Below are 72,089 nucleotides of genomic sequence, written 5' to 3' on the forward strand. Positions count from 1 at the left end.
GCAGCCATGATGGTTTGTTGGTTGGCCAGGGTTCGCACCACCGACGATAATGTTTGTCGTGTCTCTTCTCTCTCTCTTTCAATGGCCTACTCTCATGGTCCTCTGGATTCTCCTTGTCCTCTCCTCTCTTATCATGGACCATGAAGTGGGCATGTCCCACACTCTCTTTACTTGGTCCTTTGGTGATCTAATTTCTTTTTCTTTCTTCCTTTTTCATTTTCCCATACTTCAAATTTTCTTCTTCATATAATGATCTATGGAGTACTTTTTCTTTTTCTAAAATACGTACTATATTTCTTTTTAAAAAGTTAGATAAAACCCATTATTTTAATAAAAATAAAGGTTAAGAAAGCCTTCGTGCACAGAAGGTAAATTACAATAAGGTGTCACCATTTTACAGGACACTGCTCAAACATGCTGGAATGGTTTCAATAGTCAGATTAAAGTATCCATTAAGCTCAGCTCATCGGTGGATATATTAGAATGAATTGGCTTTGCTGTAATTATCAGAAATAACATACCTGCTATCCTTGTTGGAGATATCAAGATTAATCATGACTCACACCTATTGTAATTACCTCAGCTATTACTACTTATACTATTTGAGGGTGGGTAAAATATGGACAAGGGAACTTTGGTAACTTCGCCTAGCAGGGCCATTACTTGAAGACCTACCTATCACCAGATTGGTACCCTGCCCTATCGTGATTGGACTCAATGGATTGAGATCAAGTGTAATACCTAAGATATTGCACCTACTGCAATTGTAATCAACGGCTAAGAGAAAGTGGGTGAATTGTATCAAGGTATTGCACTTGATCTCAATCCGAACTCAATAGTCCAAAAGTTGTATCAAATGCCACATCAAACCCTCCACTCAGTATTTAATGCAATATGACTTGTTTTCAGACTAGACTTCCAACCAATTGAGAAGGGCGCTTGGACTAGTAGAGCAAGCATGGCGTTGTAACATCTAGTTGAAAGTAGCAATGACCTCCTAGCCAAGCAAATGTTAGCACGAGTATAAATACCCCTCACCCATCCCTCGATAGATACACATTCAACATCCCAGAATTCATTTCCACTAATTCTCCCATTTCCTCAAAAACTTGAATTTCAGAGTGCTCATCACCACCTTAGTGGTGTTGTGCTTTCCACTTCTTGTCATATCTTTACCAAATCACCCACAGCTATAATCCCTCCAGTTACACTATTGAACTACAATATTTGTATTGCATGATATAACTATATCCTAGCTAGGGTTAAACTCAATTAACTGCCAATTAAACTCTTTATAAATACTCTTAATGGCCCCATTGTAAATCAGTAGTTCATATAGTAAGAATAATCATATTGGTTTAGTCAAAGTTTTCTCTCTATTATCAACTAATAACTTATTTTTTGGATTAAAGCTAATCACTTTTCAAAACACACACATCTGGTACTTTATATTCTAAACTCTATTTTATTTTAATATTCATTTTTCATTTTATTTATTTATTGTTTCTCCCTATTCATCTCCTTCTATCTCAATCTAAAACACACATTAGGGTGATGATGCAACTCTGCCAGCAACCTGTATATGAAGTTGACCAAAGAAATCTTCCTTCAAAGCAATATATTTACCTTTTTCATAGTTTCTCAATCACCAAACTCAGCATATGGGGATAATTATGGTTATCAGTATTTCAATTTAGATCTTAGGATCTTACGATCCTAAGATCCTATATCCCTAAACTGTCTTGGATCTCACTAGAATCTCCACTAAGGTCAAATCCATGTGGAATCCTGATTTGGATCTTTGGATCTTATAGGATCCCGATCTTATAGCGATACTAAAGATCATGTGATATAATATCCAGATCCAGATGGTTATTCTATGCAATTAACATTGAATTGCTTGTTTGAAATAGATTCATAAAGGTCTCGTGTTTGAGGGAATTTATGCTTATCTATCAAAAATTGTGGCATCAAGGATGGTGATCAAATTTGTGGCAAGTTTCCTTTTAGTTGTGAGAAGATATTTCCTATTTGCAGCAGATATAGAGAAGGAGATCAGGTACTTCACACCGAGAGAGGTGAAAAATAATAAAACATTAGTTTGACTAAGCTATAGTGTTATTTATTTTTAGAGAAGTATTGTGTAATTAACTATAATTTTAGTAGTGAGTTTCAGTTAGCTCAACTAGTAAAATCTTTTATAGTTGAATAAGAGATCTGGGATTCAATCCCTACCTACACAAAAAACTAATTGGTTTCTTGGTCTGATGATAAAAATTCATCATTAAAAGCAGACGCCATATATTGAAACAGCGGACGCCATATATTGAAACTCTCTTTAAAAAAAAAAAAACTATAATTTTAGTAAGGGCTGCTAGTCCAATGTGGGTGTTCTTTTGGTTTATTATGCAAATTTAGGTTCAAATTCTATTATAGCTAGCTAAGAGCATTCACATCAAATGTGCTAAAATAGCAAAAATTCTTTTAGGCACTCAAAACCCTAAAAAACCCACTACATCAATGGTGCCAAAAGTAAAAAATTTTAACACTTTTTTACCGTAAACTGCCATTTTTGACACTTTGCTATATCTAGGTGGTAAACATGAATAATATTATTTAAATGATAGTTAGAAAAAGAGAGAAACTTGGGCAGTAAAAAAAAGAATATTTAAATGAAGTGGTAAAAGAATAGAGTATTGATGTTTAGTGTATTGTAAAGTGGGATATTAAAATATATAAAATAGCTTTTTAAGTTACTAGTCAAATTTAGCTTTAAGCAACTTAAAAAGCTAAATTTGACTATAAAGACCGTAATCTCCTAGGATTTTTCCACATTAATCTTTGTTTTCACTTTCTCTTTTCTCTCACTCACAATCTAGACAACAACTCAAAAATTTTATTAGTCTCTTTAGGGTTGAAGCACTCCTTCAACTAATTATTGACTAGCCACTAGAACGTTATCCACAACTGATACCATAAATTTGAATATCACTGTGGCAGTCATATGTCCACCCATGATGCTTTCATTTGCATTTATTATCTTTCCAACAACTAGTGCAACCATCATCCGATCATCCATGTCTGTTGCCGTTAACAAGTTACTCGTGTTCCATTCTTCCGGGAAGGACAACTTCAGTCATATTTAGTCTCAAAACCTGGGAATGAAAGGAGAGCTAGACCCTTCGTAAGGCTTTGGTCCTCTACACTACATATCATACTCTAACCTAGGGTAAATCTATGGTTAGTTTCCATTTGGTCTCTCTCTCTCTATGTATATTCCTAATAAACTCATTGTAAAACAACAATTTGTACAATAATGATATAGTCATTAAAGGGCTTTCATTATAAAGGTAAATTGCCAGGCCAAACTACATTAATGTTTGCTTTTTTTTTTTCCCCCCCTTATCTCAATCCCAAAATTAAGTCTAATACTAATGATGAAGCATTTGGTTAGGGTGACAAAAGCAAATATATTTTGCATAAATCTGGCATAGAAACACACACTATGCAGTAGATTAGTTTGGAGCTAATTTAATTCTCCAAAATGATAGAGAATCAAAAGATGCCAAGGGATACAAATAATAATGGGATGGACAGAAGCATAAAATAATTATAAAATATCTAATGTACCTTTAATCCTTGTTTTCTGAACAAATCGTTGCTTTGTTTACTAAAAAGTACTTTTGGCCAATAGAGAGTGGGCGTGAAAGGTGTTAAATCATAATGCAAAATAGTGCAAGTTGTCCTTGAGGATCTCACTCAATTATTATTATCTAACTAAAGCATGCCACATTCACTATCCCTCTCTCTTGGTCTTCGACACGGGCAATGATCTTCCGAAACTTATTCACGAGGAGCACAACTGCACATAGTGACGCATATGTTTGACATGATTTATTTTGTAAATTGATTTTATTATTTAATTTTTTTTAATTATTTATGAGTTTTATGGTATTTTTTAGTATTATTCATGGGTCCTATTATACTATTTCAATTAATTTTTACTTTTATCTACAATATTTTCAGTAAAAAGTTTTCAAGTTCAACAAAATAAATAGATCTCAATCAAACATATAATAATAAATGTAAAGACCAAAAATCACGTAAAAGACTTAACAACAACAACAACAACGTTTTTCGACTAAAGGTCCTCAAACAACGAATTTGTAGAGAGGGTAGCAATAACAAAGTTTTAGACGTCTTGTCTCCCCTATTCCTGTATCTTTCCTCTCTTATTTATACCATTTGCACTTACTATCTCAGCCATACACCTCTCATCTACTCAACCATCTTTATTGACACTTGTCCATTCTCTTGTAGTCGGTAACGGAGAGAAGCTTTAACTCTGTGTTTTGTACTGTTCAGGTCACTTTTACATTAATACAATGGATAAAGCTGGTATTCCCTATTCAATGCGGCCAAAATGGTTGGTGCAGAACATTCAATGCAACATTCATAGTTATCCAACCCAGTATACCTCATACATCATCAATCTACCTTTTGTCCTTTGTTAGGCCATCCCACTTCATCCTCGGGACCTTGACTTTTATTCTCCTCTACGCCTTATGCCATCCAATATGTTTTCGGGTTTTTAGATCTTTGGGTCCTCAGGTCCTCAAATCTTCAGGTCTTCACAATAAAAATAATAAAATAAATACTATTTAAAGATAACTAAATAAGTCATTAACGGGATATATGTGTGCGTGTGTGTGTGTATAGACACACACACACGTTAGATACACAAATAAAGTGCAAACCCAATTATTACTTAACTAGTGTATAATCCATTTATAAGCACGGTACAATTAAAAATAATCATAATTATACATATATATAAGTTTAAATTATATTTAATGTAAGAGTTATACATTTTTTTAAAGTCATAGATATATACATGAGTTTACTTTCTCTCTCTCTCCCTTTTTGGATATAAATTGTGTTTTTTTTTTTAATTGCGTTTTTTTATGGTTTATATATATTAATTACACTTTTTTCTTTTGCACATCATTAATTCACCTAGAACAAAAATTAAAAAAAGAAAAAAGAAAAGATAGGACACATAGAGCAAAATTAGACAACAATTAAAATCTAAATGGATACTCTCTTAACTTTGACTTTATATATAGATGTGTAAGAGAGAAATTTAATAAAAAAAAATTGAAAAGGTAAAACAAGTAAAAGTGAAAAGGTCGAATTAAAAAAAGGTAAAAAAGTTCTTTTGCCTACACTTTTTGTTCTTGATTTTTATTATGTACCATAATTAACACTAATTGTGATTAATCAGGTTTAGTCAAACATTTTTCTTAACCATGATTAAAACAACTTATTTCTTTACATAAGTTAAAACAAATTTTAAGCTTACCCCCTATTTAACAACATGGGGTCAATAATTTCACTCCTTATTTAATAACCGGGCCCGAGGGACATCCTAAGCTTGCTATAAAACCTCCCATTTAATCTGGCATTAAAAGCTCTCCAAAAAACTCTCCCAAACTCTTAATTATTCCCTCAATTACCTTATTACATACAAACCTTCTCCGTAACTTAAGAGCGGCATAATTAAAGGGCTTGGTGTGAACGTTGTAGCACAATAGATTCCTCTCTTTCTCTCTCTCTTGAATTTTCTATTTTGCTCTATATATGTAACAGTTCAAATATGGCCATTATTCGTATGTTTTTCATCTTTTTGTTGTCTAGCACCTTTGGACTTGTCTATGTGATGCACTACTAACCTCTACTCTTTGTGTATTAAAATTTTGGACATAACTCTCTTTATTTTATTGCACTTATTGAACCAAATGGGTATTTGGGCTAATTTTCCCTTTTCACAAATCGACCCAAAAGTTGCTTGTACTTCAAGTAAAATTAGCTAACTTCTGTTGTTCTTGGAGTAGGGTTAGATATAACAAATTTGGATTAGAGTTATATAACATATTTGAACCTTGATAAAGATTGAATATTTATTCAAAGTTTTTTCAAAATATCCAATTAATTGTCGGAGGAAAAATCTTGTGTCTACTATTCATAACTTTCCAAAATATCTAATAAATTGTTAAAAAAAAGAAGATAAACCTTGATAAAGAATCAAAGATTGAATATTTATTCAAAGTTTTTTCAAAATATCCAATTAATTGTCAGAGGAAAAATCTTGTGTCTATTATTCATAACTTTCCAAAATATCTAATAAATTGTTAAAAAAAGAAGAAGATAAGAGTATATGAAAAATGTTGAAATGAAAATTAAATTTGAACTCCTAAATTTTAGCCCCTTTTATTTTATAACTTTATTCAGGTTTTATAGTTATCTCATCCTAAATTTAGGAATGATAATTCTTTACAGTTTTCTTTTATCAAAACTATAACCACTTGTAAATTCTTTATAAAAAAAAAAATATTCAAACTCTTTGAATTCAGAACCAAGTCAAACCTCAAACAGTCAAACCACTTGACCCAGTATGGGCAAAGTTGTTGTGAGGAGACATATTAAAAATTAGAAATTTGCTTGGTCTACGTTATAAATATCTCATACCTCCACTCTATAATAAATAGTGAAAACAATTGGAATTTTTAAATAGAAATGTGATCATTTTTATTTAAAAGAGGTTCAAACTACCGACAACTTCTATGATTAACGTCATGTTTCCAATTAATATAAAACGTTCATATTAGATGGAACTTGGGAGTAATATAATCCAACATTTTCTTTATTCGATATAAGGCAAGACTTCCTTCTCTTTTTGTTTTCTTCTTCTTCTTCGACTTTCTTCGTCTTCTATTTCTTCTTCTCAAATCCCTCTCTCCCTCTCCGTATTCCAAGTATCATAGTTTCAAAGCAATTTCTAATACTAGAAAGACCAAGTTCATGGTCAATAATGACATACGATTTTTATTTTAATCTGCTTTGATAGTATGAAGTGTGAACTAATATATATCATGTGTTTATTCTGTGTAAACATTTAAAAAAAAATAAAAACTAATCTGCTTGATAATAAGACTCAGTTTTAACTCATATAAATATAGTTAAGGGTCTAGTCAAGCGGCCTAGCCCTACGACCCATACTAGATAAAGGCCCCTAATTTAAGAGCAAAGTTTGATTTTTTTTTTTGAGATATAAAAAAAACAGTTTCACATTTTTTCCTCCACTTTCAAGAAGACCCAAAAAAATTGAGTAATACTAGAGAAAGATAAATTTAAATACATATATTGGTTCCAATTATCTCAATTAGTAAAATCTCTTATGGTTGAATAAAAAATCTGGAGTTCAATCCATGCTTACACCAAAAACTGATCGATATTTTGATTTGATGTTAAAGAGTACAATCATCATAAGCAAACTCTCTCTCTCTCTCTCTCTCTCTCTCTCTCTCTCTCTCTCTCTCTCTCTCTCTCTCTCTCTCTCTCTCTCTCTCTCTCTCTCTCTCTCTCTCTCTCTCTCTCTCTCTCTCTATATATATATATATATATATATATATATATATATAAAATACTGTACATAGGTTTTACAAATAGGCATGCCACTAATTAGAATGAGTAATTTAAATAGGAAAATCCTAGAAATACTATAAATTTTGCTACACAACATTTCCTTACAAATCAATGTGACAATGAATATGATTAGTAGAATTCAACAACCCATTAAATGCATTTTTGAATTATTTTTTGTAATTTGTAGTAAATTTTTGTAATACTTATGTTTTAAAATTTATAATATCTCTAACATCAATCATTCAAATATTTGTTTATTATATTCTTGAAGTGCTATTGATCACATTCATTACTAAATCAATTTATAATTTTTTTGCAATAAATTTTATAATAGCACCAACATTTTTCCAAAAAACAAAAGTCATATTAATTTTTTTTAATATATATATATATAATAAAAATTTATGATATAAAACATTAGTTAAATATTATTTAAGTGATAACAAAAAAGTTTTATTTGAAGATGTGACTCCAAATTTGTTCGCCGATTTGTTTCATAAAAAATATAAAAAATTGTCAAAAAAATTAATTAATTTCCTGTTTTTATATAAAAAAAATTTAAAAGTATTTTTTAGACATTCATTAACTTTTCCGGTAAGTAATACGAATTATCAAGGGATAAATGATGAAGACTCAATTTCCACACGCTTTCCCAATTGCAGCACGTGACCCACGCTTGTAATTTTGTAGTCTACCTGAGAGGGCTACCTTATTTTTATTTACAAGAATTATTATTACCTCTTACGCGTGTATTAATCATTAATCATCATACTATAATACTATTTTTTTATTATTATATTATATATAAATATAATATAGTATAGGAGTTTCCTTTACGCAGCCACGAAAACCAAATCACAATTCACCGATCATCACCGCCATATCTGTACCATCCAAATTCCAAAGTGGATCCCACCCAAAAAAAATACAAAACCATCTGACACGACTGTCTGGTACTTCCCAAATGCCCACTATAATTTCAAAACAAATTTTACACCGGAATTGCTAGGTTATAATATTTTTTTTTTTAAAGAAAGAGGTAGGTTATAATATTGATTACTATATAGCATGTATCATATAATTCAGTAAAAAAAAAAAGAATGTATTATATAATTTATAAGTCTATTATTTACATTATTTTTTATTGTTTATCATTAGTAACTTGCTAATTTAAACTCAAATTGTTTAATTATTTGCAAACCAAATAATGTTACAAGTACAATAAATTTTCATAAAAAATTTCACTAATGAATATATAAGTTGTAATAAGCTTGTTTGTGACATTATTTTATTATTTACTATTATTAATTGTCAATGCAAGCTTTGATTGTTCGATTTTTTCCTATTTAAGCAATATTTACTTACACAATAAGGGCATGTTTGGTAGACTATAATAGGTGTTGCTATGTAATAGTTATTTCTATAATTTAATTATTTTTTAGTTTGGTTATATTTTTATTACAAAGAATAGTTATTCCTTATGAATAGCTATTCTTCAAAATAAGGAATAATTATTCCTCTTTAAAAGTTTGTATTAGTTATTTCTTAGTAAGTGCAATAATTTCAAAACTTAATATATTTTCAAATAAACAAATTTTCCATATACATCTAACAATTATAAAAATAAAAAATAATACATATCTTTATTAAATTTAAAAATAACAATTTTTAAGGAGATATAATGGTATGAGTAAGATATTTCCTAAAATAAATGTTAAGTTTCATTTTAAGGTTATAACTCACAACCAAACTAATAAATATATTTAGTTATTACATTACAACACACTTTATTACTAGTAATAAAAATTACCATTCTTGTCGTAATCCTCATTTAGTGTACCAAACATATTCTAAGTTTTCATAACAAATTTTACGACTAAATTACTAGTGCGTTAATGACATTATTTTATTATTTACCATTAATAACTTGTTACTTTAACATTTCATCATCTAATCCTTTCTCAACAAAGCAATATTACATGTATTTTAAATGTTCATAACAAATTTCAAACTTGAATTGCCAAATTATAATTGTGAGGATACTTCCCCAATTATCCGGATTTATCCGCTTTGGGGAGCCAGTCCCTCACGGTTTATCGGCTCGTCCCCGAGTGTGGGCAGGATTTTCACCAGGAGCAAGGGCTAGACCTTGGACTCGCAGGCTTGACACCAAGTCCCACATCGGTTAGAGTTCTCCCACACGCATGGTTTATGGAGCGACCATGTGTGTACCATTACTAACACTCAGAGTGTTAGTAATGGTACACACATGGTCGCTCCAGAAGCTTATAAACCATGTGTGGGAGGGAACTCTAACCGATGTGGGACTTGGTGTCAAGCCTGCGAGTCCAAGGTCTAGCCCTTGCTCCTGGTGAAAATCCTGCCCACACTCGGGGACGAGCCGATAAACCGTGAGGGACTGGCTCCCCAAAGCGGATAAATCCGGATAATTGGGGAAGTATCCTCACAATAATTATAGAGCCATATGGTAATCAATTATATCATTAACAACTTCTTACTAAAAAAAAAAAAAAAAAACTTGGTACTAAATTTGTTTTGAATTTTGTTCCCACAGGTTAAGTCACAGGCTGTAGCTCTAGCATGTAGCTTACTTGTACACCCTTTATCAAAGCCGAAACAGAAGCTTCCATCCTCTCTCCCTAATAAAATTCTCTATAAAAGCCTCTCACTCAGCCTAGCTTTACATAGATAGATAGATAGGTAGATAGCTAAAAAGAGCAGCAATCAAAAGAAAAAAAAGAAGAAGAAAGACCCACTTCCTATTAACGGAGCTCCATGGGTTTCCCGGTCGGGTACTCCGAGGTTTTCTTCCCAAACCTCTTTCTCCAAGCACTTTCCCTTCTGGGTTTCATCAGAAACCTCATTTTCTCACTCTTTAACTTCCTGGGTCTCTCTGATTTCATAGAAACCGACACAATTTGGCTGGATGACCCGACCTGTACGCCCGAACACAAACCCGTATCCGCTATGCTGATCCGGGAATTCCTGCCGGTGATGAAGGTGCAGGACATCGTGGCCGGCGCCGGCGCCGGAGACCTGCCGGAAAGCTGTGCAGTGTGTCTGTATGAGTTTGATGGAGAGGACGAGATCAGGTGGTTGAGGAATTGTAAGCACATTTTCCACAGAGCTTGTTTGGACCGTTGGATGGACCATGATCAGAAAACGTGTCCTCTTTGTAGGACCCAGTTTGTGCCTGAGGAGAAGCAAGATGAGTTCAATCAACGCCTCTGGGCTGCTACCGGGGTTTCTGATTTTTACGCTGAGTACAGTGAGTACAATTCGGTTTGAGGGGTTTTTATTTATTTATTAAATTTTGGAGAGAGAATTAAGAATTTGGGTCGGTGGGATTATTGAACATTTGATAGAAAAAAAAAAAAATGTATATAGGTCATGAAAACTTGGTACGCAAAAATAAAATAGAAAAAACGATATGAAAAATGTAGGACTTTTTCTTTTTTTTTCTTTTACTTATTTTTTGCTCTAACAGAAGTATTTGAGAAGATTGCTTTAATAGAAGTTGATAAATTTTATGTGATGTTTCCAATTGTGAGATTGGAATACAATGGGAATTTACCATTTAACGCATGGATCTACTACTATTTTGGGGAAATAATTTGTTTTGTTTTTTTTCTTTTTTGTTATAGTAGTATCCAAGGTAGTAACAAATCTTAGCTGCATATATAGAATATAATATAATATAATACTAGGGCCTCATAAAAATTGTTCTGTTATATTTATGGGTTATTCTTGACTTTGAAACCTCCTAGGTACTCTGTCGGCAAAAGATACACTACTAGAAGAAAATTTTAGAAAATGAAATCTAAACATAGATTTCAATATTGAATTTCTCTCTCTTTCTAACCTTGTAATACTAATAAACATCGTAATTTTGAGAAACAATTTATTAGCTGAGCTGAGCTGAGCTGAGATTGGAGTCATCATTCAATTAACATCTTTTTATGTTGATAAAAGAAATCATAAAAAGAAAAAGCAATGAGCAATCATCTCTCTGCAATTACTATTCATTCCTCTCAAATTCCTCTCACACGAAAACTACTAGTGCTTACGTATGGGTTTGTAGAATATGAAACTCCTTTTTTTTTGTTTTTTTGGATAAGCTGTATATTAGAAAACCACTTTGTTAAATTTTCTTCCCATCTATAAGAACAGAAGCATAGGATTAATATTTTATTGATTTAATTGCTTCATGTTACAGTTGGAGTTGTTCTCAATGGTTAGAGCAGGAAAAATAACGATTTGTTCGGATCTTGTCTGGGCCACTTGATATTAATTGGCCATGTACTAATTTTAACGATAACAATTAATGTTCCCTTTTTTTTTTGTCTCTGGCTGAAATAGCACTTTAACTTTGATACTAAACTTCCCATTGGATATTAATGAAAAATGATAATTATTTTATTATTTAACTTATTTTTGTTATTATTAATGGATCTTACAGTACTATTTTTATTGTACTATTTCAGTTAATTTTTACATTTATCTACAGTAGTTTTAGTAATAAATTTTCAGTTTTAGCAAAATAAGCGGTATCCAAACAGACTATAATAATGTGGGTTTTAATTAACTTAGCTGGTAAAGTTTTTTATGGTTGAATAAAAAATTTGGAATTCAATCCCTGCCTACACTAAAAATCAATTGGTGTCTTAGTCTAATGATAAAGAGCTATTATTTGGAGAAGACGCAATAGGTTGATTTTTTTTAATTTTTAAAAGAGCTATTTTTGCTATTATTAGTGGACCTTACTGTACTATTTCAGCTAACTTTTACATTTATCTACAGTAGTTTTAATAATAAATTCACAGTTTCAGCAAAATAAGCGGTATCCAAACAGACTATTATAATGTGGGTTTTAATTAACTTAGCTAGTAAAGTTTTTTATGGTTGAATAAAAGATTTGGGGTTTAATTCCTGCTTACACTAAAAACTAATTAGTGTTTTAATCTAATGATAAAGAGTTATTATTTGGGAGGATGCAATAGGTTGATTTTTTTTTTATTTAAAAAAAGAGATTTGATACTTATTTTTGGTCCTCCTGATTTTTTTTTTATGGAATTTGGTCTCATGATTTTTGTTTATTGAATTTGTGATATGTAGCAAATCACAAAGCTGGTTCACTTTTCACATTCATTAAAGGAATGATGCTCATTTCAGGAAAAAAAGAAAAAAAAGGAATGATTCTCAAAAAAAAAAAAAAAAAAAAAAAAAATCATTTTTTGGGAAATTTTAGTTTACATTGTAAACTAAATAAAAGTGTACAATAGTACTTTTTTTACAAATGCACACAACATTATACACATTTATTTAGTCTATGATATAAGATTTATATTAATAGTACAATGTAAACCTATAATTATCTTAACTTTAATTTATAATAATACCAAATAACTTATTTTACTTTTTCTCAAATTTGCCTAGACGGAAGCTAGAATTAATTTTGATTACTATACACCAAATTAGAATTTAGACTGAAAGTTGATTCAATGTAGATTTCATTATCCAAGGATAGGGATCAAATTACTCTTTACATAACTTTTTAATAATGTTATACCATTTTATTGAATTTATATTTCAATAACATTTGATTAAATGGTCTTTTTGTTTTTAATATACATAAACTCTAAATTTTGTATTAATCAAATCTTATTTACAATCCAATTCATAAATTCGTTATTTATGTATATTTTAAAAGTTGAAAAACTTGAAAATTTCAGATATTTTATAAATAAAATAGTTATCGCTCTCTAATAATTTTGTACATTAGAAAATGAATGGTTTTGATTTACTTATTCGCTTAAATTGCACAAAAGTGCAGTTATATTTTAAAAAAATTGTACACACAGAAAAAAATAAAACAACCTAGCAAAATGCATGAGGAATAGTTTTTTTTTTTTTTTTCAAGTTTATTTGTTAAAAGTTAAAAAAATACAGTTATACCTACATAAAAAAAAAGCTTTATATAAAAATATAATATAAAAACTAAAGAAAATCACCAAAAATCTTACACATATCCTGTCTACTATTTAAGTCATTCGATAAGTGGAGGTATAAAAGTGAGATGTTGACAAAAAGCAGGACATCAAAATGCACCGGTTTCTGTATCTAAATCCTGATTATTATAAATAATAAATCCCCTTTTCTTTTTGCAAAGGTGGGATTAAAAGATTCAAGAACAGATCTTCACCTTTAAAGCACTTTTTAATTTAAGTAGGTGGTTGTTTATGTTATGACTCAGTGCTAGAAAATTTTGAAAGCAGATTGGGGGTTCAAGCAAGCCTTCAGAGTAACAGAGCATGAGATAGAGATGGGTCAAGCACAGAGTCCAAGTTCAATGTCTATATATCATGGAACTTGATTAGGCTCCCACCACCACCTTTTAATGCCTTTCTCCGTGTTTCTTTGTCTCTCACAATGGAGTGTGGTCCATCTCTCTCTCAATTTTAACTAAACAGCTAAGCTTCAGGAAGATATAGCCTGCATTATACCATGATGAATTCATTGCACTAAGCTTCCCTTTTAATTACTATGATTTTGTCTTGTGGGGGGAAAGAAACCCAAACACCAACGTTGTATAATAAAAATGTCTAGATAACTAACTTACACGATTTATTATCATATATTTAAGGTAAAAATCCCACAATAGGAGGCTCAAACAACTAATTAAGAAAGTAGGGGTTAAGATGAGATGTTCTAGGATGCATAGACCGTTTTCCCGAGGTGTAGGGAGTAAGTGAGAAAAGAAAAAAAAAATACAGTATGGCTCTCTCTCTAGTTCTTCCCTAGATTTTTCTCTTAATATTTCCCAACCTCTCACTTTGTTGCAGCCTCCTCCCCTTTTATAGGCATTTCTTCTTCCCTTATCTCCCCAATTGGCCTGCTTCCAACTAGATTTTTGGGATACTTGTCACATTCCCTCGATCTTACCCACCTTTCATGATGAAATAATACTTTTGGGAGTGTCTGCATTGTTTAGGTTGTCCTATATGCATTCAATGTGGAAGAGATTAGGTAAAGAACCTTTCATTAATGCGGAGGTGATTGTCTTTGTGATCCTTATCCTTTTAGGGTGTTTCCTGAGGCGAATTTGGTGGGAGTAGCATCATGGATTAAAAGGGAAATAGTTACCTGCAGTCCCATTCTTTTCAATTGAAGGGCCATCCATGCTTATTACCACGGATAAGAGTTTTGGTATTGGTGCCCGACTTGGATCTCTAAGGGAATCGCTCTGGTGAGTTACTCGTGACTCATCGGATGCCGTAGCTTGTATCCACATTGATGGGCCTAGCCCATTTTTTAAAGTATGACCTTCTGGCTTTTGGGCCTTGACCCGAAATCAAGTTCACCTCCCCCCACCCCCCACGATCTCTACCGTTTCCCACTCCTCGCTCCCTAATATATAGGGGGAACTCAGACCAGTTTCAGATTTCCCATTTCCTTTTGAGCTTCTGTTTGAGTTCGTCCTTAATTCCATCTTTCTTTTAATATATAAATTTCTCCAATTACCTTCAGGCGATCCCAAGTGCTTTGTCCACAGTTAGTAAGTCTTTTTTATCTCTTCTCCTCTTTTATTTTTTTGTTTGTTCATTCGGTCTGTTTGTGGGTTAGGATAATGGGTAAGTTTAAATCTATGGTAGATACGCCTGAGAAGTTAGCTGAGTTTAAGAGACCATATCAAATTCCCGAGGACGTAGAGGTGAGTTATTGCCCCAAGTTAGAGGTAGAATTCTCGAGGGGGGAAGGAAGAGTTATTATTCCTCTGATAGCTTTCATAAAGGGTGAGGTTAGGATCACTATGAGTAGATTATTAACCAATTTTTTAAGGCACTTTAAAGTTTTCCTGGATCAATGTACCCCTAACATGTTTAGAGTAGTTAGTAATGTAAACGAGCTTAATCAAAGGCTCGGCCTTAATTTAGGTAAGCATGATATCAACTATGTATATAGTTTCCAGGATAGCAAAACCTCAAGATTTTACTTTAAAACCTGGCACAGGGAGGTAAGACTTACATCGGGTCTTTCAGATTCTGTCAAAGGGACAAAATGGGACTACCTGATCATCTCAAGGAACTGGTGTCCCTACGGAATCCATTGTTGTACGACCACGGGTAGAGTAGGTGGGTAGAGATTCTAGGAACTTCCTTTACTTTTCTCTTGTAAAATGCCCATGTGGTTTATCTAATTTCATCTCTCGTATTAATTTTTATCTTATTCGCTAATTTTTTCAAAGGACCATGCATTTCAAAAGAAAAGGCAGCTAATTAACTCCATGGAATTGAATAGGTCCCTAATATACACTCATTCGGACGGATAACTTCTGGTTGCAAATCTCATCCTTGGATATACTCCCGTATATTGGAGCTTCCAAAACATGGGAAGAGCAATCACACAGAAGGACCCGTTGCTCCCGTACATCGACATCCGAGTAAAGGGATACGTTCTATCCTCAACTGAGAGAGCATGGAGGGAAGAAGACATAGAAACTCTCCCCTTATTTTTAACCCAGTAGACCTTGGGGTAATAGTTGCTATTCCTACTAAACGCGCATGTAGGAGAAGAAGAAAAAGAATGAGTAATTCTTCCTTGCAAAGTCCCTAAACCGGGACCCATGAATCCGACATTTCTACCACTTTTCTTGTTGAAGGAAATACGACCGAGATGTCTTATCAGAGGTCTCGGGTCACCCATAGCCAGATTTTGGCTAATCCCTCTACAGCTCAAGTCCAAAATCCACCAGTTCCTCAAGGTCAAGCCCCTTTACCTCCTGCTGCTCCACAAGTTACCTCTGTTTCTACTACTTTACCCCGAGGATCATGAGGTGGATGAAAATGTCAAAAGGGGGAGAAGGGAAATTTAGGGCCACAAGTGATGGTCCTTGACCCCGAAAGCTCCACAATCGAGGAGGGTGGTACTCCTATAGATATCGCAAGGGCTTCGTCCTATACCAGGACTTTCTTAGTAGACGGGGAACCTCTTCCTACCACGGACAGAGTTAGGCCCTAGATGGAGGGCCGCGGGGGTCATATGGTTGAGTGCGTGGGCAAAGCACTCCTCCTCCTAAAAGACATAAGTCACTGGGAGCAATGGGGAGATAATGCCCTCCTTCTCAACATGAAGAGGGAGGCAATCATGCTAACCTATTTGCCCTTCTACTTTCTTTTCTTTACCCTTAAGCTACTTTTGTTTCTAACTCCTAGTTTGCAGGGCTATCAATGTTCCACAGTGGTGGAAATTAGGTACTTGGCAACTAAGACCAAGTTGGAGGAGCTTGTCTCTAAGCTCGTCGCCCCTCTAGGCCTCCTCCCTCCTTGGTCCGAGGGAACTGTTAAGAACCTCCACCCTAATTGGTACAAGACAAGGATGTGGTACTAGCTATCTCTATTGAACATTGGCTCCTAGTATGATGTGCTATATGTATGCCCCCAAGGGGCACGATGTCATCACCTCCTCGATCAAAGCGCCTTTGAAGGGTCTGCGCTGCCTGTTTGTTGGCCGAAACAGTATCATCATCACTGCTAGATGAGTCCACTCGGGATGGAGCAAAAATGGGAGCCTTTCCGCGATCCCCACTAGATCTCAACTGCCGAGACATGATTTGCAAAAACAAACTCAGAATTAATCAGTAAACCTAAATCAAATGGCAATGCAAGCAAACAGCTAAGTATTTCTAACCCTACTACCTAACACATATCATGCATGTTCATACCAAGATGTCCTATTTTCTTAAAATACCTCTCTTGGATTTAGATTCAACAGCGATCGTTTAATCCTATTCCTTTTATCTCAAAATATCAAGGTTTTCAAAATACCTCTCTTAGGATTCAGATTTGATAGTGGCTGTTTAATCCTATCTCCTTTTATCTCAAAATATCAAGGTTTTCAAAATACCTTTCTTGGGATTCAGATTTGGTAGCGACCGTTTAATCCTATCTCCTTTTATCTCAAACTATTAAGGTTTTTAAAATACCTCTCTTGGGATTCAGATTCAACAGCGACTGTTTAATCCGATCTCCTTTTATCTCATAACATCAAGGCTTCAAAAATACCTCTCTTGGGATTCGAATTCGGTAGCGACTATTTAATCCTATCTCCTTTTATCTCAAAATATCAAGGTTTTCAAAATACCTCTCTTTGGATTTAAATTCGGCAGCGACCATTTAATCCTATCCACCTCTATCGAGATTCAGATTCAGTAGCAACTGTTTAGTCTCATCAGGATTAAAATTCAGCAGTGGCCGTTTAATCCTATCCATCTTCTATCGAGATTCAGATTCGGCAATGATCGTTTAATCCTATCTACCTCTTCAGGATTTAGATTCGGCAACGACCATTTAATCCTATGTTTTCCAAAACTACTCTCATTCAAAATTGCATTGGCCTTTTGTTTTCAACATCTCAAATCTCCGGTCATCCTACATAACCTCTCATGTTTTCCTAGCACTTTTCCTTAATTTTCGTTGTATTTATTTTTCATAGCATCCAACATGTGCATGTCCATCTATGCGGCCTAAAATTAAGTTGTTCTTGCATGAACAAGTGTGTGTAAACATAATTATATGTGTATGCAATTTACACACACACACACATGAATGTGCACCTCGATGCCTACATGTATGTACATGTGAAAGCATGCAAGTATGCTCATGTCTACACAACTACCAAAGTGTGCAAACAAAAAAAAATATAAATATTTTCCAACATCATCATCATATAAATGATAAAAAAAACATATATACAAAAATGCCAAAAATAAAAGAAATGCTAGCATGCTTTCCTAGTTGCATTGTTACTAACATATTTGCAGAAAAATAAAGAGAGAGAAAATAGACATTGACCGCAAGTGCAGAACAGAAGGTTGAAGTTACAAACTGAAGCTAAAAACTGGACCTGCTAGACTGCGACTTGCTCTAGAAATTTTTTTAGAAGCAAGAATTTAGAGAAATAAAGTCAGAATAAGGCTTCGAGATCCATTTATAGGCCCCCATACAGCCTAGGCAGCCTAGCTCACCTTTAGTGGCCACCGCGTCTACTCGGCGCACTTTTTGTGGCCGCCAGTCAATGTTGACCGGTTGACCGTTGACCAAAAAAAAAAAACCAAAGTTTTTGCCCAGCACCAAGGACCAAGCCAGAAGAAATCTTTCCGGACCAACTGCAATAGCTCAACCTTGTCAAGTAAGACTGATCTCAACCAATAATAGCACAGCTTTCGCATGCAATTTTGGGGCAACAAAATGCAGAATTACATTCTTTCGCTCTATTTGTTTCAATGGAAAACATTGTGTAAAGATAATTTTCTGATGTTTGGTAGCATTAGAAAAAATGAGTCAAAGGAAAACTATCTTTGATCAACATAAAAAGTATGGCTTATTTTTATAGATTGTTTTTCACTAATTTTTTTTTGAAAACAACTCTATCTCATAGTAAGCTAAATAAGGGAAGTTAAAAGATTGTTTTTTCAACTCATTTAAGGTTAGTACCAAACATAGGAAAATGAGATACTTTTATAGAAAACATTTTTTTTGAAAAATGACTCATTTACTAAAAAACATTATTACCAAAAAAAAAAAAAAAACATTTGTTGAATTCATTTTCCAAAGACTATTCATGTGTCGAAATTAGAGTTAAAAGAGTTGAGATATCCTAGAAACCATGCAAAACACGTTAGCTCACTTCCCGAGGCCATAAATTTTTATCTAACAATTGGAACTTCATTTTCTTTAGTGTTCTGGAAACTAGACATCCAAACCTTTCTAGGGACACCAAGATTAGCTCAATCAGAGTTTGGGAAGGCATTCAAATAGGTAGTCAAATTCAGAACTAGAAAAGTCAAACTTTGCTGATGCCAGCACTAGCCCGGCACACCTTTAGTGGCCAGCAGAGCTGGCTGACGGTCCAGTATCCAAAGAGTCACAAAATCAATATAAATACCCCCAAACCCCCTTAGATTAAATAATAATAATAAAAAAAATGAAATTGGGCAGTTTTGGAGCATTTTCTAGGCAAATTCTCTCTCTTTGCCTCTCTAAATTCTCTCCCAAACACATCAGAAAACCTTTAATTTCTCTCTTTTCTCAACAATCAAGAGGTAGTGTTCTTGTGCTCCTTTTCCTCTCCTTGGTCTTAGGATCTTGGATTTGAGGTTTTAAGGGTGTAGATGTAGCTTTTTAGTTACAATCTACACCTTTTGCTTTATCTTTCTTCATAGCATGTGTATTTGCTTTCCATAGTATATCTTTGCTTTATCTTGCTTCCTAGCATGTTTTATAGCCATTTTAGCATGTCTCCTTGCTTTTTGCCATGTTTTACCACTTTGATGTTGTTGGCCTTGCCTTTATGGGCCTGGATATGCCTATATTTTGTGTTTGTGCTTAAATTCGTATGCTTGGGTGCTTTTTGCCCTGCTTATGCCTAGATCTACTCGTTTATGTGCTCCTTACCATGCTTATGCTTAGATCTATATCTTTGTGTGCTCTGTGCCATATTCATGTGTCTAGATCTACATGGTGTTTGCTATGCCATCTGCTTCTATAGCCTTTTTGTCTCTTGATGTACCTCTTTCTTATGTTTTAGCCCTTTAGGTAGGATGTAGATCTAGATCTTATGGTCTAGGCCTACATCCATACACCTAGACCTATATCAAAGGGTTTGGATCATTTCCTTTATGCACGTTTATATTTGCTTGCTTTTATGCTTTATGTCTATGTTCCTATCTAGATCTAGACTTTGCCATGCTTTGCGCCCTCTGTGGGATTGCGCTTGCTAGTCTTTAGGGTCACTTTCTTGTGTGGTGGCATCTATCCCTTTTGTGGTTTATTTGGGTGTGACCACTTGTAAAATACATCTCTGCGGTGTTGGTATGCTTGATACACACCTTTCTTCATTCACTGCAATGTTGTTATGCTGGCCTGGCTTGCTTTTTACCACCTGTATGGCTTTCCTTGCTTCTCCGAATCTTTGCACAGTTGCCTACATGCTCATGCATGAGTCTGTGTTTCGTCTGTACTCCAATCTCATGGAACTATGGACACTTGATCTTGTTTGTTTGTTTAGACCCCTTTAAAGTAGATTTTTTAACCTAATATATTGGACAAGTGATTACTTAAGTTAATTATTCAGATCTAAATTAAACAAAATAAATCATATCATGCACAGTAACAGAAAATAAAGAACACAACGATATGATGACCCAGGAAAACCAATGAAACGAACCGTTTCAAGGTGAAAACCTGGGAAGGATTTGACTTAACAATCCTCAAGGTAAAGCAAATCTACTATAAGAGAATCAAAGTTTTTACAATCATATTTAACCCTAAATCAATTTTTACCTCAAGTAGTAACTTACTGACATGTCCACGTGCAAGCTCCAAATCCACAGACTCCTTCTCTTCTTGGACTTACTACAACAAAAGCACCCACGCTTGTGACTTTGCAATCCCACTCAAAGATTTCAGATCACCTTCAGTTGTTGATCTTTGTAGCAACAACTAGGTTCTACCAATGCTTGATTGTAGATCTTGCTTCGATAGACACTTGTGTAATTAGAAGGTACAACACCTCTCTGATCTCACAATGAGTAACTCACAAGTCTTCCAAAGATCACCAAAACGTAGCTAGGGTTTCCCTTTTATATGTAGACAAGTTGGATTGTAACCCTAAACGTTTTCGTGGGCTTGAGTCTTGTTTTAAAATTATGCATAATCTGATTTCTGCGATTTTCAATCTGTCGAATCTAATTTTCGATCGATCGAGCTTGGCAAATTCTCAATTCTCTTTTTTTTAGTTAGCTTGAACTTGGAGCTTGAAACACACATCTTTGAGCAATGCCTAACTCATAAACTAGACATGTTTTATTCTCGGTTTGCCAACACATACAAAATAGAATTCTAAACATTTAATCCTAAATCTTTAGAATCTAATAATCTCTCCCTTTGGCAATCCGTGACAAAACATACATAAAAATGAATTGCTCAAATAAAAAACCAGTCCAATTACAAAGTGTTGCCCTAATACAATTCTATCACAACTAATTATTAGTTGCTAGTATAGATAGTAACTATTGAAAGAATTAACTTGTGAATTCTTGAAACACTAAAAACAAACCATAAACGCATGTGTGGAAAATACAGTATAAATCCAAAGTAAAAATCTTATTTTTAATTCACAAAACATATAAAGAGAGATAGTAATATCATAATGAATAAACTCGTCATCAATAACTATCATAATCTAGAATCACATCAATATTTGTGAAGCAAGAACAAACGAAATAAATATATACAACCACATAAACCAAAATACATCAAAGTCTATCAAAACTAATAAAAACTCCCCCTAAACATGAAAACTCCCTCTAAGTACAAGAGCTAGCTCCCTTTATCTGTCCTACTCCCCCTTTTTGTTACAAATTGCCAAAGGCAATCATCAAGAATAAGAGGATGGTGGAGGAAAAGAACTCCTATACTCGGCAAAATCAGCTCTCAAAGCAACAACTTCGTTGACTAATTCAACGATAAGTTGTCCATATGCCGCTTGAGTAGTCATGCATGTCTCTAGCATCGTACGAAGTGAGGGAAAATGAGAAGCACCAACATCAGGATCCACAATAGCAGTAGGATCCACAAACACATCCTTAGCAGTAGGATCACGAGCAGTAGACTGTCCACCAGCAATAGTAGTTGCAGAAGACTCCACTCGACGTGGCTTACCAGCAAGCTTCCTTCAAGCAAATCTTTGTCTAAGAAAAGTAGCTCCTAAAGGAGCAGTAATATGCACTAACTCTAGACATGGAAAGTGTTCTAACTCTAGATATTGTAGCACCCTATGAAGAAAAACTAGAAAGAACAAGTCATGTGACCTAGCTTTACTCTATACACTTCAACAATGGTTTTAATGAAAACTGAGGGAAAACAAATAGGTGCATCAGTAATGAGAGCATACAAAAAGACACATCTATCTATAGGAATAGTGTGTATGCGTGAGATGGGATATATGTTATGACACGTTGTCCTAAAGAAAAGATAGTTTAGTTCAGTAAGCTCATTTGATATAACCCTAGGATTGGATCCCCAGCTAATGGATTTACCATACAACAAGGACATGACATCATCAATAGGAGGAATGTCAAAGTATGGATAGGTAGGTCTACTCACCAAAGGAACCTTAAGAGCTTTAGCCACTACTTCCTTAATAATGTAAAAATCTTCACCCCTTATCCAAGTGCCCAAGTAGTGACCATTGGAATCATCAGAGTGGATAGAGAGATTCGAGTAGAATTCTCTAATCAAGGCTGCAGAAGGGGGATGTGAAATTTCACAAATAGACAGCCAACTCCTAGACTCAAAGTTCCTACAAATGGAAGGGTCTAATTCATCTAGGACAACTTGTCTTTCAGACCAAATTGACCTATGCTTTATCAATGTCTTAAAAGTTTCTTGATTTTTGGGCTCTTTGAACCTAGATCTATCAAACTCAATATGGGTAGAGGTTTTGGCTTTCTTGGCCTTGGTCTTATACTTCTCACTAACTTTAGGAGTCATTTGGTAAGAATTAGAAAGAAGGAAAAACCAAAAACAAAAGATAAACCAAGGGCATATTGCATTAGAAAGGGTTAGAGCACAATATAGAGTGAAATTTCAAAATCTATATGATGCATGATGCATTTACACAAGTGATAAATGATCTAATGCACAAAATTTGTTCAATTACACTTCAATTTAGCCAATAACTCATAAAATCAGATTTTATGCAAAATCTCCAATTTTGAAAAACCCAAAATTTTCAAAAATACACATATTGATCAATCGAATATCACAGCAGTCACAAATCATGTTATAATAACTCAACTTATCAAAATCAGAAGCCAATTTTACTCAATTTGACCCAATATAAACCCTAACTTCAAAATTATACACAAACCATGAAAATTTTAAAATTAAAGTATATATATCATGTTTATATGGTGCATGAACAAAAACCCATTGATTAAATTCAAACAAAACACAACAAATTCTCAAAAACCCCAAAATCACATTGGTTCGAAATTGTGAATGAAAATGATGTTTATGCACGAATGGATATAAAATAAACAAAAATAAAGGGTAAAAGAGTCATACCTAATCTTTAGGAAGAAAACCTTTGAAGTTTTGACTCACAAAATGACAAAAAAAAAAAATTTGAGAGAAGAGGAATCGAGAGTGTTAGGTTCTAAAGATTTAGGATTAAATGTTTAGAATTCTATTTTGTATGTGTTGGCAAACTGAGAACAAAACATGTCTAGTTTATGAGTTAGGCATCGCTCAAAGATGTGTGTTTCAAGCTTCAAGTTCGAGCTAACTGCAAAAAAGAGAGTTAAGAATTTGCCAAGCTCAATCAATCGAAAATTAGATTCAACCGATTGAAAATCGCAGAAATCAAATTCTGCAGAATTTTAAAACAAGGCCTAAGCCCACGAAAACGTTTAGGGTTTCAGTCTAACTTGTCCGCATACAAAAGGAAAACCCTAGTTACGTTTTGGTGATCTTTGGAAGACTTGTGAGTTACTCATTGTGAGATCTGAGAGGTGTTATACCTTCTAATTACATAAGCGTTTACCAAAGCAAGATCTACAATCAAGCATTGGTAGAACCTAGTTGTTGCTGTTGGAAAATCTGGTTTTCTATCTCATACAAAACACACAGCGGAAACAACAAACATGTATCTATTTCATTCATGATTGATAACATACACTATGTAAATTTCAGAATTTAAGAACAAGATAGCATACCTTGGTATGGTAAAATTCAAAACAAAATACTAGAAGTACTTGGGAACACTGTTAATATTCACTCCAATTCCACTTTATGCCCAAGAAGTGTGGTCTCTTAATCAGTTTCCAAGGGAGAATAATTGAGTGGCTTCACTCACACATACACACCATTTCACAATGATCTCTCTCTTTCTCTTTTTCTTAATAAAATTTTTTTGTATATTTTTACCTTTATATCTAACTAATTATCTACTTAGGCTAGCATTTGGGCATTTCCAATTGTGTTTTAGTGTGTGGCTTGGAGCGAGACCAAAGAGAACCAATAAGACACTAGCTCCAATGGGTCTTGGGCTTTTCTGTCAACTTTTGACAAGTCTAAAGTTGCCATTAATTATATTTAATACTACTATATAAATATAATTGCACTCTAGGCCTTATTAATAAATTATATCCCAAGATCTTATTATATATGCAACTCATTCATAAAATATTCATAGTAATACAAAGTCATGAATGTAGACTGCCACTTTGAAAATTACTACATCTTAATCCTTGAGTACCCGGTTTAATCCTTTAAGTAATTCACCATATATTTATGAAATCCAATTTCATAAATATATACTTTAGTATCTCCTTACTAAAGTGGTTAGGCATAACACTCTGAATAACCAAACCCATTAAACTTATCTCAAGGGAATATTTTATATCTCCGTTGAGAAATTATGAATTTCATCTTGAGAATATATGTTCCATCAACACTAAATGTGGCTACCTAACATACTGAGATTTTGATCGTGACTTTAGATCTCACTCCTGATATATCAAAACAACCTACACCTCATGATTAGGTCCATTATTCTCTCAAGATTAAGAGTTCATACAAATAGAAGTCCTGAGATTTATTATTTATTTGACAGTCGTTAGGAGAATAATAAGTCTCATAGTGGTCCAGTTCAATATGTATTAACTCTTAAAACATATCAACATACTAACTAGAAGTCTCCACTTCCATGATCAAAACAAATTATCTTAGTTGATATGTTATAGTTTTCGTAGATGAAATGCCCAATTTCATCTCCGACTACGAACTATAATTCTGAGTTTACAAAGAACTTGTGATTAATATCTTCTGCGACTTTTCACATAAATTACATACTATGCATCTCATGGACTATATGATAATGTCCAAATATTCATGTTACCATTATTTTAGATAATAATAAAACAACATAATGTCATACATATTATCATACAATAGGATTTAAGGGCACACATTCTAACAATATGCCACTTGCCCTAAAGACTATTGTGCATTAATCTAACTCTCATTCCCTCCAAATGTGACTCAAAAGTCCTTTGGGGCAAGGTTTTTGTAAAGGGATCTGCTAGATTACTTGCACTATCAATCTTTGCTACTACTACATCTCCTCGAACAACAATGTCTTGAATAATGTGGTACTTTCTCTCAATGTGCTTTCCTTTTTGATGATTCTTTGGATCTTTGGATTGTGCAACTACTCCACTATTGTCGCAAAACAATGTGATGGGAACTTGCTCCATTCTCACAACACCAATATTAGAAAGGAATTTCTTAAGTCAAACAGCTTCCTTTGCCGTCTCACAAGCAGCAACATATTCAACTTCCATGGTAGAGTCCGCAATACAAGATTGCCTAACACTCCTCCAACTTATGGCTCCACCTCCCAAGGTGAACACACAACCTGAAATGGACTTTCTGAAATCAAGATCTGACTGAAAATTTGAATCTGTATAACCAATGGGAATCAAATCCTTACTATGGTAAACAAGCATATAATCTCTCGTTCTCCTTAAATACTTGAGAATGTACTTTACAGCTTGCCAATGTTTAAGTCCTAGATTTGACTAATATCAGCTGACCAAGTCAACTGAAAAACAGATATCTGGTCTAGTACATAACATGGCATATGTGAGATTTTCCACTGTAGAAGTATAAGGAACTTGTCTCATTACATTTTCTTCCTCAAGAGTCTTAGGCCTTTAGTCATCAGATAGAGGAACTCTATGTTTAAAAGGAAGTAATCATTTCTTGGAGTTTTGCATGCTAAACCATTCTAGAACCTTTTCTATATACCCAGTATGTGATAAGCCTAACTTCTTATTCTTGCGATCTCGCCAAAGTTTAATCCCTAGAATAAAGTTATATTCACCCAAGTCCTTCATTTCAAATTGGCTTGACAACTAAACCTTTATTGATGACATTACCCCTATATCATTTCCAATGAGTAGAACATCATCAACATAAAGCACTAGGAACATTATTACTTTGTTTCAATGTCTTTTGTACAAACATGGTTCATCAAGATTTTGTTCAAAAACAAATGATTTGATTGTTTGATCAAATCTGATATTCCATGATCTAGATACTTGCTTAAGTCCATAAATGGATCTTTTCAACTTGCATACTATATGCTCTTGGTTCTTTGCTATGAAACCTTCCGGTTGCATCATATAGATTTCTTCTTCAAGATTGCCATTAAGAAATGCAGTCTTGACATCCATTTGCCAAATCTCATAATCATAATGAGCAGCAATGGATAAGAGAATTTTGATAGATTTAAGCATGGCTACTAGCGAAAAAGTTTCATCATAGTCAATACCTTCTTTTTGTGTATACCCTTTCGCCACTAGCCTTACTTTAAAGGTTTCAACCTTTTCATCTATCCCTCTCTTCCTCTTGTAAACTCATTTGTAACCAACAGGTTTAATGCCGTTAGGTGCCTTTACAAGATCTCATACTTGATTGGAATATGTAGAATCCAATTCAGATTTCATCACGTGGACCCAATGATGTGCATCTATATCAGTCATTGCCTTTTCATAAGTATAGGGATCCGATTCAGCCTCTTCTGGGATGACTTCATAAGTTTCTCCAAAACCTATAAATCTTATAGGTAGCCAAACAATTCTCCCACTACGACGAAGCACCTATGTACTAGTCATCTCATGAGTAATGTCTTGTGGTGTATCTAATACACCCACATCATCCCTAGTTTCATCCATTGGTTGTTCAACTACAGGTTCATTTATTTAAGCCAAAACAACTTTACTTCTAGGAGTAGAATCATTCATATAGTCATTTTTCAAGAATTTGGTATTTGTGTTAACAAACACTTTATTATTCTTATGACTATAGAATAAATCTCCAACAGTTCCTTTTGGATACCTACAAAGAATATCACTTCTGTTTTAGACTGTAACTTGTTAGACTTTTCTTTCAACACATGTGCTGGACAACCCCAAATATAGAGATGTCTCATACTAGGCTTACGCCCAGTCTACAACTCTACAAGTGTTTTGGGAACAGACTTCGAAGGTACTAAATTCAGAAGATATATTGCAGTACTTAAGGCATGTCCCCAAAAAGAAATTGGTAGAGTTGAATAACTCAACATGGATCTAACCATATCTAAAAGAGTCTTATTCCTTCTTTCTTCTACACCATGTTGTTGTGGAGTTCTAGGTGCAGTCAATTGGGATATAATCCCATTTTCTGTCAAGTAATCCTTGAAATCCCCAAGAAGGTATTCACCATCTCAATCAAATCGAATGACCTTTCTGCGTTTACCTAATTGATTCTCAACTTTAACCCTAAACTCTTTGAACTTTTCAAAAGTTTCGGACTTCCGTTTCATTATGTACACATAACCAAATTTAGAGTAATCATCAGTGAAGGTAATGAAATACTCATAGCCACCTTTTGATTGGATTGATATAAGACCATATACATCTGAATGTACTAATTCTAGCAATTCTTGGGCTCTTCTACGTTTTGCATTAAAACGTCATTTGATCATTTTACCCTTCAAACAAGATTGACAAACTGGAAAACCATCAAAGTCCATGGGCCCTAAGAGTCTATCTTTGATAAGTTTTTGAATTTTGTTTAAATTAATATAACCCAATCGCAAGTGCCAAAGATATGCATCACTTGTAGAAGGAAACTTTCTCTTTAATGATTTTACAAGAGAGTTATTATCTAATTCAGAATTGTATAATTCATGCTTATCTAGAGTTAAAATATAAAGATCATCTACAATATTGCCAGAACAGATAAACATTTTTATGCTTCTTTATTATAACATTGTCTTTTAGGATAACATAATATCTAGTTTTACCTAAATAAGTTGCAGAAATTAAATTTCTACGAACATTAGATACATACATAAAGTCTTCTAATATTAAAACTCTAGATTCAATATATAAATTAACCACTCCAATAACTACAACTGGAATCTTGCTCCCATCAGCCAAGGTAAGAAATATTTCCCCTTCGTTCAGCTTTTTAGTCTCCTGAAACCCTTGCAAAGATTTGCAGATATGATTAGTATAACTTGAATCCACACACTAGGAATTTGTGGGATTCTGTACTAAACATGTTTCAAGAAGGAATGTACTTTTCATGCCTTTATTCTTGGCAGCCTTAAATATTGGACAATTCCTCTTCTAATTTCCTTTCTCACCACAATAGAAACACTTTCCTTTGGTTTTGTATCTTATACAAAATATACAGCGGAAGCAACAAACATGGATCTATTTCATTTACTATTGATAACATGCATTATGTAAATTTCAGAATTTAAGAACAAGATAGCGTACCTTGATGTGGTGAAATTCAAAACAAAAAATTAGAAGTACTTGAGAACACTTTTAATTTTCACTCCAATTCCACTTTACGCCCAAGAAGTGTGGTCTCTCAATCAGTTTTCAAGGGAGAATAATTGAGTGGCTTCACTCACACATACACACTATTTCACAATGATGTCTCTCTTTCTCTTTTTCTTAATAAAAAAATTATGTATGTTTCTCCCTTTGTATTTAACTAATTATCTAATTGGGCTGGCCTATTGGGCCTTTCCAATTGAGCTTTAGTGTGTGGCTTGGAGTGGGACCAATAATACACTAACTCCAATGGGCCTTGAATTTTTTTGTCAACTCTTGACAAATCCAAAATTGGCATTAATTATGTTTAATATCACTATATAAATATAATTGCACTCTAGACCTTATTAATAAATTATATCCCAAGATTTTATTATACATGCAACTCCTTCATAAAATATTCGTAGTAATACAAAGTCATGAATGTAGACGGCCACTTTGAAGATTACTACATCTTAATCCTTGAGTACCCAGTTTAATCCTTTAAGTTATTCATCATATATTTATGAAATCCAATTTCATAAATATATACTTTAGTATCTCCTTACTAAAGTGGTTAGACCTAACACTCTAAATAACCAAACCCATTAAACTTATCTCAAGGGAATATTTTGTATCTCCGTTAAGAGATTATGAATTCCATCTTGAGAATATATGTTCTATCAACACTAAATGTGGCTGCCCAACATACTGAGGTTTTGATCATGACTTTAGATCTCATTCCTGATATATCAAAGTAACCTACACCTCATGATCAGGTCCATTATTCTTTCAGAATTAAGAGTTCATGAAAATAGAAGTAGTGAGATTTATAATTCATTTGACAGTTGTTAGGAGAATAATAAGTTACACAGTGGTCCAGTTCAATATGTTTTAACTCTTAAAACATATCAACATACTAACTAGAAGTCTCCACTTCCATGATCAAGACAAATCATCTTAGTTTATATGTTGTAGTCTTCGCAGATAAAATGCCCAATTTCATCACCGACTACGAACTATAATTCTGAGTTTACAAAGAACTTGTGATTTATATCTTCTGCAACTTTTCACATAAATCACATACTATGCATCTTATGGATTATATGATAATGTCCAAATATTCATGTTACTATTATTTTAGATAATAATAAAACAACTTTATTAATCATAACATTAAGTCATACATAATGTCATACATAGCATCATACAATAGGATTTAAGGGTACACATCCTAACAGCTGCTACAAAGATCAACAACTGAAGGTGATCTGAAACTTTTGAGTGGAATCTCAAAGTCACAAGTATTGGTGCTTATGTTGTGCTAAGTCGAGGAAGAGAAGGAGTCCGTGAATTCCAAACTTGCACGTGGTCATGTTAGTAAGTTACTACTGGAGGTAGCAATAGATTTAGGGTTAAATCTTATTGTGAAAATTTCGATTCTCTTATAGTGATTTTGCTTTACCTTGAGGATAGTTAGGTCAAATCTTCCCTAGGTTTTTACCTTAAAACGTTCCACTACTTTGCATAATATGATTTATTATTTTTTAACCTAGATCTTAATAATTAACCTAATTAATCACTTGGCTAATATATTAGATCAAACACTCTGCTTTAAGGGGTCAAAACAAAGAAACAAGTGGTATCAAAGTGGGTTAGCTTTTGTTTTTAGGTTTTTATACCTAGAGTTGATCCTTGATCCCTGCTGTCATGGAACACAGTCACTCTCTAATGATCCCTCCTCACTTTGATGGTAATAACTATACTTATTGGAAGGTTAGGATGAAAACCTTCTTAAAATCTCTTGATGAGAGAGTATGGCTCTCTGTTGAAAACGGTTGGGAAAGACCAACCAATTGATAAGTGCTTGGCTATTCAGAGAAATAAAATGGAGGAAAAAGGAAAAGACAAGAATTGAGAGTGATAGAGAATGAAGTGTTGGTTATTTCGAGGGTAACCACCTCCAACAGAGCAAGAGAGGGAAAAATTTGAGGGAAGTAACTGAATTGATTCTATGCTTGTTTATTATCTTTCTACAATTGTGTTTATATAAAATTCCAATCAATCACTATTCCGCCAAGCATAACTGCCAAATCAATAACTACTAACTGACTTAAGTACTAGGAACAACCTCCTAACTAACTCCCTTAACGGCTTCCACTACTTTAGCACTAACTAACCACTTAACCAAGTCTTATACCTGGCACCTGCATTGCACATAACTAAGTATAGCACAACTACACGCACACTTAATCATGATCACATGCACACCTCATCACACTACTAGGCACAACACACACAATATCCTAACACCACTGCTATTAGTGAATGGACAACTACCTAAAAAGAAGTAGCAAGCTTAAAGAGTAAGGTAAAGAATGCAATATTCAATGTTGTTTCCATGGAAGAATTCAAAAGGATCTCCAATGTAGAGGTTGCTCACACTGCATGGAACATCTTGCAAACAGTGCGTGAAGGCACTAAGACAGTAAAAAATCAATAAACTGCAGTAGTTGACCTCTAGATTTGAAAGCATTAGAATGTCTGATGATGAGCCTTTTGATGAATTCTTTGCTAAGTTGAATGATATTGTTAATTCCACTTTTAACTTGGGTGAAGTTTATGATCAACCTAAAATTGTTAAGAAAATTCTTAGATCACTCACTGAGAACTTTAGACCCAAATTGATTGCCATAACAAAAAGTAAGGATGTGGACTCCATTCCTATAGATGAACTTGTAGGATCTCTTCAATCCTATGAGTCTGACTTACCCAAAACTAAAAAAATCCAAGTCAATGGCTTTAAAATCTGTTGATGATTTTGATGATTGTTTAATGAAGAAATATCATCTACTGAGATTGCTTATCTTGCCAAGAATTTTAGAAATTTTATGGGAAATAATAATAAAAGGGCAAGAAATAGAAACAATGTTGACTCTAAGAATGTGAAGAAGAATGATACAACTAAAAATAACAATTTTAAAAAATCAAAAAATAAAGTTGTTTAATCTTCTAACAACTCTTTAGGCTAACAATGTTTTGGTTATCAGGGGTATGGTTATCTAAAATCATAATGTCCCACATTTTTGAGATCTTAAGGAAAGCTATGGTTATTACCCTAAGTGATGATGAAGTTTCTAATAATGAGTCAGAAAGTGATCAAGAAGGAAACTTTGTGGTTTTCACCGCTACTGCTGTAGTAGGTGAAATTGAGACTGTTGATGAGAACCCTTCTGATGGGAAACTCTCTAAGAATGCTGACTTGCAAGAGGCTTACAATAAGCTTTGCAAGATTGCAGCAAAGGATGCCATGAGTGTTGATCTAGGGTTGATCATTGTAAACCAGCTTTGCTCTAGTGTGATAATCTGGTAGCTATTCACATAGCAACTAATCCAGTGTTTCATGAGCAAACAAAACACATTGAGATTGATTGCCACCTGATTAGAGAAAGAATTCAAGAAGGGAAAATCAAGACATTTCATATCTCAAGCAGGGATGCATGGATGCGGCAAAACACCTGCCACATCTGCATTTGATGCGGCGACGCGTGAGGGACGCCACTGCCTGCATGTCGGTGTAGCGTCCAGCTTTTTTTTTTTTTTTTTTTTTTCATTTCACGACCCGCGTTGATGCGGCGCAGACTCAGGCCGATTCACGCTGAATCGGGCTAATTTGCGCTGACATCGCCGAAACGCGGATTCAGGTCAAAATTCAAAAAAAAAAAATTGTAAAATCCACCGTTTGAGAGAGAGCTGGGTGCAAACGCCAATTTACACAATCTTCACTTCAAACTTTAGCTCTCTGTCACTCGTCTCTGTGCTCTCTGCCTCTCTGTCTCTGCTCTCCGTCTCCCCTGTGCTCCGAGTGATAGAGAGCTAGATTTGTTAATTTTGAAGTTTAAAGTGAGATAAAGACTAAAAACAAAGCAACGGCCACGATTTAACTATTCTATATTAATTTTCCTTTTTACTATATTTATTACTCGATATCCTCAATTCACGGGCCACAAGTTTTTTAATATAATCTTTGATTTCTTTTTTCAATGGGAAAACAAATAATCTCTAATTTTTAAACCATAGCTTTTCTTTATTTTTTATTAAATAATAAAATTAAAATTAAAGGTTAATTTTTTTATATTGCTAAATATAAAATATATAAATAAAAATATTTTTAATAATTTTTTAATCGTCACACCCATACACTATTTTTTCAAAAATTTTCGGGTCCTGCACCCCACCCGAATCTGAAAACGCACCCATGCTTCATAGATCTCAAATGGTCATCCACTTGCTGATTTGATTTTCCTTTTTTTCAAGATCACTTGGAAAAATGAGGCTGCTAAACAATATTTGTAGTCCTTTAAGTGTTAAATCAGATCAAGATAGTGTTGTTGATGCTACCTGAGTAATCACTGCAATTGCTGTCTTGAGGGGGAGTATTAAGATGATGAAAGGCAAGGAAGGTCAGTCTTATGATCAAACGGCAACGTTTCAAGATTCAACAAACTATGCCGTTCCAATAAGCTCCAACTAACTCTCACAAATGCTTCCCATAGTTTGACACATGGAACAAATTTGTTAAAGAATTAGATCTGCATAATTTGGATTGCAAATAACAAAATTAGTTAGCTTTCTTCTTTTCTTTCACTAGCTTTGTTTTGTATAAATAGATGGTAGAGCTAATCTTGTAACTTACTCATTTTCTTCAATAAAGTTTTTTTTTTTTTTTCTATTTACTCTGTGTTGTCACTGAGAGAGTGAGAGTTTTGTTAACCTTGAGGTTGTTTCTCTTAGTATATCTGTTCCAATTTGCAAGTAGTGCTTTGAAAATTTACCTCAATTTGGAATCTTGCTAGCTTTGACCATCGGTTTTATTTGATGTGGAACCGTTAATTTGATTGTTTGCTTTTTTGAAAAGCCCTTTGGAGAGCTTAACTGTGTTGTCGATTATAAATCCACTTCATTCAAATTGAGTAGAGAATTTCTAAAGCCTAAAGAGGAAGCAAGAAAAGAAAAAGGTTGGCTCTTAGGGTCTGTTTGAAATCTGCTTATTTTGTTGCAATTGAAAACTTTTAGCTAAAAGTATTGTAAATAAAGGTAAACATTAGCTGAAATAATATAGTAGGATCCATGAATAGTACTAAAAAGTGCAGTAGAGCCTATAAATAATAGCAAAAATAAGCTGAATAGTAAAATACGTTAGTAAAAATAATTTTTACTAAACACACACTTAATTAAATAATAGAGTGAGACCTATGGGTAGCCCTTGGTATCTGCTTATTTTGCTAAAACTTTTTAATGAAAGTAATACAGTGAGACCTATGAATAGTACAAAAAATGTAGTGAGACCCATGAATAGTAGCAAAAATAAACTGAATAATAAAATAAGTTGGCAAAAATAATCTTCGCCAAACAGACATTAAAGAATAATTTTCAAGCTTTGAGGTTGGTTTCTATGTATGACACTTTGACCCTTAAACTACATGTAGACAACTTAAATTTCGGTCAAACTATAAGTGGGTAAGTTATAATTTGCCTTTATTTTTAAATTGGCCCTCTTATCCTTTTTTTTTTTTATGAAATTTTATTTGGGATCTAATAACCCATGTTAAAAAAGTTTTGTCACAACTTTCATGAAAATATAAAAAGTCATCAATTATTATTTTTTCTTTTCCATAAAAAATTTCTAATATTTTTTAAATCAATACCCTTAAAGTATCCGTATACTTTTTTCTTTTAATTTAAATTTTAGATGACAAATAAATGTCATTAAGATATATCACCTGATTAAGTCTATTTCTGATAGTATTTTAATCATTAAGTGTCATATAAGTGTTATCAATTCAGACTTTAAGATAACCTATGTAGTGTCAAGGGTCAGCAAATGACTAATGAAAATGAGCTACAAAATCAAATATGAATGGCCAAAACGAGAATTTTGAAATGTAAATGGTTCTAATTAAAATAACAAAGGTGTATGTTTCTTAACAACAAAGGTGTGTATTTATTAACAAAACTGGTACACCAATGACGTAGACATGTTCAAGATCGACCTCTGTATCTATATGTGTAGTTTTATTTAGCATTCTTTAAACAACATGTTGTTGCTTAACTCTCTATTTGATTGATGCTAAAAAGGAGGAAAAATCAGCTTTCATTTAGCTAAACAAAAGCCGGCTCATTGAGGAGATTCCACACCATGTGCAGGACCCCACAGCAGCTTTCATTTAGCATAGAAGTGATATAGATAGCTGAACTGAACCCTCACTTAGACCACTGAACTTCTACTAGATTAACGCAAGATTACTTGCACAATTGTAGTAAATAGAGAACAAATGAGCAAAAAAAATATACAGAACAAATGAGCAAGAAATAAACTGTTTTCCCATTAGGATGATATATATATAGTATGATCTATGATGGGTTTGTCAGTGTTTTAAGTTTTAACTCAAGCTTCAATCATGCAAACAAAAATGATTAGCAGTCTTGGACAAGAAATAAAGCAAGTTCTGAAACAATGGGATCAAGTAACACCACACAAATGGGGAAGCAAGACATTTTAAAATAGCTGCTGCATCCACTGAATTCTACCTCTTACAAATTTCCCCTGGCATCAAGATAGTTTCAACAGCCGGGGGAGCTACCTCACTTCAGTTTCCAACTTTCTATAGAAACTACTTTTCAGGATCCTCAAAGGGATGAGTAGCTCACCAAACAACAACAACAACAAAAACAAACAAACAAAAAAAAAAAAGAACAAAAAAAGAAGAACATATATATATACACACACAGAAAGTTTATTTTAATTTTTTTTTTTAAGCTAGTTCATTTGTTGCTAAAAAATGGATTTAATAAAATATTCTTGCCAAAATAAGAGGATGTCAGTCGGACACTATATTAAAGGGTCCAACTCTTTAGAATGATGTTGATACATGAAGGGTTTGACACACTTTCAAGTTTAAACCCAAGCATCAATCACGAAAACAAAAATGATTAGCAACACTCTTGGACAAGAAATAAATCAATTTGGAAAAAATGGGATCAAGTAACGCCACACAATCGAGGACCCATAATGCAATTCTGTTCCATTGAATAACATTTTACAATAGCTGCTGCATCTACTCATCTCTCCCTCTTATAAATTTCCCCTAGCATCAAGATAGTTTCAACAGCTAGGAAGCTTCATTGTTACAGTTCCCAGCTTTCTAGAAACTACTTTTCAGGATCCTCAAAAAGATAACTAGCTCAACAAATAAGAAAAAAAATAAACATTCAGCCTAACCAAACCTTGTGATGATTCACTTCTCCAAGCTCAGTGAAACAAGCACTAGGCCTTTACCAACAGTTTGGAATTTGGACCAGTTCCAATTTTGGATCAGATTTGGAGAAAGTTTCAATACCAAAGAGTGTAATTGGATCAAGTAACTCACTCAACAAGTGATACATTACACACAATATGAGCACTCCACAACTGCTTCATCTCATTCATTGGCTCATATTTATCATCATATGTTCACTAGTCATTCTGGAAAATCCATTTTTTCCTTGTATAACTGCAACAACTCAGAAGCTTCCTCCTTATTAGGCAACACAAACCTCTGCAGAAACAACTCCTCCACATACTCAAATGCCGTAGGCAAGTAAAAATTCTTCTTAACCAAACCTTTTGACTGCAAAAATTGAATCGCCAAAGCCCTTGGAATAAGTCGCTTCTCCAAGCTCAAACTAATAAGTGAAGGGCGTTTGACAATAATGGAAGCCTCCAAGCCCATCTTGTTGACCAAAAAATCCATCACCCTCATAATCTTATCCTCAGATGCCCTGAAACAGCAGGGGTTCTTGGCGAAAGCTACAAGAATCTCATCCTCATACAAACCCCATCTCTTATAAGCGTTGACCTTCCTCTCCCATCTGGATTTATTCATTTGCCTAATTACTGAAACGGCATTAACAAAACTTGCCCTCAGAGGATTGATTCCCATTTCCTTGACTTCCTCTACAATCTCTTTGAATCGAACTTGATCTGTCCTAATAACTCTCGGCCAATTTTTAAATAAGGTACATATAGCTGATTCATGAACTCCATTTTCTCTCAGAAGATTGACCTTAGGAACTGCATAAGTGTCAACATTATAGGCAAGAATAGCCGAATAACGTCTAACAGCAATAACAGTTTTTTCATCACTTCCAAGCAAATTCTTAAAGAAGTCAAAAGAATGGATTGTTTTGTTTTTCAAGCTTCGTATCAATATGTTTGGATTTCTAGTCAAGATCATAACAATGTCAGAGCTTGTAAAGCCTTTGGATTGGAAAAACTCCAATTTGGGCAAAAGGGTCTTTTGAGGATTTGATAGCAGCAGTCGAGGATATCTTCTGATGATGCTTGAGAATTGGGTTTGTGAGAAACCATGGTGCTTGAAAAAGCTAATGACCAAGTCTGCTTTATCTGGGGTTTCAAAGTTAACACTTTTGGAGGCTGATATAGCACCTTCCCGTGAGAACCCACATGTGTTTATGAGGTATGAGACTGTGAATGAGGGTTGATTTGAAGTGCTTGAAATGTATCTTAATGTTAACAATGGGAGGGTTTTAGAAGTGTATAATTTCTGGAGGGCTCTAAGGGTACAATAACTCCCATGGTGGATTGGTTTATAAAGAAAATTCAACATGTTATATAAGCAGTACTGGAAGAAAAACTTACCTACTGTGTGTATTAGTCCGTTTCAGAAGAAAACCTCCGGAGTGGCCTGTGAGTGAATGAGCAAGATTCCGAAACCCCCAAGCCCAAAAGCTGTGCACTTCGTTTGGGATCTCTTTCTCCCTCCTTTCTGCCCAACTGCACCGTTTTGATTTGTTCCGTACTTCAAAAACAAATTTTTGGGCAAATTATAATTTGCCCTTATTTTTATATTGGCCCTCTTATCTATTTTTATGAAATTTTATTTGGAATCTAATAGCACATGTTAGAAAAGTTTTGACACAGCTTTCATAAAATTATAAAAAGCGTCATTTTTGTAATGTCATTTTTACTTTCATCAAAATATAAAAAATTGGCCCTATCAAAAAAAAAAAAAAAAGGCTTATTTTACTATTTAGCTTACTTTTGGTACTATTCATAGACCCCATTGCATTTTTAGTACTATTTATGGTTTTCACTATATTATTTCAATTAACTTTTACCTTTATTTACAGTATTTTCAACAAAAAATTTTCAGTATCAGTAAAATAAACAAATCTCAAACAGATCCTTAGTGTTTCCGAGAGTAGAGTTGTACTAGAGTTCATAATCCCTTTAGTGAGTGACATATAAACATCTCTCTGAGCATACATTTTATTTAGAAAATTAGAGAGGCATATACACTCTAGTCTCAGGGTTCCATCACTCGAGCCCTGTGTCTTGGCTTGTGAAACACAACATAAAATACTCCTTTCTATTTGTGGTTTATACTCATTGGGAAGTCATTGAAGATCGTGATGAGGGTTATAGAGGTCATGGAAAAAATCGTGGTACATCCATTTTCGCTGCACTAAGGTTTTTCTTTAGGGTTTGATACTACACCCAAGACCAAGAAGTATGAATTGAAATTCTTATGTGGCGTTTGGTACGGGAGAATTCACATTACTCCTAGCATCCAGATTCCTAGAAATGTGATTCCTTGCAATTTGGATGTCTAGGAATGTAATTATTTCTATGTTTGGTTTCATTGGGAATCTCTTAAAATTCTTAGGAAAGTGAGATGATAACATTTGGTTTATTCCCAAGAATCTTAAATGAATTATTTATTTTTCTCATTTTATCCTTAGATTTGAATGTGAACTACCAAGTCCTTTAAAAAAAATCTTCCTCTAAATAAATAATGAAAAACAAAATATAAACTATTAATTATGTCTATCCTATTTGTGTTATTTTGGCTGGAAAAGATAAATGCAAGGGAAAAGATTTGATAATTTTTTTTTTATATTTTATCTTAATTGCTTAAATGATAAGGAAAAAATTGTTAAAATTGTCAATTTATAAAAAAAAAAAATTCTTTTAATTTTAGGAATTTAGATACCCACCTGTTTTAAAAGGAATTCACATTCCTACTGAGAGGAGTTTAAAGGGGGAATCCGAATTCCCCTAACATTTGATTTCCTAGCATGATTTGTGATGGGGTATAAAAAATACAACTCTAGCTTCATCCATGGAGGTCGTCCAAGACAAAACCAGGTAGGCAGAGGTTGTAAAAACCTCGTCCAGGATAAGGCCGTCCACGCGGTAAGGTGTGTGGGCAAAGCTACGGATGGACAAAGTTTTGCCACATCATGCCATGTCGTCCAAAGAAAACCATCAACCTCGTCCTGGGAAATCGCCCAGAAGGGAACGAGACCGCTTGGAAGCAAGATGCGCCTAACTGGAGGTTCCTTAGACGAGGACCCCTGGACGAGCCCATGACACTTAGGGAACAATTCCTAAGTGAATATAACAAATCCGTATCACACGCATAACTTCCAGTGACCGTTTTGTGAGGAAAAATATAACTCCTAAATGGTTGAAGAAGTTATCCCTGAACCCTCACACCTCCTCAAATCCAGGGGAGGTTACAAGTTTGATAACTGTCTTTAGGACACTATATAAACGCCCATTCAGACCAAACAAAGGTATGCTTTGACATTTTCCCAAAAACTTGAAACTCCAAAAATATAGAGAGAAAACTAACTTTGCCATCGAAGGGTTCTTGGCTGGCGACCCTGGTCACCTTTGATCGCTTTTCTTTCTTTTTTAGGCCATCGAGATAGCAAGTAGTCATTTCAAATCCGAAGCATCCAGCCTATTGATTTTCTTCGCATCATCAGTTGGCGCCGTCTGTGGGAAAGTAGGTGTTTTCTTTTCGTTCGATTGATTGTTTTCAACGATTAGCCTTTCCTAGACAAAACTAACTTTGCCATCGAAGGGTTCTTGGCTGGCGACCCTGGTCACCTTTGATCGCTTTTCTTTCTTTTTCAGGCCATTGAGAGAGCAAATAGTCATTTCAAGTCTGAAGCATCTAGCCTATTGATTTTCTTCGCATCATCAGTTGGCGCCGTCTGTGGGAAAGTAGGTGTTTTCTTTTCGTTCGATTGATTGTTTTCAACGATTAGCCTTTCCTAGACAAAAGGCTAAATGGTTCGAACAAGATCAAGGGCTACCAGCCCAGGCCACCAGGAGAGTAGGGATACTTCTAGTAATCCCCTTTGCGATTGTCAGTCAGCACCTGTCATGCAACCGCCTTCTGTTCAACATATACAGTTCATGGCTGCCGCTATGGCGGAATTGACCCGTCAGAATTGAGAGTTGAACAGGGAAATCAATCGAAGGAGGCAGCGCCATGATGGGGAAGGACGAGCCTAGAGTCAGGAAGGTGGAGGGGAAAATGTTGAATCTGAAAATCAGACAAGGGGTACTGCTTCAAGAAGAGTGCCACACTTGGAAAGGGAGATGGACCAGATGAGAAAAGCCATGGATGAGATGAAGGAGAATATGAGGCGGGCGAACCCCGTGGATGATTTAGTTCACCGAACGGACTCCCCTTTCACGGCTTCCATCAACAGTCACCCCTACCCCTGAAATTTAAAATGCCTTCCTTGGATTCGTATGATGGAAATCGTGACCTGTGTGATCACATTGCTACCTTCAAGATGACCATTAATCTCTAAGGGGTCCTGGACGAGATTATGTGCAGAGCTTTCCCTACCACACTTAAGGGACCAGCACGGGTGTGGTTCAGCAAAATACCCTCAAACTCGGTGGGATCATTTGAGGAGTTAGGTAAGTTGTTTGTCAATAATTTCATTGGAGGACAACGCCACAAGCGTTCCTCTTCCAGTTTACTAACTATTGAGCAAGGAGAGAATGAGAGTTTACGATCCTTCATTACTCGCTTTAATAAAGAAGCCTTAACGGTGGACGAAATGGATGACAAGTTGTTATTGGCCGCCTTCAATAATGGGGTCAACTCTGACTTGTACATCCATAAGCTCTACGAGCAGGAACCACAGACTATGGCCGAACTCGTCCATTCGGCCCAGAATTTCATGAATGCTGAGGATGCTATTATAGCCAAGAAGAGAAAGAGATCAGAGCGCTCGGAAGCAGGTCACCAGCGTTATCCAGATCAGGGTCCTCGTCCAAAGAAGGCTCGGGCAGAAGAGAAAAAAGAGAAAGATGGTAAGAAGGTGAGTTCCTCAGCGGGAAATTAGCAATACATGCCCCTGAATATGCCGCTAGAGCAGGTGCTTATGCAGATCAGGGATGATCTGCCCTTGAAGTGGCTAGATAAAATGAAAGGAGACCCCAACAAGCGCAATAGGAACAAGTATTGCCACTTTCACAGAGATCATGGGCATGACACAGACGAGTGCTTTGATTTAAAGCAGCAGATAGAGAATCTTATCAGACAAGGGAAGTTGAGGAATTTCCTTGGACGAGACCAGAGGGACGAGAAACTGAAGGCTAAGGTGGAGGAGTCATCACAACCCCTACTTGGAGAAATTAGAGTAATTATCGGAGGAACCTCGACAGCGCAGTCATCCAAGTTGAGGAAGACATACCTGAAAGTGGTGTAAAACGTCCAGCTATCTAGACGATCTCCCAGTACGAGGGAAGCAGACGAGCAAGCCATTACGTTCACGGACGAGGACGCTGGACGAGTTCACTACCCGCACGATGACGCAATAGTCATCACTCTACTAATTGCTGATTACATGACCAGGAGGGTGTTGATCGACAATGGCCGTTCGGTGGACATTTTATATTACCTCGCCTTCCAGCAAATGAGGTTAGGACGAGATCAACTTCGACCAGTAACTTCGCCATTGGTGGGATTCGGAGGAATGAAGGTGCAGCCTGTGGGCACCATCTCATTACCAGTAGTGGTGGGAGCGTATCCACAGCAGATAACCAAAGAGGTAAACTTTCTTGTCGTTAATTGTGCATAATTATATAATGTTATTATTGGAAGACCAACTTTGAATAGTTGGAAGGCGGTAACCTCTACCTATCATTTGTTTGTCAAATTCTATACCGAGCATGGGGTGGGCCAAGTACAAGGAGATTAGTTAGCCGCCAGAGAGTGCTACCTAGCCATGTTGGCAATGGATGAACATGTACAGACAATGAGCATAGACGAGAGAAGGGTCGCAGCTGAACCCACTGAGGTGTTAAAAGACGTCCCTTTGGACGAGAGTAGACCCAAGAAGTTCACTAGAATTGGAATGAACATGGAAGAAGAGGAAAAGCATACTCTGGTCCAGTTTTTGAAGAAAAGCCTTGATGTCTTTGCATGGAGTCATGAGGACATGCCGGGTATTGATCCGAATGTCATTACTCACCGTCTGAATGTGTCCCTACTCCAAACCAGTGCGTCAGAAGAAGAGGGTTTTTGCTCCTGAACGAGATAATGCCATCAAAGAAAAAGTCCAGAAGTTGATTACCGCGGAGTTCATCCGCGAAGTTTATTATCTGGACTGGTTGGCGAACGTAGTCATGGTAAAGAAGGCCAACGACAAGTGGCGAATGTGTGTGGACTTTGCTGACTTAAACAAGGCTTGCCCCAAGGACAGTTATCCATTGCCACGCATCAACTAGCTGGTGGACTCGACGGCAGGTCACAGGGTGTTGAGCTTCATGGACGCCTTCTTAGGCTACAACCAGATAAAGATGGACGAGGCAGATCAAGAAAAGACCTCATTCATTACTAGGCAAGGGTTATTTTGCTACAAGGTAATGCCCTTCGGTTTGAAAAATGCAGGGGCGACTTACCAAAGACTGGTTAACCACATGTTCCGTCCTCAAATTGGGCGAAATGTGGAGGTTTATGTGGATGATATGCTGGTAAAAAGCCTAGACGAGGGAAAGCATCTAGATGACCTTCAAGAGACCTTCGATACACTTCGGCGGTATAACATGAAATTAAATCCAAGCAAGTGTGCTTTCGGAGTTTCGTCGAGGAAGTTTTTGGGGTTCATGGTTTCGCACAGAGAAATTGAAGCAAATCTAGACAAAATCCAGGCGATACTGAGTATGGAACCACCGAAGAACATCAAAGAAGTCCAGTCTCTTACCGGACGAGTTGCCGCCCTTAACAGGTTTGTTTCGAAAGCTACTGACAAGTGTTTGTCATTCTTCAAAATCCTCAAGAAGGCATTTGAGTGGACGGACGAGTGTCAGAGGGCCTTCCAAGACCTGAAGACTTACCTCATGGCAGTGCCATTACTAAGTCCATCTATACCTAGGGAGGAATTATATTTTTATCTGGCGGTGTCCCGACACGCTGTAAGCTCGGCGTTGGTTAAAGAAGAAGGACGAGTTCAGAAACCGGTGTACTATACAAGCCGCGCATTAAGAGGGGCAGAATGACGATATCCGATGATGGAGAACCTAGCCTTTGCCTTGATTACGGCTTCTAGGAAGCTGAGACATTATTTCCAAGCTCATATTATTAACGTCTTGACGGATCATCCCGTAAAGAAGGCAACGAACAAATTGGAAGCTGCATGACGATTAATCCAGTGGGCGGTGGAACTTAGCGAGTTTGATGTCAAATACTTGCCAAGGAGCGTGATCAAGGCACAGGCGTTGGCGGGTTTCATTGCGGAGTTCACTCCTAGCCAAGACGAGCTGAACAAAGACGAAGGAGATGAAAGGTGGGTTATTAATGTAGACGGATCGTTTACCTTATATGCAGGGGGGATTGGAGTCATACTAAAATCCCCGGAGGGTGACAAATTGGAGTACGCAGCCCGTTTGTAGTACCAAACTACCAATAACGAAGCTAAGTATGAAGCTCTACTTAAAGGGCTAGAATTAGCTAAGTCCCTAGGGGCGGAATCAATAATAGTCAAAGGTCATTCTCAGCTCGTCATCAACCAAGTGAATGGACTGCGTGATGCTAAGGAAGATAGGATGAAGAAATATCTTAGCAAAGTGAAACGGCTGATAAAAAAAATTACGGAAGTGAGTTTTGTTCAACTCCCAAGGGAGGAAAATATGGAAGCGGATGCCTTGGCAAAAGCAGCTTCGGAAGGAGTTATGGACGCGTACGACAGAAGTACATGTCAAGCATAGACCTCCCGGATATACAGCAAATAGGAGGGGGAGAAAATTGGATGAGTCCAATATTAATCTATCTTAAAGATGGAAGGCTTCCGGAAAACAAGGATGAAGCTAGGAAGCTAAAGGTTAGAGCAGCCAAGTACGTCCTCATAAATGAAGTCCTTTACAAGCGAGACTTTTCTTAACCTTACTTAAGGTGCTTGGCTCTAGACAAGTCAAACTATGTTTTGAGGGAAGTTCACTCAGGAGCATATGAAAATCACTCAGGAGCAAGATCGCTTGTCCATAAGGTTGTCCGTGCAGGCTACTACTGGCCTACAATGCATGCAAATGCTAAGGCCTATATCAAGGTGTGTGACTAGTGTCAGCGTTATAGCAACGTCCCTAGGCAGCCATCGGAGTACCAGACCCCAATGATGGCCCCATGGCCCTTTGCATAGTGGGGATTGGATATCCTAGGTCCTTTCCCCCTAGGAACGAGACAAATGAAATTTCTGGTAGTAGAGATTGACTACTTTACAAAGTGGGTGGAGGCTGAACCTCTTGCAAAAATTACTTAGCAGAGCGTTAAGAATTTTGTTTGGAAGAATATTCTGTGTAGGTTTGGAGTACCTAGGGTACTAGTATCAGACAACGGACGACAGTTTGACAACGCACCTTTCAGGGACTTTTGTGAACAGTTCGGAATCAAGAATCACTATTCCTCACCCTCCCACCTACAGGCGAAAGGCCAAGCAGAAGTAGCGAACCGATTCCTGTTGAAAATCATCAAGACTCGGCTCGAGGGGGCAAAGAGGATATGGCCAGACGAGTTACCAGGTGTTCTTTAGGCCTATAGGACGACTGTGAGAACCCCGACAGGAGAAACCCCCTTCAAGCTAGCCTATGGAAGTGAAGCAGTCATACCGGCAGAAGTTCATATGGCTAACCATCGAGTGATGAAGTATCAGGAGAGAGAAAATGAGGAACAACTTCGTCTTGACCTCGATCTCATTGACGAGGTAAGAATGGATGCGGAGCAAAGGACAGCAAGATACAAGAATCTTATGGCTAGACAGCATGATGCCATGGTAAAACCCAGGCGTTTCAACGTCGGAGACCTCGTTCTTAAAAGAGTGTCCCTGGCAACCAAGAATCCAACTCATGGAAAATTGGGACCCAATTAGGAGGGACCCTACAGGGTAATCAACTGCAAAAGGCAGGGGTCATACTACCTGAAAGCTCTGGACGGGCAAAAGTTAGAGCACCCCTGGAACGTGGAGCACCTGAGGAGGTACTATCAGTAATTAGCTTGGACGAGATTCACCAAGGACGAGGTTACAGATATGGACAAGGTCACAGCTATGGTGTTTGCTAATACTTGCTATTGTGTTTTTATTATTACTATGGTGTGTATTAAGAATAAAAAGTACATTAGTTCCTAAACTTTTGCACCATCTACAGACCAGTTTGTGAAATACGAGGTTATGTATTTTCTTAAGTATTTTAATAAAGCACTAGCTTCTAAGCATGTGCTATATTTGTGGACAATGTTCATATAATAATATGGTTTGGATTTCTAATGTATTTAATGCATAAATCTGATTTCCATAATAATACCCGCAAGGGGGGCAAAAGCCTAAGATGAATGAAAATCTCTGGACGCAGGGATGTAACGTTCATAAGCTTTCCTCGAAACGAAGGTAAAGTAAAGAAAAAATAAGCTAAGGCATAAAAGGCCATACAGTGAAGCACTAGTCCATGGACGAGCATCTGACCAAAACACTCAGGTGTTCTAGGACGAGTCAAACACTAACGTCTTGACAAAAGGCAAATGCCAAGTCAAACCCATGGGCGAGATAAAGGTCTGACAGGATCATCATTGCTATCTTGAATCGTCCATACGCAAATAGGTCATCCACATAAATAAATAAAAAAGCATATGGACGACCCTTTAGTACATGGACGACCCTTTAGTACATGGACGAACCTCTAACATCGTCCATAAGAAAAGCATATGGACGACCCTCTAGTACTTGGTATTAATAAGGCTAAAGTTAAAACAAGCAATAACAGCTGTGATAGAGGGTAAAGCTCGTCCATGCAATAAAAATAATGGATGAAAATAGACATTCATTAAAGCTTAAAAAGGGTAGACGACCTCCGTCCAAAAACCCTTACAAAGTAAGCCTTAAAAGGCAATTGTTATGCGCTCATCCAAAGTACGATGGACGAGAGAATTGTTTTCAAATACATTTTAATAAAGGTCCTAAAAACAATGGACCAAATCAAAGGGAAACAAACAAATAAACACCGAGTAAAAAATCTCGTCTTCAAATGGAGGGGGCGTCAGCATTGGGGTTGTCCTGAGGGGGCTTCGTAGTGGCATCGTCTTCAATATTGACGTCCTCTGAACTCGTCTGGAGGAGGGAGCTAGCAGAGCCACCGAGTTGAATTTTGACAAGGCTAAAATCTACCTTGGGGAAGTGTTCAATAGCTTCCATACGGAAGTCTTCGAAGCCAGCAGCATAGTTCCCGTCCAATAGATCAGTAAACTGGCTGGAAGCTTTGAATTCCTCCTCAGCTACCTTTTTGGCGTCCTTGAGAAGGGTACTGAGCTCGTCATTTCTCTTTTGAAAATGATCTAGACAAGTGTCCTTCTCGATGATGTCAGCCCTCAGCTCCTCGATAAGGTTTTTTAGCTCCTTAACCTCGTCCGTAGCTTTGCCCGCTACCTCAGCCCAGTTTCTACACTCGTCCTTAACCTGCCGTAGCTTCGTCTCAAGCTTGGCCCTCTCTTTGTCTATTTCTGTGGCATGTCTGGATGCTACTATGAACTTAGACATGGCCTACACAAACAATTAAAAGTCCAATTAAAAAAACAAATAATAATAAAATAATGGCCACAATGAAATGACAGGACAAGGTAAAAATAGTATTACATACCTTGAAGAGATCATGGACAACAGAGTGCTCAAATTCCTTCAACGACATGTCATAGCAAGCGGCCACATCCTCCTCCGTCACAGATTTTTCAAACCTCTCCTAGGCTAAGTCCCCATTCTCAATTATGTTTATGGGAACCTTAGGACGAGGTTGAGATGAGGCAGGAGTGACGACCTTTGAAGGGGAGACGCCAACAGACTCAAGCATTTTCTCGTCAAGGATTTGGATGGGAGGAGCATGGGAGACAGGAGGGGTAGTGCTTGGCTTAACAATCCCGGGCTTAGACGACCTATGCTTCGCCTTCTTGTGCCCTCGATAACTTGGAAGATCTTCCAAGTTTAGATCCTTGGGTAAGCTCTTCCTTTTATCCCGAGTAGAAAGACGAGGCTGGGATTCCTCAAGGGTAGGACGAGACTGAGACTCCCCCAGAGCAGGACGAGGCTGAGGCTGAACCTCTGGCCCTACGATCTCGTCCACTATCTCCTTCCCTTTGTTCTCTTTCATAGTAGCCATTCCTGCAAAGAAATTTGTTAGAATTACTTCCAAAACAAAAAAAAAAGGGATCACTAGAAGTAAAAACTTACGTCTACGGATTGTGCGCTCTTGGGCTATGGCTTGAGGAGAAGGCTCAGGACTAAGTCCCCAGGTAGCAAGGCGTTGCAAAGTAATCAAGGAATGGAAATCCCTTTCAGGGTGAAGACGAGCCTTTTGCACTCGTCCAAGGTAAAACCTGTTCAAGGACGGTCGTCTAACGCCTGCAAGAAAGAGTTAAGAGTTAAAATGATTATAAAATGACATGCAACAAGGGACAATGCATAGCAATAAACATACCTTCAGGACGAAGGTTCCCTAACTCTCCAATAAAAGGGGCAAATGGATCCTTGCCAACCTCAACACGGTGTCCTACCTAGAAACCTGAGACGAAGAAAAACTCCGTCTTCCAATTCCTATCGGACGTGACCAAAAACTTAATAATTCTACAATTTCTCCCTCTGGCTGTAAATTGATAAAAACCACGGGATTGACTAATTTCAGAGGGTTTGTAGCAAAAAAGGAACTTGTCCACTGTGAGGGGACGATCCCCTTCAAACACCTCTCTTCACAAAATTTTCATAGAGACGACTAATCTCCATGCATTAGGGTTAAATTGACACAACCCTAAACCTAACCTGGTGAGTAGCTCCCTAGCAAAAGAGTTAAGAGGCAACCTAAGACCTTCTAAAAGATAGGCCTCATAAACTCCTACACCAAAACGAGGTTGGCAGCACCATTCTTCTCGGATAGCCAACCTAGGATTCAGCTCCTCTGGGATCTGATACCAACTCTTAAGAGAGTCTAATTTCTTGTCGTTCGTCGTAGAAGGGACTCCCACAGCACAACTGTAAATGGTTTCTACCTTGTCCTGAGGAACAGACGGGGGAGCACTCGACGGACCAGCCCTAGACCCAGACGCTGCTCTCATCCTAAGTTCTTCTTGAAGGACTTCCAGAGTAACCCCAGGAACTCCAGAAGTATACTCCTCGTCCGTGGTATTTCCCCCACTACTACTAGTGTAACTAGAACCACTATAGCTAGAAGAGTTATAATACTCGTCTATCTCCTTTTCGACACTATTACTAGAGGAAGATACGACAATTCCAAACATCTTGAAAACTCAAGGAAAACCTAAAGACGAGTGTAAAGAAGATACCTGGCTCTAGACGGTGGAAAGTTAGGGACGTTGGAAAACTTCTAGACGAGGCGCTAAGACGAGGATGTCAAATAAGAAAATTTGAGAAAATGTAGAGGGTACGAGAGGAATTCCACTATTTATAGGCGTTGAAAAATGATGTCTCGAGTTACGTGACCAACTAGAGCATGCCACGTGGCACTTCCCTCGAAAAATTAAATCAACGTGACAAATTACCAACGAAATTGCGACACGTGGCATGCGTAACAGCTAATAATGACACGCGACCGAAAGATGACGCCACTTAATGTACTCCTTGGACAACCTATGGACAAGGGGGCAACTGATGGGGTATAAAAAATACAACTCCAGCTTTGTCCATGGAGGTCGTCCAAGACAAAACCAAGTAGGCAGAGGTTGTAAGAACCTCGTCAAGGATAAAGCCATCCGCGCGGTAAGGTGTGTGGGCAAAGCTACGGACGGAAAAAGTTTTGCCACATCATACCATGTCGTCCAAAGAAAACCATCAACCTCGTCCTGGGAAATCACCCAGAAGGGAACGAGACTGCTTGGAAGCAAGATGCGCCTAACTGGAGGTTCCTTGGACGAGGACCCCTGGACGAGGACCCCTAGACGAGCCCATGACACTTAGGGAAAAATTCCTAAGTGAATATAACAACTCTGTATCACACGCATTACTTCCAGTGACCATTTTGTGAGGAAAATGTAACTCCTAAACGGTTGAAGAAGTTATCTCTGAACCCTCACACCTCCTCAAATCCAGGGGAGGTTACAAGTTTGATAACTATCTTTAGGACACTATATAAACGCCCATTCAGACCAAACAAAGGTACATTTTAACATTTTCCCAAAAAGTTGGAACTCCAAAAATATAGAGAGAAAACTAACTTTGTCATTAGAGGGTTCTTGGCCAGCGACCCCGGTCACCTTTGATCGCTTTTCTTTCTTTTTCAGGTCATTGAGAAAGCAAGTAGTCCTTTTAAGTCTGAAACATCCAGCCTACTGATTTTCTTCGCATCATCAATTTGCAACCAAATATGAGAATCTTTAAATATTCTTGAAAATCTTAAAATATTACCCCATACCAAACGCCTCATTAGTTTTTCACGAGGACATGTTAACCGAGGACATGTTAACATGCTTTTATTCATTGGTATCAAAGCCAAGTGGCTCTTTCTAGACCCTAGGATGAAAGAACTATTAAAATTGACCATTGTTAGTTTTTGACATATTAGTTTTTCGCCATTGGCAAGTTTCTGCTGATACCACTAGTTCCAATGGATTCCCCTTGGTCCTAGATGTTAGGGTTTGTGCTCTAAAATTTAATTTATTGGCATGTTATAAATAATTAAATTGTTTAATTATATGAGACTATTTGTGTGTGTGTGTGTAAACTAATTGGATATTATCATATGGTCCTTGAGATGCATTATATGTAATTTATGTGATTTAGCTACAGAAAATACAAATCACAAATTTTTTGTAAACTCAAAAATGTAGTTCGTAGTTGGTGATAAAATTAGACGTTTCATTTAAGAAGACTATAACATGTCAACTAAGATTGTTTGTTTTAATCGTGAAAATAGAGACTTTTAGTTGATGCATCTTAAGTGTGTAAGATGCATTTAACTGGACCACCGTAAGATTAGTTATTTAATTAACAATTGTCACATGAATAATAAATCTCACGACTTTTATTTTCATAAACTCTCAATACTAAGAGGATTGTGAACCTAATCATGAAATGTTGTTTTGATATATCCAAAAAGATATATAATTTAACGGTCAAAATCTTAGTATGTTGGATAACTACATGTAATGTTGAGAGAACACATTTTCAAAATGGAATTCATAATCTCTTTCTATAGAGACACAAAATATCATTTTGAGATAAGTTTAATGGGAACTGGTTATTCAAGGTTGGCCACTTTAGTAAAGAGTTACTAAAATTTATATATAATGAAATTAGATTTCATAAAATATAGGAATAACTAAAAGATTAAACCAAGTACTCAAGAAATAAAATAATTGTTTACGAAGTGACAATTTATTATGATTTTGTTCACTGTGAATATTTCATGGAGAGGTGAAATGATATTATATTAGAGCCTTGAGATATAATTTATTAATAAGGCCTAGAGTGCAATTATATTTCCATAGTGGAACTTATTGTATAATTAATGGTAATTTTGGATCTGTCAGGAGTTGATGGAAGCCCGAAGCCCGTTGAAGCTAGATCCTTATTTGTTCCTTTGATCCTATCTCAAGCCACACACTAAAACCAAATTACGTTGGCCCAAAAGGCTAACCCAAATAGATAATCAATTGTTTATTTCATAAGAGTTATTAAATAAAGTAACCTCCTTGGCAATTAAAATGTACTTATGATTAAAAGAAGATAAAACAATTTTCTTTGTAACATCTTTAGAATACACTTTTCCAAAAGGAAAGTCAGTGTACATAAGAATTGATTGAGAAACCAAACATCTTGGGCACTATGTGAAATTGGCATGTAGATTGAAGGTCTTCTCAAGATACAATCAACTTCTTGTTTTTAATTTTCACTACATCAAAGTACGCTTTCTATTATTTGTTCTAAAATTAAAAGTTGTATGTTATTTCTCTTGAATAAAGTAGATCCTATGTTACTTCCATTTTGTATGAGATGCAAAACTATGTTTTCCAACACTAGGAGACCATAGGCAAAAACGGTAGGTATTTTGGATGAGTTCTTGAGAGATGAATTTTTGAAATTTGTGTTTGAATGTTGCCAGTAGGCATTTTCAAGTTTAAATGTCTCTATAAAATATTAATATTTTTGTTGATTCTTGATCCTAACATGTAGTAAAATCAAATATCTTTCACATGGCGAAAGAATCAGCTTAATCGGGGGTTGAATGAGTGAGATAAGAAGGTGCAAATATGGATCGACAGATTGGTTTTCTAGAAAAAAAACCTAGGTTGAAAGGTTAGGGATGAACCAAAGGTGAGTCACACCCACTTGAAGCCGCCGGAGATTGATGTCTGATTGACCTCATGTTTTGACCATTGCGATCTTCTCATTGTGTAGTACTTTTTGGGAACTTTTTGAAAAATAAACTGTTTTAGTCGAAAAATGCCTATGAAAATATTACTCACGCAAGTGAGGACGTATGAAAATTCCGATGGACCACCAATTTTTCCTGCACTCCTCTGGGAGTGAGACTGTAAGAGTGACCTCATACAAAAGTAATATTAGATCAAATAAGTAGAAATTAAGGAAAATCAATGAAAAATTAGATAAATTAATAAAAATATGTAGAATTAAGGAAAGCTATTGCTACATATACACCTGCTTAGAAAAGGTAAAACTTTTTAAAGAAAATCTGTAAAATATAAGAAAACTATGAGTCTCTGTATTCTCATGCTCATACGCACAGAGAAGGCATGATTAAAGATTTTTCCAGATTTTTGGATGGTATTTTCTAATTTTCTATGATTTAATTTTTAGTGAGAAAAAAAAGAAGAATAAAATTATAGAAAATCTCTAAAAGTTGGAGAATTGTGTAATGATTAGACCACACCATTCTATATGTATACACGGAGAGCGTCTTCTGGTTAATTTTTCCGAAATTTGGGGTACATGATGAATTTACCATGATTTTCTTTGTACTTGTTACATGGTAGTAGAAAATTATGGAAACCACATTAATCTGTCTTGAGATGCATAAAATACTTAGTTCACTTTTTTTCCACGTATTTGGATGTGCTCTATTTTTTTGGTGAATTTAGAGCCATAAAATTGATAATTGGAATATATGATAATTGATTTTAATGCGGTAAATGGTAAAAATAACATGCCACCATTATGAATTGTATATTTCAAATGCAATAACAAGAGTGAAATGAAGTAACATATGGCGCGTTGATGTATGAGATTCATTCACATATTATTTTGGAATTAATCAACTTAGTGATGTATGATTATGCACCTTATCACATGATTGTGTGATTATGTTGTCGTGCATCTATAGTTTGGAATAATTGACGATGGTAAGGCATATCACATGCTCAAATAATAATAAGTAAAATGGGTGATGCATTATATTGTAATGTGCACTTTGCTTTTGATCAAATCAGCTTTGAAATGCATGTGTTAATGGGATGCGCTCCTACACAAGTAATGCTAGTTTTTTTTTTAAAAAATTTTGTTTGATGCAGCCAAATTTTGGTGAGTGCCAAGCAGTTAAGAGATGGAAATAAATGCTAAGTAGTACACGAGATGTGAATAGATGTAGTGGTGACAATATTACAAGGTTAGATCCAATATGTATACAACACTCAGGTTTTGTGGAATGCACTAGATATGGAAAATGCAAACTAATAATTTTTCCTCTATAACATATGTCAATGCCATTAATGAAACCAAATAGACACAGAAATATTAGGAAGTTGAAAAATGCCCACATACAGAAAAATATTTGGGAGAAAGAGACATTGGAGGTGAGATTTTACTATAGCAGAGACACAGGCATCACAGTCCAAATCACTAGCGGTTAAGAGGATAGGCAGGAGCAGGTTGAGGATAACCTGCAGGAGGGTAACCATGAGCTTGAGGGGGTGGGGGATAGCCGTAAGGCTGCCCATATGCTGGTTGGGATGGATATCCAACCGGTGGAGGAGTCGGCTGATTGAAACGTGACATCTGCTGGACTGGTGGTACTGCCATCATTGGTTGTGGCCCAAATTTGCCATCTCTTTTATCCATTTCAATCTTGTGCTGGGTCTGCATTAGAAACAAATTAAGTAAACATGTCACAAAACTTTGAACTCCAAAAACCCCAATTAAAAAAATAAAAAATTCTATCTATTACACACAGAAAAGGAACCAGATAACTGCCAAGAGCTTGTTAGCTCAATGGCATAACCTCTTCTCCTTTATGAGGAGAATCAAAGGTTTAAATCCCCCCTCCAAAATTTTTGTAACTATCACAAGATCAATAAAGGAACCAGATAACTAAGAACCAACCATCTCAGGGTCCCAATCTGAGTAACATTGGTTTTTACTATTACTCTGGGACATGATTTGATGTTCACTAGCTTACAGCCAAGGCTTTTCCACCACTACAACCCAAGACATGTGTAATTGGGGAATGGATAATCTATAGCAGGTCCGAAAACATTCTTAATTGTGCTATCCATCAGCTAAAAATTATATGATGCTCATGTGATATATGGTTTTCAAATGCACTTTGTTTAATTTATTGCTTACCTGCATACATGCACAAACCCTGCAGAAACAAATCAAATAAAAGTATCAGTACAGGATTTCATCATTTCATGTCTCTTTGCCAATTGATTTCAAAAGGGTGCATTATATAAGGCCTTACGTGCAATAAGTCAAATCAGCCAAAATGTTCAAGACCTGCGAAGCATCTTGAAGTTCATCACTTCCAACTATACAAGCTACTATGGAAAATATGCATGCAAGTTGTTGGAGGCAGAACATAAATCCCTGCAAAGATGGCAATGTGTCATATGAAAAACATGTGTAGCTGATAAAGAAGCAGAGTGAGTACGCATAGAATCATATATATTCATGGGAAAAGAGAGAGGAAGTACAATAATGCAGTTATCACATTGGGTTGTCTGTATGTTAAACTCATCTTGCAACAGAAAGCGTGTTGAGGCTACTGAATTTCCAAAGCAAAGGAAAACCTGAAAAAAGTGAAGAAAACACATGCAAATTAATGATTACAGAGTGCAGAAAGGAGACCATATTCCTAACCATCTCCCTGTTTTTTTTAATTATTACTACACACATTCAGTGAATTTTGGCTCAAAACAACTCTTCTAGGAGAAAGAAGTGTAATTTGAGCCAAAACTCATTGGATTTTTTTCTTTTTAATTTTAATTATGATTAGTTGATTACCACAAACACATAACTGGAAGAATTAAATAACTGAAATACCTCAGTGCAAAGACACAATTCAGGGCACCGACTTTCTCCACACCGACCACTGCATGGCATATAGCCACCACAGCATGTGTATCTATAACATAGAAGAAAAAGGAATTATGGCAGGTTCACTTTGATTCTTGTTAAATGAAAAATCCAAGGAAGAACTGCGACTAATTACCTTGACATATCATTATAAAGAGCTCGTTTGCGTAGCAAGTACGAAGCACAGGGAGGACTATCATATAAAAAAGGAAAATTAGATAGGCCACACCCAAAATAGAAGATAATTGCTTAATAATTCTCAATAAAGAGTAAAAAAATAAACAAGAGAGGAGCAATTGCATTTTTTCCATGGCAGTGAGCATTACATAAAAATAAATAGCAAATAACACAGTCAGATCATCTTTAGCTGAAACTCTCTTTATTAAATGCTTCATTGAGACTAATCTCTAGGTAACTCAATAGATTTGTGATAAGCATTTTCCCTCAAAAGAAGTTTATTTGGTAGTTTAACTCACTGCTCTATAAACTGTATCTTCTTTATTATCCATGTTAATGGAGCACTACGTTAGACTAATAATAATAATAATAAATAAAAAAAAGCTACTTATTCATAAGAGTTCAATAATAATCAATCCAACTTCCAATTTAAACAATCAATATAATTGAACAATTATGAATACCATAACACAGTTTGAATATATAAATATACACTTAGTTTTGTTTAACGTATAGTTCTTCGTCCTGCTTTTTTAGAGGGAGAAGAGGAGGGCCTCTTTCCAAAGTTTGTATCCAAACAAAAGGTTTATAAAAGAAAAACAGAAAGAATAATCGCAGAGAATCCCTACATCTGCACAAGTCAACCACAAAATCGCCTCTCTATATATACACACACCATCACAATGACCAGTAAAACATAGACAAAGCAAAAAAAATGCATCAAGATAAGAACACTTACCACCATACTGCAAAGCAACAATCTGCATATCAAACAATACACAAGCAATTCGATCAGTAATCAAATGTAACTTAGGACATGATAAAATTATCAAAAAATGGACTGCCTATTTGATCTCCAAGGGGAAAGGGAAAATTAAATTCCACATCTAATTACCATCTTTTTCAAGCTACACCAATAGAATGAAATTGGATTAGTTGAGTAGAAACTCTAACATTCAAAAAATCAAGTTTCCAATGTTTTCTTTCCCAGCAACAGGAACGATATTACGACAAAACAGAGAAAATCAGTTACCCATTCTGCCACTCGCATAACCGATCAACAACCAAGCAATTTTAATAGGCACATCATAGTTATTTTTTAAAACTCAATACATCCTTTCTTTCTTTCTTTTTAATACATCTCAGGCCTCAGCAATAAATTATTATATCAGCTTGATCTCTCCATTTTGACTTTAAAAACAAAACCTCATGTACAAGCACAACTGTGAATCTGATCTCAACTGAGCCCCAAGTTATAAAAAAAAAAAAAAAAGAATTCTGCTACAAGAGCCGCAAATTTCACATAAAATCCCACTCTTACATTGAGTTGTGCTTATAAAATTATTGGGGAAAAAAATGGACCCAGTCAAATAGCATAATGAAATTCAGTATTCTCTTCTTCTTCTTCTTTTTTTTTTTTTTTTTTTTTTAATTTTTCAGTAATTAAACAGAGTCCTAATTTCAAAAGACGAAAGGAAAAAACAGAAATCATGAACAATTAATATAAAATATTTTCTTCAATGGTGGTCATGACTTGAGATCATCTTTATTCTTCTATTCTAAGGTCAAAACAGAAAACTGAGTCCTAAGACGCAAATGTTGAATTTTGTTTTCTTTTCTTGCGTTTTCTCAGCAACCAATCCTAGAATTTTCAACAAATCAAAAACAATAAGGAGAAAAGACAAAAAATTAAACTAATAAAAAATATTTACTAAACGAATCAAAAACGGCATCAACCATTGTATGATTTTCTCAGTACCCAAACAGAATTCAAATATGAAAAAAAAAAATGAAAACTAATATCACTAGAACGAAGCCAAAAATCCTTTAAGAGAACATTTGGAACTCAAATATCCAATTATCTTCTCTTTTCCAGCATTTTCTCCCCAACAAAACAGAATATTACTCATAAATCAAAATCAATTTATAATAAAAAAAATTAGAAAAATAGAAAAATTAAATTAAATTATAAAAATAAAAATAAAAATTCCTATGTTTTTCTCAGTAACCAAACAGAGTCAAAATATTAAAGAATGCGTTAAGAGAACATTTGAAACTCAAAATCCAATCCTCTTCATTTTTTAAACAAAATATTACTCACAAATCAAACACAATATTTTTTTTTTAAAAAAAAAAAAAGTGAAACATAGTTTTTAATAATAAAAAATTTGGACTAAACGAATGAAGAACAGCATTATGATTTTCTCGGCAGCCAAACAGAGTCCAAATAAGAAAGAAACGATAATTATCCATGAGGAAAACATAAAAAACTCGAACGAATCCAAAACAGTCGAATTGTATCAGTTTCCATCGTTCATATCCAAAATTTTCTTTTTCTTTTTTCCTTTTCTAGCAATTTTCGCAACAACCAAACAGAACAACAACAACAATTACTCAAAAATCAAGAATTTAACGTGAGAGGAAATTGTGTTCATACAAGGAGTATCGGCTCGAATGGTGGAGAGGAGGTCGGTGTGCCAGAGATTCCGGTAACTCTGACGGACCTGCATTTTCTCTACGTTCTTGTCCATGCTCACGATTCTACAGAAACAGAATCAAACGCGTTGCGTTTTGGGAATTTTCTTTTTGATTTTGTGTATTATACGAAACGCGGAGTCCGTGCCTGGTATGTGGTATGGGGGTGAATGTTATGGGGATTTATATACGTTGGCGGATAGAGATAGAGTGAGAGCTAAGAAAAGTCCCAAATGGTAATTAATATAAAAATAGTATAGTGTAATACAATTTTTTTTTTTTTTTTATAACCAATATAAAATTGTATTATTCCAAGTTTGTTTATAGTTGCTCATTAAACAAAAGCTCACAACATTCTCACTATTTGTTTTGAGTTGTGGTGGTTCCAATAAAATTTTATTTTATTTATTGTGAGAGTAGAATAACTTTTTTTTTTTTTTAGCTTATTATCCTTTTTTTTTTTTTTTTATAGAAGTTTTGTGGTTAAATGATTTTGAATTAGATAATAAGGTTATTTTTGGAGGAATAAAAAAGTGGACAGTAAAGAATTTGTATGGGCTAAAAATCCAATGGGCCCAAAAAAGTATCGGGCTAGACTAGTATCCATGACAATTAATTTATAGAGATGGGTTCCTGAACTAACAGTTGAACTTGAAAATCTAAATTTCCCCTAAAGATTGACTATAAACAAAATATGAGATACAAACTGAGAAAAGACAGGTTTTATTATAACTCTTCTTCCTCAGAATTGCTGAGGAGCTTTTACACTTAGCGAAATACAAAATCAGACTTTTCTTTTAGTATTATCTTCTCTCTCTCTCTCTCTCTCTCTCTCTCTCTCCTATTTTCTTATTTCTTTTAGTATTTCCTTTTTATAATCTCATTGCTTCAATTATGGCCTTCCATTTGGATGGTGGATGGCCCTTCCCTATGATACTTGTCTCATCCTTCTCTTCCCCCTCATCTCCCCTCTCCCCCCCCCCCTCCCACCCTTTTAAGGCTATGTTAGGTAGACAATAGGTTGTGTGGCACTGTTTAGATTAGGGGTGGCAAAATTTGACACGACCCGCAAACCCGACACGACACAACACGAAATTAGCAGGTTATGGGTTGAGGCTTAACGGGTTCGTGTCATGTTCGAGTCGACACGACTAACCCGTTTAATAAATGGGTTGGGTTAGTATTGAACACATAGAACCCGTTTGACCCGTCTAACCTGTTTAATTAAATGATATTTTACCAATATACCCTTCAAACTCTAGGTATATAAACTTATTAGTTGTTGTAATTTATTTTCTTTGATATATTATGATTGATTATTTGTGATATTGAGATATGCTTTAATTTTGAATGATTATTTGTGATGCAGTTACTCGTTAGTTCTAAATTTTATATTAAAAATATTTATTTGTTTGTTTTTTCATTAATTTTTATTTTTCATTTTGATAAAATCTGATAAACAGGTCGACACGACTGACCCGTTTAATAAATGGGTCGTGTTAGGGTTGAGAAATCTTGACCCGTTTAATAAACATGTCGGGTTAGTGTTGACCTATGTAGTCGAATACTCATGACTTGACACGACACGAACCCGACACGCGAACACAAATTGCCACCCCTAGTTTAGATGCCATTTGGTAATTAATGTAGTATGTCTAGTTAGTGCAGTGCATTTAATGCGGATGCGCAAGTAGATTCGTTAGGTGCTTTCCCCCAATTCTTATCCATATTGATTACTACTATTATCTTCCTCAAGCTAGTACTTTCGGTTCCGTTGACAGAAACTCTTAACTTCCTCGGACCATCTTTCTCTAAGCACCTTCCTCTAACTAATCACTTGTTCAATTGGCTTTTCCTTTTGGTCTACCTGGACCCATTTGAGTTAAGTGAGTTTATGAGTAGGCCCTCACATTCTTTGGCTCAGGCCCAATGGGAACAAACTTTATGGCCTCCCACTAAATCATATTCCAATTAAATTTTATATATATATATATATATATATATATATATATATAGAATAGACTAATAAATAAATATTTTTATTAGAATATTTTTATTTTTTAGTTGCTAAAAAAACAGAATTTCTATTTAGTTGAAATTAATGAGTAGCTGTTAGGTGCTTTCGGAACACAATGACGTAGTTTCCCTACTCTTATATTCACGGTCAATTGCACTAAGGTGTTAGGAAGGAACAACACATCGCCAACAATTCCATTAGTAATCAGGTCAATTGGTTTTTACTCATTGAAACCAGATCAAGCTAGTCGGTTTAACCCATTTGTCAGATCCATCAACAACCTTAGGTAGAAACTTTCTTTTTTTAGATATTTGCAATATGCTATTACCCCTAAAAATCCAAACACTTTGTACATGGTGAAATACTAATTGAGTTATAAGGCTCTTAGTAACCCTAGGTAGAAACTAGAAAGGAAAAATGAGCTTTATTTAGCTTTTAAACTTTTTTTTTAGGAAAAATAATTGTCTTAATTTGTTTGATATCATTCATCTATGAAAATGCAAGAGATATAAACTTTTTTATAAATTTTTTTACAAATTGCTGATGTGATGAATAATTATTGAAAAATAAAAAAGTGATATTATTGGTAAGCCCAGTTGAAAATTAGTAAGAAGTTGGTCACAATAACAATTTGTAAAATTGTTATAAAATAGTTTATGACTTTATGTAGCATTACTCTTCATTTATCGTCAATACTTTTTGAAAAAAAAATAATAATAACCTTGGGACTCATGTGGTTATTTAAAGAGGGCGTTTGGATAGCACAAACGTGCGTCCACGTCCAGTTTTTTTTTTTTTTTTTTTTTTACGCGTGTTTGTTACTATTCATTGGCCATAAACAGTGATTTTAGGCCAATGAACAGTAACTTTTGGCATGAATAGTGTTTTTTACTCATTGAAAAATTATTTTGCTACAGTGTTTTCAGTTTTCAATTTTCAACAATAAGTTCTATCCAAACGGACCCAAAATTTTCATACCAAATTGATCATTTTTATGATTTGAAATGCCAAATTAGATCGCAAATCATAAATTAATTTAGATCAAATTTAGGCCAAAAAATGGGGGTTGGAATTTAAGTGATAGCTCAATAATAATATATATTTTTTATAATGTGTGCCAAAATTCATTTTTTTTCTCTCTCTCTCTCTCTCTCTCTCTCTCTCCATTATCAATTTTGAAGAAAAATAAATTTAAATTTAGACCGCAGTTTGCAAGAGGTAAAATAGTAATAGATTAATATCAGTTGGATGTGACGTGTAGAAGCGATTTTTTTTTTTTTTTGATGGGGAGTAGAAGCGAATTAGTATTGAATAGAATCGTTAATTTTTTTTTTTAACGGCTATATATCTAAACGACCCATTAGTATTCTTTCCATTTATGATTGCAGTGGGACCAGTACCAGCCAAGCATAATCAAAACTACCAAAATTACCATTTTTATGTTGAGACGGTGTCAGTGTCTTGTTTGCCAATATATATAGCCGACCTCTTGCTTTTCAATTTTAACCCTCTGCACTCCACTCTTTTAGATCTAATGTGATTTTTAAGTTAATTCTATATATTGCTGGAAGAGTATAAATTTTACCTTAACGATTCTGTTGAAATTAAATTACTAATAAATGTCAATTAATGAACTTTAAAATTCTTGACATATGATTTGTCATATGTGTAACTACGAAGATCTATATTTATATAATATTTAGGGTCCGTTTGGATAGAACTTATTGCTAAAAACTGAAAACTGAAAATACTGTAGTAAAATAATTTTAAAATGTGTGAATAGTACTGCGAGACCCATTTTTAATGAAAAAGTTATTGAAAAGTGAAATTTGTGGGTCCGTAAACAGTGCACGAATGCACTGTTCACAGAAGATTGGGTCAACAACTGCGGCTGGAGAAAAAAAAAAAAAAAAAAAAAAAAAATGAAAACGCAGATGCAGCTTCAATGGAATCCAAACGCCCTCTTAATAACTTCGTTTTTTTTTTTTTTTTGAGAAGAAATAATTTTGTTTTAGAAATGAAATAAAAAAAAATTATACAATCTCGTTATTTAGCATGTCAGTAGGATTATATTTTAAAGTCATGTGCTACCATCGCACATTAATTGATTCATGTGTATGCAAATGTTTCACACATTACAAGCTAGATGCTGAATGCAAAACTTGATTTTTAAAATGGGCAAACAATTAAATGCAAGACGTAAGGGAAGGACACTTATGGAAATGAGTTTTGAGACTTAATGACATTATTTTTTTTATTTTTTTATTTTAAGTCTGTTGTCTGACAGACCTAAAAAAATGCAACAAAAAAAATCTATATTTCATGCTTACCCAACTATTTTAAGTGTATTCATCAAAAAAAAAAAGAAAAAGGTTTTAAGTGTAAATGTATTTGCCCATTAGTTGATGCCCACTTTTAACAAAAGACCCAACAGCAAAAGAAGTCCAATAATATAGAGAAAGTGAGAAAAGGAAAATAGTAAAGGAATAAGAAAACAAGCCCGGTTGGCTGAAATGGCAGGATTGATGGCTAGAAAGTCACAAGAATAAAAAGATGTAAAGAATGAGTAAATGGGTTGAGAAAGTTGAATGAATGAGATAATAAGCCCATGAGAATAATAAGAGGTAAAGAGGAAGTAAATGAGCTGGGGAAGCCCCAGAAATGAATTAGTAAACTCATTGGGTTGGCTTAAAGGTCAATAAGCCCAAAAAGTAATAAAAGGTAAAGATGTGGTAATTGGGCCGAGGAAGCCCAAAGAATATAGCAAAAAGCCCATGAGAGTAAAAGAGATAAAAAAAGAAGTAAATGGACAGAGAAAGCTCGATGAATTAAGTAGTGAAATGGGCTGGCACAGTAGGAATGTTGGCTAACAAATCCCAAAAGAGGTAAAGATATGGAAAGTAGGCCAAGGAAGCTCTGAGCAAAAGATTGATGAAGAAGTGAGCTGGTACGATAGAAACATCAGTCCACAAGTTTACGGGGTAACATGAAGTAAAAGAAAGGTAAAGTTATAGCAGGTACGATAAAGTGATATGGCAGGATCAATAACCAAGAGGCCCACGAATGCAAGAGAGGCAAACATGGGCTTGGCAAAAAGATGAGGGCCTTTGCCCAAGCAACGCCCAGTCCAAGAAGAGATAAAAGGCAGAGAACATGAGCCAAAAAGTCCACACATCCTTCACTCCACAAAAAATAAACACCAACTAGTACGTACAGCGGAATCAAACAAACACGAAGGCAGCAGAAATGGTGTGAAGGCTAGAAACAAACAAATTTAGGCAGAGTGGAGCATGCATAAAGGGTCAGGGCACTACCTGCTTGTACCCCAACCAATACCTAGGAGGTGGGCCACGGGTCAAGTGTTTCAAAGGGTGTCATCTAGTGGTGGGGAGAAAGAGAGGGTTTATTTTGGGGTTCCTGCTTAAACTTCTTTAGAAAGAAATGTCTTGCTGGGATGGCATCTCACCCAAAAGGATGCATGCCATAAATGAAGGTGATAGAGAGGCTTAATCCTTATCCAGATGAGGGTAGTGAAAAACATAGAGGGGTAAGAAACAAGACAGACAATTTTGTTTGGGAATAGAGAGTGGTGCAACCAACACATTTAGAGCAATGGTAGTGGCTGAGCAGCCGATAAGCTAGTGGGCAATCTTGGAAGGACACCCATAAGGAGTCAAAAGCAGTTAAAGGGTAAAAATGACAAATCCCACCATAGTAGATAGTATAAAAAGTGGTAGCTGTGAACAGTAAAGGAGGGACAAAAGGGGTGAAAGGAGAAGAGGTTGAGAAAGAAAGAAAAGAGAGAAGAAAAAGAACATACATAAATTAGAGAGACATAGTGATAGAAATAAAGACATGCATTAATAGATTACCTTTTTTTTCTCTCTCTTGACAGACCCTCTCTCTGAAAGAATGAGGATTGAAACTTAAACCATTAAGGTCCTTTTTCCAAAGTGTGTAACTTTTATGGCAGAAGCCTTTTTTAAGGTTACTCACATTAGGGATTGGTCTCCTTCTTGGACTCACTTTTGTTGAGAAGCTAAGCCTACCTTTTTTGGCAGACAAGATTTTTTTTATATTATTTATTCACGCTTATTGGGTGATTAGTTTTCCGTCCAGTCATTAAATTGTCTGTTGTAACGTTATTTCCATATGTTGTATTATTCTGCCATAACCTTATTAAGCTACTTTCCTTTATTTCGATATTAGTATCATTTGCTTAATATTATAGTTATTCGTCATATTGTGTTCCTACTATAACATCTATAACAGTTGTTCTTGCTGTAGGCACGCCATACACTTAACACCTCTACCAAAATGCTTTTGTGTTGATATGGCTTGACTTGTGCACAAACTGACCTAAAGTGTATTTCATTTAGGCCAGTTCCAACTCTCTTACCTCAAACTCACGGGCCATAGTGAGCAGGAAAAACCAAAGCCCAACAACACAAAAAAGGCCCATCACAACGACCCATTAGTATTCTTTCCTAGGAAATCCATCTATGATTGCAGTGGGACCAGCCCAAGCCCAAGTAAGGGTAATGTAATCAAAACTACCAAAATCACCATTTTTATGTTGAGACGGTGTCAGTGTCTTTATGTCGATATATATAGCCGACCTCTTGCTTTGCAATCTCAACCCTCTGCACTCCACTCTTTTAGATCTAATGTGATTTTCAAGTTAATTCTATATATAGTTGGAAGAGTATAAATTATAACTTAAACGTTTCTGTTGAAATTAAATTACTAATAAATGTCATACATGTAACTACGAAGATCTATATTTATATAATATTTAATAACTTCGTTTTTTTTTTTAGAAGAAAAAATTTTGTTTTAGAAATGAAATAAAAAAAATTATATAATCGCGTTATTTAACATGTCAGTAGGATTATATTTTAAAGTCATGTGCTACCATCGCACATTAATTGATACATGTGTATGCAAATGTTCCACACATTACAAGCTAGATGCTGAATGCACAACTTGATTTTTTAAATGGGCAAACAATTAAATGCAAGACTTAAGGGAAGGACTCTTATCGAAATGAGTTTTGACACTCAATGACAACACTTTAAAAAAAAAAAAAAAAACTTTAGGTCTGTTGTCTGACAGACCTAAAAAAAAAATGCAAGAAAAAAAAAATCTATACTTCATGCTTACCCAACTATTTTAAGTGTATTCATCAAAAAAATTATTAAAAAAAAAAAAAAAACTGTTTTAAGTGTAAGTGTACTTGCCCATTACACCTAGTACTTAAGGGGAGGGAGGGATTCTAGTAGTAAGTAGTAGATTTCTACCACTGCACATCCTAAGTGCGATGGTCACTTCATAAGTATAAGTGCTTGTGAGGTGTAGGGGGTAAGAGCTGGGGTTCAAGTCTCCTAGAGGGGCTTCACATACATATACACTTAGATTAGGCTAAAATAGAAATTCTATCTTGTATATATATATAAAAAAAAATAGTAGATTTCTGACCACAGTTTTAAGTGTTCTAAATTTTTGTGATAAAATAAAATAACTCAAAGGTAAAAGAGGAATTTCATCAACAAACATAGGGTAAATTAGGAACATTTTCGTTTAAATAAGGATCGGTTAGTCCATAAAAATATGATAACTCAAAGGCAAAAAAATGATTTTATCACATGCTTAATTACCACAACTTAAGAGAAAAATAGGAATTTTATTGATAAGCAAGGGTAAATTAGGAACATTACTACTTAATTAGATTGGTTAGTTCACAAAAATATATTATCTCAAAGACAAAATAAGGATGTTGTTACGTCTACATGCTTATCACAAATTTTAGGTGGACTATTGGAGCTCCTTATCATTTTCTTATACCTTGTATGTCATATTTAGTAAACAAAACTTTCACTTTTGTTGAGTTTGTAAGAGCTGATTGATAGGCAATCTTCCCCCAAATATTTTTTTTCTTTTGAATAGGCTGATTCTTAAACTCAAACTTGCGACCTGTATGAGCTCGGTTAGTATAGTTTTCAAGAAAAAGGAAAAAATCAAAATCTAGGAGCTTCGGCTCTAATTATATCTTTTTTTGTTACCGATACTTTAGTTTACCAAAGTAGGAATAAGCATGGGCTGAATTAGGTCGGCTTTAAGATATTTTTCAACTATACTCGATATTCTAAAAATTGAGAAATCCCTACTCAATCTAACTCAACCCATGACAACTCACCTTGGTTTCAATAAAGTAAAGATAATGTTTTTTAGTTTTTCAACAATAGTTCATTACTAACTTTTATGCTAATGATGAATACAATAATTCAACCATATGTAAGCTTCTTGTTTACCATGAGCTATTCCTTTTTTGAATATTGGATTTGGCCTTTTTAGTGCATATTGATATTACAATCATGGTTAGAGCATTAGTATTGATGGTGTTAAAAAACTAAATTACTATTTTTAGCACCACAAACAACAAAATACATGCTACATCAGTAGTGCCATAGTTAAAAAGTTAACAACATTGCTATAGTAAACTGCTATTTTTGGCAGTCTACTGTAGCAACAAAGGGAAAAAATATTTGTTCATTCTTTATCTCTCTCTTCGCTCATTAAAAAAAATCATTTTCTCTCATTTTTCTCTCTTTCTCTCTTTGGTCTTCTCTCCTTTTTTCCTTCTTTCTTTTTCTCTCTAACGCAGCCCCTATCTTCCTCTCGACTAAACCAAGCATTTCTTCTCTTCGTGGTGTACCTAGGTTAGTTGAGATCGTCGATGTGGGTTCAAAGTGGTGGGCCAGTGTGGGTCGGGTTTGTCTAGGTTTGTGGGGTTGGGTGGTTTTAGTAGTGGTGTGGGTTTGTGTGGTTCAGTTGTGTTAATTGTGTAGTGTGGGTTTTGGCTCTAGTAATGGTTGGATCGTTGGTTGGCTTGTGGTGGTGGACCACGTTGTGGGTTGCTGTGGATCGTTGTTCAAGCCATGTTTGTTTGATTATTTTTTGATTTTGTTAGGGATTCGAGATTTGGGTTTGGGCTTGAAAGGTGGGATTTTGTGGTGGTGTGTGGTTTGATTTTGGCTTGTGGTCACGATGGTAGTGGTGGTGGTGACAGTTGTGAGTTGTGGCTTGTGGCTTGTGGCTTGTGGGGGTGTGGGTGGCAGTGGTGGTGGATGTGACCGATGGTGGTGTGGATTTGTTGTTTGTTCACAAACAGGGAGAGGCAGAGAGAGAAAGAGAGAAAGGAAGAATAAATAAATAATAAATAAATAACATTTAAACAAAGCGGTAAAAAAATAGAACCATTGATGCTGGATGTATTGTTAAATATGGTGTTAAAATAGATAATGTAACTTTTTGAGTTGTTAAAAGCTAAAAAATATGTTTCCACCAAATGTGGATGCTTATGGTGTAATTGGTAACTTTTGGGACCTTATTTCGTGCTTGAAGTACAGTGCTTAATTTGTCCTTATGTACTCTCAAATCTCAATATAAACACAATGCATCTAACAAATTCGCATGTTCTATCTATAGAGAGAGAGAGAGAGAGAGAGAGAGAGAGAGAGAGAGAGAAAGAGAGATTTATATACACTTTTTTAAATTTCTTTCCCATCTTTCTTTTTCGCTATTAAGTACTATTTTCATTCCATTTACCTATTGGCTTTTATCACATTTTGGTGCAAGCAAAAATTGAACCTCAAGTCTCTTGTTCAACCATCAGAGAATTTACTAGTGTGTGTGTGTGTGTATATATATAATTTTACAAATTAAACATTCAAAAATTTGATTTAACCCTCAAAAGAAGGGAGGGGAGGCATGGGGAGGAACAATTGATTCAAATGATGCAGCTCTAGGAATAATTTTTAAGGGGGTCATTTAAGTTCAAGTTGAAGAGGTTTATAAGGTCCTCTTTGTAAATAATATTTTCATATTTTATCTTGATCATTAGGAAGATTTAGGTGATAAGAAGAGATTTTGTCTTGCAACCCATGATCCAAAGGTAGAATTTTCAAGTTAACACAAGTTCTTTTTAGGTAGGAAATGAATGAAACACGTGATTTTCTTATCATAATTTATCTATAGTACTAGAAAGAGAATAAATGATAAATTATAAGTTCATTGAAAATATTGTTTCTTCTTAATATAATGATGATATTAATTATAGTTATTAAGATTAAATCTTAGAAATCATCTATTTCCTCTTACTATAATAAATTTATTAATTATTGTTGTAAAGTTTATTTTAATTATTATTGCTTAGAATACTTTAATTTATCATTTATTAGTTTTTGTCTTTACTCTTTTCAATTATTTTATTTGAAAAGTCATCTCAATTTTGACAATATACTGGTCTTTGTAACTCGTTAAGCAAAATTTTTGCTGTGTCTTTTGCATTACTCTATTAAAAATTCAACACAACAATTCAATCATTAAAAAAAAAAAATTGTCTTCACTCCCTACGCTTCATTTCCACTAACTCACATTTAATTCTCTTTTAGTGTTTACACTTTACTACCTACTTAATTGTCTTTTTCTAAGATTTAAAACCAACAAATTATTAATTTTTATTGTTAGGCTTGCCTTTTCTTTCCCGCATATTTTAGATTAAATTGGTTTGTTGTTGGGCTTCTTTTAGAAGGTTCAAAATTTTAATTTAGGATGGTCAGAACAAAAAAATTATAAATTTGTCCCAAGCCTCTGGATTCAATGATTTTTCAACACAAAAAAAAGTAACATTTTAATAAAAATATTCTATCATTATTATTATTATTTTCATAATTTTTGTTTTCTTTACATGCAAACTGATCATGTAAAATAATGAATCATTAATTATTTTTCTTTTTGGACATTTTATGTGTAAGTTCAAAGTAAATTATACGTACAACTTTTGAATCCATTTTAAAATTTAAAAAGAGGATAAATTCTCTTGATTTTTTTACACGCATGAAGACACGTGCATGTGTGTGCGCATGCACGCATGCGTGTTAAAAAATATTGTAAGGGCACAATTCGAGTCCGGACCCACAATCAGAAGGGAATGGGCTTGGAAAGCCTTTTTACAATAAAATTTGTAGAGAGTGAGCTAGAAATCTAGGTACTAATGATGTTTAAGTAACAAAGAATGATGGGCTTTGGTCACAATGGCAATCACAAGGAATTGTTTATGTGAATACGAATGAAAACTGCTCATCGGACACAATCCGAGGATAATTTATATTACTGCTTCCCAAGATAGATTACAAATGTGGATCTTTAGGTTTACAATGTACTTCTTCTTTTCTTCCTCCAAAAATCCCCCCTTCTAACGAAGGTCCCTTCTCCCTTTTAGACTCCCTACTTTTTCCCTTTTTCATCCTTCACCTCATGATTTAGACCGCTAATTTAGATACTTGTCCCATCCACATTCCCTGATGTCTCTGGAGATAGGGATCAAGTTTCAAACCTGATGTTTAGGTTTCTCTTCCCCATTAATGTGGCCAAAATATCAATTGCAGAACCTTCAATGTGGGGGCGGTGGTAGCAGCTTTATCTTAGATATTCCACCGCCCTTCTTCTTATCCTCCACGTGTACCGTGTCTTCCCTAACCTATAGGAATTTCTAGAACATAGCCTGTGGATATCAAACAACCCGTCTCTTACCTCGGCTTCACCTAACCGAGAACACAATCTTCCTCGGACATATTTATTCAGACATTATCACTTTTTTACTTAGTATTTTCTTTATGAGTTAACATTCATACACCCTCGGATCACTTGATGTCCTCGGATTGGGCCTTTAGCCCAAAAGATATTCTTGGGCCATCCTACATAAATTCTTGGGCCCAATGACCCTACAAATATAATTCTTAATTTTCTAATATTAGGCTCAAGGGTATTGTGTAAATGTTGTGGAGGGAGAGAGGATAAAAACACTCATGGACATATTATCAGATTGGGCTCAATCATGCAGCCCAATGATTTTGTGCTAAAAAAATAAGTCCAATAAGTAAAACTCAAGTCAAAGCACAAATTTAACCCCCCAACCCCCCAAAAAATAAAATTTAATTTCAATCCACATTTCTATGTATCACCTGATACTACAATATATACAATACACATCAATGTATCGTACCATTCATGAACATGGTTAATATGTACATAAGATATAATTTTTTTTCATTCAATTCAATACGGGTCATAAGATACGTATTATGTATCATATGATACTAATTATTAAGAATTTATCTAACAAAAAAAGCGAGCAAACCAATAAAAATTTTACATCTAAGCCTTGAAGTGCTGATGAAAGGGTTATGCATGTTGATCAACATTCTAAACCCCAATCAAAGTGCCGATTAAAGGGCTCGATCTTTCAGCCTTATTGTTTCAATTTTTAGATTTCTTTGAAGCTATATGGATTTAATCTTCTTCCTTTTTTGAGTTATTTTATGGTCAGAATAGCTTAAGGGATAATTCAAAGTTTTAAGTTTCAACTAATTTAAAACGCGAAATTCGATGATGTCTTATTTCATTGTTCAAGTATGCTCTAGAGTTTTTTTAATCAATTCTAGATTGGATAAAACTTAGGTACAATACCTTAAGTGCTATTCCTTAAGTTCATCTCTTAAGATTCAGCCATGTGGCTACTTAATTAAAAAATATACTTCCATCCCATGAAAATTAATCCATATGGCAGAATCTTAAGAAAAGAACCTAAAAAACACCTAAGTATTGTAATTAAATCTTGTCATTTTAGGTTAGTGCTTCTCAAAACAACATAGCTTTTAATACTATTGAAATGAAAATTTCATTCCAAATTAGTCTTTATTCTCTTTATTAAGTTATTATGGTAATTGGGAGATTTTTAAGAAACAGAAAAAGTATTTCCAAACTACGTTGCGTTGTCTAAGCTACTATGAGCTCTCTCTCTCTCTCTCTCTCTCTCTCTCACTCTCTCTCTCTCTCTCTCTCTCTCTCTCTCTCTCTCTCTCTCTCTGAGAGAAGGGTTTGGTGACCCTACTTGAGTGGTAGAGGAACTAATGCTTGACTGAGACATAATATGGGATTGGGGCTACAAAAACTCCCTTAGGTGGTTTAAGCCTGTGGAACACCTACCTAAAGCAGAATCAATGTCTAATCTTGTGCTTTGGAGGCTTAAAGAAAGGGTGGGCAACTCCAGACACTTCGCCAAGTGCTAAGAAGTGGGTGTCATAAGAACAAGAGATTTCATACAATCTCTCAAGTGATTTAAGGAGGTAAGTTCCTAGAGAACCAATTTCATATTCTAATGATTAGAACTCAAGAATTTATCCCAATTGAATCAAAAGATAGTAAGAAATTGTCCATTAGGCCACTCATCTTCGACAATTCTATGAAAATTGAGTTATTGTATCGTTTTATGTGGACTACTACATTACCATAAGAGTTTTATGAATATGTTTTTGATTGGGTGGGTTGGGGATTTTTGTCTAAAAAATGTCATTTATTTATTTGGGATATAGGCTACAGACACTCCCTTGAGTGGTTTAAGCATGTGGAACACATAGCAGAATCAATATCTAATCCTGTACTTTGGAGGCTTAGGCAAAGGATAGGGGACTATAGACACACTCTGTCAAGTGCTAAGAAAGTGGGTGCCATAATAACGGGAGACTTCAAGCAGTCTCTCAAGTAATTTAAGGAGGTAAGTTCCTAGAGAACTAATTTCGTATTCTAATGATTTGAACTCAAGAATTTGTCCCAATTAAATCAAATGACAGTAGAAATCGGCCATTAGGCCACTCACCTTTGACAATTCTATGAAAATTGAGTTATTATATCTTTTTATGGTTGACTACTACATTACCATAAAAGTTATATAATTATGTTTTTGATTGGGTGGATTAGGTAATTCCGTCTAAAAATGTCATTTATTTATTTGGAATAGGGGCTACAGACACTCCTTCGGGTGGTTTGAGCATGTGGAACACATAGCAGAATCAATGTCTAATCTTGTGATTTTGAGGTCTAGACAAAGGATGGGGGACTACAAACACTCTATCAAGTGCTAAGGAAATGGGTGTCATAAGAACTGTAGACTTCAAGCACTCTCTCAAGTGGTTTAAGGAGGTAAGTTTCTAGAGAGCCAATTTCATATTATGATTATTTAAACTCAAGTATATATTTGTCCCAATTGCATCAAATGAGAGTACGAAATTGGCCATTAGGCCTCTCACCTTCGAATGAAAATTAAGTTATATATATGGTGGGCTACTACATTACCCTAAGGGTTCTATTTTTATATTTGATTGGGTGGATTAGGGATTTTCATCTAAAAAAATGTCATTTATTCATTTGGGACAGGGGGCTACAAAAACTCACTTAGGTGGTTTAAGCATGTGGAACACCTACCTATAGCTAAATCAATGTCTAATTTTATGCTTTGGAGGCATAGACAAAGGATGGGGACTACAAACACTCCGTCAAGTGCCAAGGAAGTGGGCGTCATAAGAACGGTAGACTTCAAGTACTCTTTCAAGTGGTTTAAGGAGGTAAGTTTCTAGAGAACCAATTTCATATTTTGATAATTTAAACTCAAGAATTTGTCCCAATAGCATCAAATGAGAGTAAGAAATTGGCCATTAGGCCACTCACCTTTGAATGAAAATTAAGTTATATATGATGGGTATGATAAAATGCAACTCCAATATCGTCCATGGAGGTCATCCAGGACAAGACCAGAAAAGTGAAGGTGGTAAGAACCTCGTCCTGGTAAACCTCATCCATGAGGACCATGGTCATCCAAGACAAGACCAGGAAAGCGAAGGTGGTAAGAACCTCGTCCTAGTAAACCTCGTCCATGAGGACCATGGTCGTCCAGGACAAGACCAG

General features: G+C 35.2%; 4 protein-coding genes across 5 annotated transcripts; 1 reads left to right on the forward strand and 3 right to left on the reverse strand.

The window, feature by feature from the left end:
- The first annotated feature begins 10,201 nt into the window (after positions 1–10,201).
- LOC142614643 (brassinosteroid-responsive RING protein 1) lies at positions 10,202–11,091 on the forward strand. Its single transcript, XM_075787201.1, has one exon. The coding sequence runs from the start codon at positions 10,282–10,284 to the stop codon at positions 10,792–10,794; it is 513 nt and encodes a 170-aa protein (XP_075643316.1). The 5' UTR covers positions 10,202–10,281; the 3' UTR covers positions 10,795–11,091.
- A 25,374-nt stretch (positions 11,092–36,465) lies between these two features.
- Positions 36,466–37,614, reverse strand: LOC142616373 (uncharacterized). Its single transcript, XM_075789240.1, has one exon. The coding sequence runs from the start codon at positions 37,612–37,614 to the stop codon at positions 36,466–36,468; it is 1,149 nt and encodes a 382-aa protein (XP_075645355.1).
- An 8,700-nt stretch (positions 37,615–46,314) lies between these two features.
- Positions 46,315–47,686, reverse strand: LOC142614931 (uncharacterized). Its single transcript, XM_075787577.1, has 3 exons — positions 47,528–47,686; positions 46,944–47,458; positions 46,315–46,846 (listed from the first exon to the last, which is right to left on the reverse strand). The coding sequence occupies exons 2-3, from the start codon at positions 46,989–46,991 to the stop codon at positions 46,331–46,333; spliced, it is 564 nt and encodes a 187-aa protein (XP_075643692.1). The 5' UTR covers positions 46,992–47,458; positions 47,528–47,686; the 3' UTR covers positions 46,315–46,330.
- A 5,211-nt stretch (positions 47,687–52,897) lies between these two features.
- LOC142614679 (uncharacterized) lies at positions 52,898–57,480 on the reverse strand. 2 transcript variants are annotated; one of them, XM_075787238.1, is made up of 8 exons: positions 57,231–57,480; positions 55,533–55,554; positions 54,753–54,809; positions 54,584–54,665; positions 54,235–54,330; positions 54,003–54,127; positions 53,885–53,903; positions 52,898–53,398 (listed from the first exon to the last, which is right to left on the reverse strand). In XM_075787238.1, the coding sequence occupies exons 1-8, from the start codon at positions 57,322–57,324 to the stop codon at positions 53,162–53,164; spliced, it is 732 nt and encodes a 243-aa protein (XP_075643353.1). In that variant the 5' UTR covers positions 57,325–57,480; the 3' UTR covers positions 52,898–53,161. The 2 variants fall into 2 exon arrangements, with proteins under 2 accessions (XP_075643353.1, XP_075643354.1); XM_075787239.1 differs by lacking the exons at positions 52,898–53,398; positions 53,885–53,903 and having other exon boundaries at positions 53,999–54,127.
- Between the last annotated feature and the right edge of the window lie 14,609 nt (positions 57,481–72,089).

This window comes from Castanea sativa, chromosome 11, assembly GCF_040712315.1.
Source record: "Castanea sativa cultivar Marrone di Chiusa Pesio chromosome 11, ASM4071231v1".
Taxonomy (NCBI): domain Eukaryota; kingdom Viridiplantae; phylum Streptophyta; class Magnoliopsida; order Fagales; family Fagaceae; genus Castanea; species Castanea sativa.

Coding starts and splice junctions, on each gene's coding strand:
- LOC142614643 (XM_075787201.1), top strand. CDS start 10,282: ATGGGTTTCCCGGTCGGGTACTCCGAGGTTTTCTTCCCAAACCTCTTT.
- LOC142616373 (XM_075789240.1), bottom strand. CDS start 37,614: ATGTTGAATTTTCTTTATAAACCAATCCACCATGGGAGTTATTGTACC.
- LOC142614931 (XM_075787577.1), bottom strand. CDS start 46,991: ATGTCGTTGAAGGAATTTGAGCACTCTGTTGTCCATGATCTCTTCAAG. Junction 46,847..46,943: donor TTGTCCATGATCTCTTCAAG/GTATGTAATACT, acceptor TTGTTTGTGTAG/GCCATGTCTAAGTTCATAGT.
- LOC142614679 (XM_075787238.1), bottom strand. CDS start 57,324: ATGGACAAGAACGTAGAGAAAATGCAGGTCCGTCAGAGTTACCGGAAT. Junction 55,555..57,230: donor CATTCGAGCCGATACTCCTT/GTATGAACACAA, acceptor TTTGATATGCAG/ATTGTTGCTTTGCAGTATGG. Junction 54,810..55,532: donor TGTTGCTTTGCAGTATGGTG/GTAAGTGTTCTT, acceptor TTTATATGATAG/TCCTCCCTGTGCTTCGTACT.